Below are 72,089 nucleotides of genomic sequence, written 5' to 3' on the forward strand. Positions count from 1 at the left end.
CCTGTGACCTTGTTTCTGGAGGGCCTGCACTCAACAGCATGGCTCTGACTACCTTTACTAAGATTGCCCCCATCGTTGTTGAGCTAAACTCCACCTGAGAGTTCGGCTTGACTTCTGGGATCTGAATATCCAGCAGCTACTTTTATTCCAGTTTGTACCAGTACACAGCAGCACACAACAGACGTGCGGCACTAACACATGTCTCCGTTGTTGACCGACCAGCTTTGACTCACCAGTTGGAGTCCAGTTAGCCAAAGTGGGGATGAGACCACAGAAGTGGGTGGGCAAGAGTGGCACATGCCAAGTGGCGGGACAGTGGATGTGACCCTGACACTTGCTCTGCGCCTCTCTCAGCCTGCTTCCCTGGTTTAGGGGATGGGGGAGGGGGCCAGGCAGTGGGATTTGAGGAAGTGGTAGCAGAAATCAGTTTCACATTTAGGGAATGATAACAGTAGGCAGGCACTGTGCTAGGTCCTGTGGAGAGAGTAAAGTAAGTGTGACCCTGTTCACGCTCTCCATACGAAGTGTGCAGGTTTAGGTGTTTGTGGGAGAAAATGGTGTCATCCTTTTTTTTTTTTTTAATTGAGACAAATTTTGAGAATTCCTTTAAAAATCTGAACCCTTTAGGTGGATTTGATCATCTCAACTGTATGTTCATATCTTGCAATTCGAGATAACCTCAGGACTAGATAATTTTGAAATCTGATTGTCCCCATCTGTTTATCCCATTTCCTCGCAGGCCCATATGGTTCAAACTCGCATCTTTATACACTTTTTTTTTTCCATCTAGCAAAAGCCAGATTTTTGGTTTCGATTCATCTGTCTTATTGAAAGATTATCTCTTCTTAGTAGTAATTTGGGAGTTATAGCAAATAGAAGGTGGACATATTCTAGGACCTTCATAAAATCATAAAACACTGGAGCAGTTGAGATAGAACATTTTGTAAACAAGATAGGTCTTGTTTACAAAATGTTCAAATCCATATGGACTCCATTTCTTCCAAGTTTCGTAATGGAATGGATGCTGGAGGGTTTAGCAAAATATTCTACCAATAATTTGGATTAAAGGCGAGGCCAGTTTGTGAAAAGTTTACATAAAATAATTTTAGAGAAACTGTTTTACTGCCATCATGTGCAGCATTCCAAATTACTATTCAGTGTTTACATCAAATAGAAGTCCTACTGAACTTGTAATAAAGAAAAAATAAAAAATTTGTAATCGGCACGTTGAGTGGATGTTGCTAGGATACCGGACAACTTTTTTTTTTTTCCAGGTGGTGTGTCAGTCATAAACAACTCCCAAATCTCAGTGGTTTGAAACAAATGATTTTCACTCATGCTGTACATCCACAGGGGCTTGTAGGTAGGACTCTGCTCATGTGGTCATCTGGGGGCCCAGGCAGAGGGAGGCAGCACCTTATGCTTCTAGCATCTCAGCGTGACTCAAGGCTTGGTGCCCTGGCAGAAGAGCGCAAAGCATCACGCCCTGGCTCTTAAATGCTTCTGCTTAGAAGTGACACCAGTCACTCCCACTCCCATCTTATTAGCCAAAGGAGGTTACATGGCCGTGGTTTACCTTAAGTTTTCAGTAAAGTATAATCTTTTCATGGACCTAGACGGGGAAGAAACCAGAAATATCGGTGAACAATGTTCATATTTATTACAGTATGTGTATTAGGGTTCTCCATAGAAACAGAACCAGTGGGGGTGTGTGTATATCTGTCTATCCATCCATCCATGGGGGGCAGGGAGGGGACATTTATTTTAAAGGACTGGCTCACACAGTTGTGGAGGCTCGGTATTTCAAAATTTACAGGGTAGGCTGGAGACCTGGGGAGGAATTCCAGTTCGAGTCCAAAGGCAGTCTGGCAGAATTTCTTCTGGGGAGGTCAGGTTTTTTTCTATTAAGGTCTTCAACTGATTAGATGAAGTCTGGCCACATTATGGAGGGTAATTTTGCATTACTCAGAGTCTGCTGATTTAAATGTTAACCTCATCTAAAAAATACCCTCACAAAAACATCTAGAATATTTGACCAAAAACTTCAGTACCATGGCCTAGCCAAGTTGACTCATAAAATTAGCCATCCCAGAATGTTAACTACATCCTTTGCATTATACATTTTTCTTACAGACTGCAAAAAGTCTCAGATTTTTATTGCCTTGAAAAAAATCCTTTTTTCGTTGACAGGGGTCGAGGGACCTGTGTTCCTAGTGCCTTAACTACTTCTTCACTAGATTCCAAAGGAAAGTAGTGATCGTTCCTTCCATAGTTTCTGAAGCTGGGTGTGGATAGGTTGGTTTGGTTTTGTTGCAGGATAACTTAAAAGTTCCCTATATTTCTGGATTTAAAAGAAAATGCAAAAGGTAAGAAAATCCATTCCGTGGAGCAGGTAAACATGGTCCCAAGCCAGACACATATGTTTTCTGTCCACATATTGTGGAGAGCCGTGGAGCCTTTCATGTACATCACAGCCATACCCTGTGTCAGCTGTGTCTCAGAGGCACAGGGTATATTACATCTAAAACTGAACCTCATCACTTTTCAAACAGGTTGGTATGGCTCTCACTTTCAGTATATTTGAAACCCATTTTAAGTATCTTTATCCTGAGAAAGCGAATGTGCTTCCTATTTGTCCTGTTGGTAGGACCTGACCTTTGAGCTGAGCAAGCCTGCCTCACACCCTCTTCCCAGTCTCTCTGGCATGAGCACAGATGCAGAGATTTCTGGGATGATTTCCCCACCTTGGGAGTACGGTAGAAGATCCCCACGGGATCACACCTCCGCCCTGACCTCAGGAACCGACTGGGCAAGTCCTCGCAGTCTCCCTCTGTGGTCACTGAACAAGGCAGTCGCCTTTCCCAGACACTGAAGCCTGAAGCAAAGAAGTTCCGAGACTTGCCTGGGTCACTTGGGGAGTGGCTGCGGCTAGAATAACAGTTCCCACTATTTGATCAGGCTCTTTTTTTTTTTTACATCTTTATTGGAGTATAATTGCTTTACAATGGTGTGTTAGTTTCTGCTGTATAACAAAGTGAATCAGTTATACATATACATATGTTCCCATATCTCTTCCCTCTTGCGTCTCCCTCCCTCCCACCCTCCCTATCCCACCCCTCTAGGTGGTCACAAAGCACCGAGCTGATGCGGCTGCTTCCCACTAGCTATCTACCTTACGTTTGGTAGTGTATATATGTCCATGCCACTCTCTCACTTTGTCCCAGCTTACCCTTCCCCCTCCCCATATCCTCAAGTCCATGCTCTAGTAGGTCTGTGTCTTTATTCCCGTCTTACCCCTAGGTTCTTCATGACCTTTTTTTTTCCTTCTTAGATTCCATATATATGTGTTAGCATACGGTATTTGTTTTTCTCTTTCTGACTTACTTGACTATGTAGGACAGACTCTAGGTCCATCCACCTCACTACAAATATCTCAATTTCGTTTCTTTTTATGGCTGAGTAATATTCCATTGTAAGTGTCCATCATCGGATGAATGGATAAAGAAGATGTGATCAGGCTCTTAAGTGCTGAGTTCCGTCGACTTCTCTGTTGATTGTACGTTTAATCAATAAATCAATGTTCTCTTTACTCATCGTCCCAGTAGTCACAATAAGAAGGCCCCAAGGTGTGTGCGGTCCTCTGTGTTCAAAGATGATGTTGCTGACAGTGATTTGTTGGCGCTCCGCTTGGGTGTGACAGGAAAGATCAATAGGCAGCCAACAGCCCTTTACACCCCGGCCGAGGTACAAGCTGCCCTGGGGCTGTGTCTGCAGGTGCTGCATCTTGAGTTTTTTGACATGACTGTCTTTTAGAATTTGTTCCCCCCGCCCACCCCCGGAGTCTCCTGAATCCTAATTTCTACACGCCAGGCTGTTTCCCAGCAGCCTTTTGCTGCATCTTCATGTTAGAAGCTGCATCGTCGGACCCAGTAAGTACATGAGAGAGATGGAGACAGACAGTGTGCAATGGGATCTCCTTTTCCTCCCCGACCCAACTCTGGCTGCATCCATTGTCCTTGGTCACAGGTACATGCGCTCAGATGTCAAATAAAGACTGAAACAGTTTAGTGCCCTTTCTAGAGTGAGATTTGCCGTGCTGCTTGACCACCCTCCTCTGCACCCTGTCACACCCACAGTGTGAGCTCAGGGGTCCCTCGCCCCCCACCCCTTGAAGCAAGACCCACCCCATGAAACCGCCACACCCAACACATGGGGCTCAGAATCCAACCGGGTCGTGTTGTGTTTCCTGTTAGATACATTTTACTTGACAGGTTTACTGATGACTCCGCTTTTGCTGTTCTCCTTACCATCTTTCACTTTATTATATAACTTAAAAAAAAAACACACTTTTCACTGAAGCTGATCACTGAGAATTGTGATGGAAAAGTCCAGGATGTCGAGAGATGTAGCAGGCCTCCATCAAAATGTCCTATTGTGTTTGCATTTTGGAGAAAAAGAGAAACATCTATTTTAAGAACTATTTAAAATACTTCTGAAGAATGGGTGAGAGACTGAGTGAGAATAGGTGCTTTTCCCCTGATTAGAACAGTGTTTTCCCAAATGAACCTGTTTTGCCCGTTCAGAGAAATGAAAGTATTGTTTTAACTGAAGAGGAAAAATAGGGTAAATAATCAAGACAGAGAATTTAAAAACCGTTCTTTTTATTATTGAATAAAACCCAGAACAGACTCTTAATATGATTCCTTTTATTATTGTCATTCATTCCCCTTTAACGGAGTGAAACTTAACTCCAAACTAAGGCGTTCTCTTCTCTTCTTGCACCATCTCCCCTGTGTTGTGGGAGAGACCAACCTTGAGACTACAGTTCCTGTTCCTGACATCACTCCTCCCAGCTTATACAGGCATCATTTCTCTCCAAGTTGCCCTTCTTCTGTACGTCATGTCGATTTCTGTATTTTTCGAACAAGCTGACCCTACCTCGAGCTTTCCGCGCAGGGGGAGGAGATGTGCCGCGGTCACGGCTGACCTTCAGTGGAGGAAGGACCCATCCCACAGGTAGTGACCCCTTGAGGGGCTGGTGGGTGAGTGTCACTGACGTGGGTGCTTTAGGAATTTAACAAAACATGAAGAAAGAAGTTCCTCTCTGGCGCGTGTGGAGGCATGAGAGACACACCACTCCAGTTTAGACAGAAAACAGCGAGGAGACTGGATGGATTTTAGAGCCATCGTAGACTGGAGGCTCCTTGCAGGTAGGGCTGTGTTTGACTTTGTATTTCCAGTGCCTGAAAGTGTCTGGCTCTTTGGTGTTTGTTTGCTGTCTTCCTGATGACAAGTAACCACACAGAAACACAGTCCTGACGCCCTTAAATAATTTACCTGGGTCGTTGGCAGGCCTTTTTGCTTCCAGATAGACATGCTCTCATCCTCACCATCAGGCCCACTATTATATATTATTGGGAAGTTTGAGAACACTGGCAAAGGCAGGGTACGGTGCTATTCCTTCATTTCCTAACATTGGCTGGCAGCTCATCCCGCTACAAGGAGGTCATCTGACACATCTTTGGCTTGCCTGGGTGACAGTTTCATCCCTTAGAAATCAGAAGAAACACCAAGGAGGGTCGATACTGGGCTCAGAGGAGGAAATGCTCACTGACAGAGAAGTGATGGGAACTGGGGAGAGTGACTTTGTCACATAAAATAAACATGAATGTAGTCAGACGTGTAGCCCAGCCTTTAGGAAGGCAGATAGCCAAAAGTTCAGAGAAAACATCATCTTGTGAGAGGAGACTCCAGAAGGTTAGAAACCTTCGTAAAGTTTTTTCCGGTACAGAAACTCCAAAGAGAAAGTGAAGGATCGGCCTTCAGAGAGTTCCCCGTGATACCGATACCAACAGCAGCTGATTTCATGCTGGCCACTGTTCTAAGCTCACAGCAACCCCACGAGATAGACATTATTCTTCCTTTTGCACATGAGCAAGTTGATCACAAAGAGGTACTTGCTCGGCCTCACCCAGCTAGTAAGTGGCAGGGGTGGGATTTCCACCCAGCCGTTGATTTCAAAGACTCTAACCTACCACCTGAATATGTCAAGAAGCCCAAACCACAAATGAGCTGAGGCTTTTCAGAATAAAGTGAACCACCAAGGGACAGGCCACTTGTTAACGGGGTGCTACCAGGTGGTAAGAAGACCAGGCTACTCTTTATTCTTCAAAAAAAAAAAAAAACAACTCTCCAAGCTGGAAACGTTCCTAGGAGAGAAAGAGAACCCACCAAGATACAGGAGACTGTAGCTCGTCCAAGTTAGCTCATTGAATTATGTCCCCCCGCACAAAACAACTTGCTGGTGACCTTGAGGAAACACTGTTAGGAGTCTGTGAGATCCAAGAAAACAAGAGGCGAGCAAGTGCCCTGGTTTTAAAAAAGGAAGAAAAGGTTAGGAAAACAACGGATCTGTGACTTGAGGTTACAACCTTTCAAATTCTTCTGAGGTTACTCAAAATAGAAAAAGAGGAAAAAAAGGGGTGATTTTTAGGAGGCACTTTGGGTTCACTTGAAGGAGGCATGCCAAGACCACATTAGGATGGTTTTCAGCAGCTACACTGGAGGAAGATCACTGTGACACCACCATCATCACCATCGATGTCATCCCAGCTAACGGCCATCCAGCCAGGCACTGTCTGGAGCACCCGGCTTACATCACCTCATTTCATCCTCAGAACCAACCACCCTATGGCATAGCCACGGTCTCTCTCTCTCTCTCTCTCTCTCTCTCTCTCTCTTTCTTTTTTAAAATATATTTTATTAAAGTGTAGTTGATTTACAATGTTGTGTTAATTTCTGCTCTACAGCAAAGTGATTTCGGTTATACATATATATATTTTTTCATATTCTTTTCCATTATGGTTTATTACAGGATATTGAATATAGTTCCCTGTGCTATACAGTAGGACTTTGTCGTTTATCCATTCTTTATATAATAGTTTGCATCTGCCGACCCCAAACTCCCACTCCTTCCTTTCCCCACCTGCCCTCCCCCTGGCAACCACAAGTCTGTTCTCTATGTCTGTGAGTCTGTTTCTGTTTCGTAGGTATGTTCATTTGTGTCGTATTTTAGATTCCATATATAAGTGATATTATATGGTATTTGTCTTTCCGTGGTCTCTTAATCTTACCACACTGAACAAAATTTCTCAACCTTGTGGACAAAAATAAAATAGAGAAGTTGTTGGTATGCTTGAAGGATGTGTAACTGATTCTTGGAAAAGAAACTACATAAATAAACACACCTGGGTGAGCAACTGCACTTAAAATGAGTTGCAATCTTCTGTTCTTGGTTCTATACAGTTTCATAATTTCATCAGTTACTCAGGTAAAAGGATCAAAGATTTTTCAGATGATGTAGTATAAGCAGGAACAGATAATAGAAATAGAATTCAATCAAGAATTGAAAAGCTTAATAATCTAGAATAAGAGAAGGAAAGCAATAAACTGGAAACAAAAAGCAGTTCAATTAGGGTTTGGGTTTTTTTTAAGCTACATAACACAGTTTGTATTATTGAATGATTGAATCTCATTGTAGGAAGGAATTGTTGGCTCTCTAGCTCACCCAAGCAGCCCACTCAATAGTTCTCCAGGCCAATGTTTTTCAGTCCGCGTGATATGGCACTGGAGATGAAATCAATTTAGTGGATGAAGTTCAGCATTTAAAAAAAGTAAAATAGAGGGACTTCCCTGGTGGTCCAGTGGCTAAGATTCCCCACTCCCAATGCAGGGGGCCTGGGTTCGATCCCTGGTCGAGGAACTAGATCACGCACGCATGCCTCAACTAAGACCTGGCACAGCCAAAATAAGTAAATAAATAGATTTTTTAAAAAAAGTAAAATAGGAAGAAAAACCCAAAGTGCATCATAGCAATTAGTAGTAGTAGTAGTTAGACTTTTGTTTCCATTTTATTCTCAATCACGTATGCATGTATATGGTGGTGATATAAAATATATTATCTACTATATGTATATACTATAATATATACTATGTATAATATTTAATAAATAGTGTATTATATATACTATGTATAACATATACATTATACATATACTATGTATTTTATATATATATATATATATATATAATTTTCTGAATATTGTGGTTGAAAATTTGAAAGCCACTGCTATGGCCCATTCTTAAATACCTTTCTTTCATTGCTTCATAAGTAAGACACTATCTACATGAAATCTGCAGACTTCTACTTTGTATTTGTACAGATTTGACTCATAGGAGGACTTTTTCTATTAATATTGAATTTAAATTTGTTCTGAGCTCGAGCACATTCGTTGTCTCTCAGCCCTGCCACATACTGGCCAGAAGGTCTTTGCTCAAACCATTTTATCTCTTTAATCCAAGATATCCAAATATCTTGGATTAAATGCTCTTCTTCTTCATAATCCTTAAGTTTACCTTGGACAAACCTAATCTCTTCTTGTCAACCCTTCAGCTATTTGAAAACACCTCTTATAAATCTTCTTCCCCGTCCATCCAACTGCACTTCGGAAATGCAGGTTCAGAGTCCACAAGCCACTCCGGCCACTCTCTTCTAAATGCACTCCAGTTTGCATATGTTTATTCTGTTTTATTTATTTTCTTCTGTATACTCATTTTAAAGTAAGTATGCAACGTGAAAAGAGACATGCAAGCAATGAACATAGCCGTGTTGGGTGAAGGAACTTATGGACAACGACTTTGCTGCTTCAAAATTTTTTTTTTATAACATCTTTATTGGATTTTAATTGCTTTACGATATCAAAATTTTTCTTAATGTTAGTTTAGACCCATCTTCCACAGAAATAAAGCAGGGTGCCCAGAATCTAATTCCAAATGTAGACTAGTGATCTCAGAATATGAAGAACATATTCTTGTTCAAAAGACAAAATTGCACTAAGAAGTTTTGGGTTGTTTTTAGTGACATGCTTGTAGTTTAAACCTCTAAAGTTTTTTTGTTTGTTTTGTTTTGTTTCTTATGCCTGCTGGGGAACCATATCTCTTCCATCTTGGATTGGTACCATTGGTTTTTTTCTGACCTAAGAAAAGCACTTAACATTTGTCCTTGTTTAATTTCATCTTGTTAGATTCAGCTCATTGCTCCGGCCTGTCAAGATCGTTTTTCATTATTATTCTGTCGTGGGGTTGTCTGCCTGCTCATCCCAGGGCTGGTCACCTACAGGCCAGAGTCACATGCCCGCCACACCTCCCTCCCTCAGCACTGGGGGAAGGGGCCACAGGGAGCCCCTTGCCAGGTGACATGAAGGAGACGACAATAAGTATCCTTTCGGAGATCCTGCAGCCAGTTTATCATCTCTCTAGTTATCCTTGTGTTATTTTAGCCCGTTTTTCTCCTTATGGTCCATAAAGATAATAAGTAGGCAACTGGTTATACTTACCTTTCTTACTTAGCTTCTAGGAAGCTCAGAGCCTGGGCCAATGATCCATTTTCAATGGGTCTAAGCCATTCAAAATCGATAGAAATAAACTAATAACATATGTGGTAAAAAGCTTTTGTTTTTAAATGATGTACTTCTATAATATATGTAATTTAAAAGAATCTGGCTATATAAATCCCACTTGGGACTGTTCCTATCTTGTATATTTCAAATAGAGTTATTTTTATACACATGGCGCAGACAAGCAAAACACTAAAGGAGCGGCCATATTTGAATTTTGTTTAGACAAAAACTATGTTCGAATAATGAATAGTTTCTGCTTAACTACAGATCCTTCAGTAACACACGTGTGAATTTGGCTTCGGGAGGGAGATAGAGGTGCTTTGGTGGAGGAATTCGTACTGATGCGCCATCTTACCCTGTGAGATAAGCAAACAAGTCAGCAGGAGATTTAGTGAAATGATGGCGTTAAAGTGGTATTGTTGGTGCAGCTCAAGGTAGACCTTTCATTAAACTGAAGGGTGCTGTTGCTACATGGATTTTGTCCCCTTCAGCAATGTTTTCATGTGAAGAGAGAATTAAGTGCTGGCCTAGGAATCGGGAAGGCTGGTGTTTCTCCTTCCAGCTTTCCTGCTCGGAAGCAAATGAGCACATTTCTCTAAGATGCCTCAGACTCATGCAGACGTGGGCCCCCCTCACGTATTAGAGGTGTGTGCAGAGGACGTCAGTGATTCGGTAAAGACACTGGCCAGTCTCCCGGTAGCAAGTGCAGGTGTAGCATTAGCGGCTGTGCGGCACTGCCCTAGAGGCTGACTGCTACTGCGATTTAACGGGAGGCCAGTGAACGAGGCCTGTCCGTTTCAGGTGCCCGTTTAGTAGAAGAAAGGGCTGTGTTAACAGAATGTGACAGAACTCCAGTGGGTCTGGGGGGAATTTGGACCCGGCTCCGGAGTTGAGGGTCATAAAGCCAAAGAAGGAATTTGTCCTTCAGAAATTGTCTATAAAAAGTGAACCAGAGAATCGTCTTTGGAGTTTGGTCTTTGTAGGTGCCTTGAAAAATGTTTTTTAAAATTTTCTCAATTTTGATGAAGGGCTTTCACGTTCAAAGATCCTGGTATTCTCCATTGGCAAGGGAGGGCGGGGTGGAGGGTGCTAATCAAACAGTCTGCTTCTTTTTGATGCAGGCTGGATAAGAGGTTTGGATCACTTCCGTAAGGGGGAAACTTAGAGAACCCTCCTTGTCGGGACTGCTTCCGTGATGGGACAGAAAAAGGCAGTGTGAAGGACGAGAAAGGGAAGGATGATATTTAGGTACTAGAATAAGCTTGTTCTTTATTTTGAAAAGAGGGAGAGAAAAAAGGGAAAAAGAAAATACATCCTTAGAATTTTAAAATTTCTTTAATTTGAGAACATCTGCCGTGGATGGAAGGATGGAAAACATTTGACAATGTGCAGTACTGAGGCGCCCTTACCTGCAGTTATGCTGTGGGCTTTTTACCTGCATCCTCTGAAGGAGTGGATTTGCCCATTTATGTTAGGTTTGCAAGTTCAGGATGCGAGTTCCTCCCTGAGGGGAAGTTCTCACGGGGTGTCCTACTTACCCAGAGGGCCTTCCAAACCCTGGTCCAAGAAGCAGAAAATGGAAGTCTCGCTGCCACCCTTAATGTACTCTTTAGAACCCTCACAACCCGCACTCTCTGTATACTTCAGTTTTCTGGAACAATGATGGCAGCGGTAACAGCACAGGGGTTGGGCCACAGGTTCCAGAGCTCCTCCGCTTAGGAGCAATGTGACCTCAGACAAGTTGTCCTAATCTTTCTATGCCTCAGGCTGTAAAGCGGGAGAGTATTAATACATAGTTTATAGGGTCGTTGTGAAGATTAGATGAGTACATACAAGTAGAGTTAGATGTGTGCCTAGCACATAGTGAGAACTCAACAATTGGGAGCTATTATTCCTCCTTCCCTAGGAAGGTTGGAAGAGGATGATTAAAATAAATGAAACACATAGAGTTCTGAACACAGAGACGCATGCACCTCAGCTTCTGTCTGTGCTCAATTATTTAACAGATAGCCTCACAATAAGCATGGTACTGTGCTCTGTATTGGAGCTTAGCAACTTTAAGATGAATCCTACCCTCCAGGGGTTTAGCGCTTGGGTGGCAGAGAAGATAAGCACACAAAGGGATCAGTTGCAATGCAGGGCAGGGAGGGGGACCAAGTGGCCACATGAGGATAAAGAGTAAACATGGTGTAGGATACTTAAAAAAGGCTACAGAACAGTCATAAACGCATTACTTGAAGACTGATCTTTGAGACTGATTTTTGGCATCCAATCACAAGATGTGAGTGTTTGGGTTTTTTGAAAAGGGAAAAGGCAATTCTTAACCAACCCCCAGATACTCCTCCTCTGTACTTCCATGGTCGTATGTGATTCTATCTCCGCTGATCATTTATCCCATAGTTTCGTGATTATCTGCTGATGCTTCAGTCTCCATCTCCAGCATGACAAAGGCAGATGTTGTGTTAGTCATCTTGAGAGCCCAGCCCTGTGTACATGGCCTGCACTTAGTAGGCATTTAGGAGAGGTTGGCTGAGGAGTGGATGATGCTAAGAGGGCATTTTCAGCACGTCTAAGATTGAACGCTATCTCCCCTATTTCAGATATAGGTTATATTTTTCGTTCAGGCTTTCTAAATACCAATTTTTAAAAACCCCTCCTTCGTCTCCATACAGACAGCCTCCAGATCTTCCTGGCTCTTCCCTTTACTTCCATTTCCTCCCAACAACATCACTCGCTCCAACACCCTACATCAGGCATGCCTCATTTTATTTCCGGTTACTAACACGATCCGTTTTTTCCCACTTTCACACCATTGTGCAATCTCTTTCTCCGGCTTTGAATGTTCTACTACCCTTCTCTATCTACCCAGACCCCACCTAACCTCTAAGATCCACCATCTTTTCTTGTTTCTAGTTGAAATACCTCTCTCTGCTCTAAATTCTGGTAGCCTGGCTTTAATCTCCCTTCTGATAACAGCTGTGATTTATTACTATGCATCATGATACAAGGACACCGAGTCCTTACAGTATCCTTGTGAGAAACCTAATCATCTCCCCATCTCACAGATGGGAAAACTGAGGTCCATCAACATTAATTAACTTGCCAAGGCCACACAACTAACTTGCCGTCTGACTTCTTTCTTCTACATCCTGCCACCCCACCCCAAGTAAAACGTTAACTCCTAGAGAGAAGAGATACTGCTGACACTTTCTCACATTAGCCAACTCTCTGTAAGTACTTTTTTTGCAACTAGTAAGCAACTATTGATTTGTTTTAAAGTCCTGTTCGTCTGTATTGTTCTTTAACAGGGAGAATACAGGAGGGGATAATTGGGTAGAAAAAAAGCACCGAAAGATTCTTTTTTTCCAATGGAAGAAAGTGCATGGCAGCATGGAGAAGGAAGCAAGTCGACAAGCCTGCGACATTTACATAAATGTCCATCAATTTTCCATTTTTAAGTAAATTAAAGTCGAGTTCAAAGAAAATTGTGAAAATTTTTCTCTTTTCTTACACTGATTGTCCCAGAACTCCAGAAATCTGTAGTTTTAATAAAATTTTTATTTCTGAATATTGCAATGCTCACCACAATAACGATACTAGAATAGCCATATCTACCTACAAACACCAATCAATGTCAATGGAAATTCATGACCAAGGCATGAAAAAGGGACAAAGGGTGTTAATAAGTTGCCAAAGGCAGGGCCTTCCCTGGTGGTCTAGTGGGTAAGACTCCACGCTCGCAATGCAGGGGGCCCAGGTTCGATCCCTGGTCGGGGAACTAGATCCCGCATGCATGCCACAACTAAGAGTTCGTGTGCCACAACTAAGAGTCCTCATGCTGCAACTATGAGCCCACATGCTGCAACTAAAAGATCCCTCATGCCACGACTAAGACCCGGCGCAGCCTAAATAAATAGTAAAAAAAATAAGTTACCAAAGGCACATTCTCCATTTCTCCCTTTCAGAAGCCTCTAAACATGAAGAAAATGTCCCAGGGATGGGACTGCGCTGGTGAAGTTGGCAGGTCCTTCATCTCTGAGGATTCCATGGAGGTTGGGAAACACTTTTCCAAGGCTGCTCCCGTACCTGGAGGATGCAGGTGGTGTGGTCGTGGCATCATCACGTGCCAGACTTGGTCCATGTCATCCCAAGATGCTCTGAGGGTAGCTCATTCTATGCCTTCATGACTAAAATAAAAGTAAACATATGTATAATTTTCTAGCTGGAAGAAATCTGAGGGATCATTTAATTCAAACCTTTTATTTTATACCGGAGGCAACACAGAGAAGTTAAGTGATTTACCGAAGGACACAGAGCTGCCGATTTATAACCATAAAACCCACCATGAAAGAGAATTTTCTTGTGTGTGATGTTAATGTAACTCTTCTAGTCGGGGGGCCATGGGATGTTAATGTAACCACTTAGTCACTTAATGTATCAAGTCCAGCCAGATTGCCAGTGTGAAATGACTCCAGCAGATTCAAACAAAAAGCAATGTTTTCTTGCTTTCCCTGTGCACCCCGGAGCCCAGATGCTGGATACCCTCTTTCTTAGCCCCACTCTGGCTCTCTTCCTCACTGTCACACCCCTCACACCCCCACCCCCCGAGGGCTGCCTGGCAGGAAGCCTCTCCTCCGCAGCTCAGCCCTTCCGCAAAGGAACGTGCTCTGAGCCCTTCCTTTGTGTCCAACCCGGGCCGAGGGCTCCCTGCTTACTCTTTATCACCTCACTGAAACCTCACAGAACAGGGGGATGCAGGTACAAGAAGGATGGTTGTCCTCATGTTTGGAGGAGGTTATAAAGGGGGTCAGTGGCAGAGCTGTGGGGAGAGACTGCGTCTATCACAGCCTGGAAGCTCTAGAACCTTTGGAAGTTAGACACAGGGGCTCAGTTTCCTCCCCTGTAAAATGGGCTAACAGTAGTACGGCCCTCCGGTGGTGTGAGTGTTCATGAGCTAACTGGCTAAATGCCCAGAATGTGGCACCGGGAGTCCTGCCAACCCAGCGGAGGCTGTGAGTGAGGCAGGCATTGAAGGTCATGCCTCGGATAAGGTGTCCTCCTGGTTTCCACCAACAGGAACACTTAGTACCTGGGTGAATGGCAGGATTATTTACTGAGCCGTGTGTGGGCTCTCTCCAGCTGCTCGCCAGCCCCTCTCTAACCTGGGGGCTGCTGGCCTTTTGAGAATCACTGCATCAGAGGGCATACTTGTTATGGGGTTAAAGCAGAAGTGTTGGCACCTTACCCCTCTCTCTGTGGCAGGTAGATTATACCAGGTGACCGGGGTGGGGAGTTGGCTGGAGATAGTGGGGAGGGATCTGGGGAGGGGAGATAGCCAGTTATCCCCAGACTAGGAAGGGAGTGGGGTGAAGAAGTCTTTCCTAGCAGCAGGAATCTGTGCCCCACTCACGGGGGACCTGGCAGAGGGGGTGGGAGACCCTCAGAGGGCAAAGGACACACGGTGCATCTGAGGAGGTCAAAGCCCAGCCTGGCTGGAGACTTGAGACTTTCTTTGCACCAGAGCATCTGAGCCAGAGCCTTCAAATGACCTTGTGAGCAGCGGCGATGGAAGACCCTCACCCTAGGTTTCTGAGCCCCCCAGAGTCTCTGCTGACTTAACAGAAGATTGAGATTTCCTCCTTCCTGGTGGGACAGAGGCTTGGAGAAGTCAGATTCTATCAACGTGATTTCACCCTGCACAGAGAGCACCGGCGTCCTGGCCGAGGGAGCTCAACCTCCTCTGGTGTCTGCAGGGCAGACGGTCTTGCACTTGCCGTGACGGCCTGAGCAACTTGGCCCCCAAACCGACATTACGGGCCTGGAACTGTGGTCTTCGAGTTGGTGCTTTGCCCATGAAGTCACTCACTTCATTGCCTGGAGCGGAGACTAGGCCTAACGGTCCAACTGCTGCCCTTCCTGGAGCCCTACTTCCTGTTACCTGGCACCGCCAGCGCTAGGATGCTCTCTAGGACATCCTGCATTTATTTTTTTTTAATTTTTTAAAATAAACTTTATTGAAGTGTAGTTGGTTTAGATTGTTGTGTTCATTTCTGCTGTACAGCAAAGTGACTCAGTTATACATATATATATTCTTTTTCATATTCTTTTCCATTATAGTTTATCACAGGATATTGAATATAGTTCCCTGGGCTGTACAGTAGGACCTTGTGGTTTACCCATCCTGTGTATAATAGTCTGCATCTGCTAATCCCAAACTCTCAATCCATCCCTCCCCCATCCAACCTCCCCCTTGGCAACCACAAGTCTGTTCTCTATGTAGGACACCCTGCATTCATTCGGTCACCAGATGCTATCAAGTCTGTCTCCAAATGGTGTCCTGAGTCCCTCCCTCTCGTTATCTCCACTGTCACTGTTCACCTCACCCTTTCTGACTGACCTGCAATACAGTGGCCTCCTCCACAGCCCCTGGGCTCTCTTCTCTTCCCAAGTTGTCTTAAGGGACCCTACTGCCTGCCTGAACTCTACTGCTTAAACAGCCATGGAAGTTCCTTACTTCCCACTGAATACGGTTGAACCTCCTAATACTATGACGCGCAAATCCCTTCAGCGTTTGGTTGCTACCACAGTTCTAATCCTTGCTTTCCTCTCCCTCAGAACCTTCTTTCTGGGCATGACTCAAACATGCCAAGCCCTTCTCAGGACTCCACGGTCAAGTCTCAGAGGCGGAAAAACAAAGACAAACAAGCAAACACACGAAAGCGCTCTCACATAGTTCCAATAAAGGGGAAGGAGGACGTGACAGAGAGAGAGCTCTCAGAAGTGAAATTTGGTTGGGCTGGGCATGTCACCTGTTCCAGTCCTCACTTTCTGTATCCTTTTAGCTCAGATGATGTGTTTCTTGAAAAGTCTGGATTCTCAAGGCAGCCTGGTTGGTTGCTTCCCCATCAGTGATTGACTCATCTTGGGTAAAGTGACTGCCTCTGACCGATCAGTTATGGTAGGGAGGGGGCAATGCCATACAGTATAAAGGGTGTCTGCCAAGGGCTGAAATCTGGCAGGTTCTCTGGGAAGCCTGTGAAAATGCAGGAACCGACTCAGTGGCTCTGCCTTTCTCACAGGCTCGCAGGTGACACGGGTGCTTCTGGTCCATGGACCACACTTTGAACAGTGAGACTCTACAATAGGATGTAGTCAGGAGAGGCAATAAACAGTATTCAGTACATCCTTCTTATTCTAGAATGTTCTCCATTCTTTGTTGGCAGGAAACATTTTGCTCACTGTTTAAGGTACAGTTCAAATGTAAGGTCCACAGGGATGTTGGGTTCTCCTAGAGTTAATCTCATAAGTCCTTTCTGGAATCCCACGTGTCATTTGCCTAATAGTGACTTGTGTATATTTGTCACGTTCGTTTTTGCTTATTCTACTTTTTTTAACGTACATACAGTAAAATCCACTTTTTTTGGTACACAGTCTGTGAGTTTTAACAAGGTGGTACAGTTGTGTAACTACCACCACAATTGATTCAGATTCACAGTAGTTCCATCCCCCAGAAGGTTCTCTCCTGCTGCCCTTTGGAGTCACCCCTCCCCACTGACCCCAGCCCCTGGCCACCACTGACCTGTTTCTGTTCTACAATTTTGCCTTTTTCAGAATGTTATAAAATAGAATCACGCACTCCGTAGCCTTGTGAGTCTCCTCCGTTTTGCTCTATCTATGGATCGGGATTCGTGTCTGATTCATCTTCATTTTTGACTAAGTAAGTGCCTAACGCCAAGTTAGAGTTCAGATAACCCATATGCATGCATGATGCTTGTAGCGAGTCCAATGTCTTTTCAGAAGCCTGACTCTTTATTAATAAACCTCCCGGTGGGATGGAGCCTCTAGAGGTTTGGTGGTGACTCTTCAACTCAGTGTTTGCCTAACTTGCCTGGTCAAAGAATCTCCTGTCTCCTGGGTGTGTAGTAAAAATATGGATTTCCAGAACTCTTTCCTGCACAGTCTGATTTCACAGGTCTGGAAAGAAACCTGGGGAGCTTCTCAAATTATGCTCATGTCAGAATCACCTGAGTCACAGATTGCACGGTCCCACTTCAGAGTTTCTTTTTCAGTGGGTCTGGAGTGAGGTCTAAGAATTCGCACTTCTAACAAGTTTCCAGGTGAGGCCAGTGTTGTGCTCTGGGGACCCCACTTTGAGATCCGCCGATCTACGGCTCTGCGCTAGGGTCGTCTCCAACGATCTTTGTACGCATGCGCAGGTGTGTATTCCAGCTTAAGTGCGACTGATGGGGAGGGAGTGTGCTATGTGGGACATTTTTGTACCAAACATTGCACCCTGGCCATGACCTCAATCCCACTTCACCCGGGACAGCTTCTTCAGCCCACGTTGACCCAGAAGCAGAGATCTCTGAGATTTGTTTGATTCGATCATTCTCCCCGTGGCAGGGGGACCAAGATGAAGGCGTCCGGCTCCTGCTGAGAATGCCGAAGGAAGTCGTATGCGAAACCAGTCCCAGTTCTTTCTAGTTCTTCACACAGGCTTGAACAATGATGATGTGGAAACTGTACATGAGGATGCGTCTCTGATCTTAAAGAAACCAGTGCGATTAAGGCTGGATTTGGACTCCGAAGAAAAGTTCCTGGGGACGCTGAGGGTTAGCGGTAACAGCTGTTATCCTGCCCATTGGAGGAGAAACTGAAGGGGGAAGAAAGGACTTATTGAAAGGATGTGTCTCTGCAGCTCTGAGAGTGGAAACTGTTGCATCAATCCTGGAGGAAAGTGTATTCCTCGGTAAGTGGATGTTTTTTCTGGTTCAGGTAGACAACAAAGTGCCGGTGGGTAAGAAACTTCGAGATCTGAGGGGGGGGGGAGGATGAAATTTATGGCTTCGGTGGTGATCTGCGGCATGTGGCCCTCACCCCGCTTCCTCCATAGGCATCTGTGTTCAAGCTGCCTCTGTGAGGAGGAGGCCAGCTTCCGCCATCCACAAGGGCCCCCCGGGGCTGTCTATGTGGCCCCTCTGAAAGGAGACGAGAAGGGCCCTGGGTCTCCTCAGCTGAGAATATGATTTTACAGCTCCTTGTTCATCGTCTTCTAATGTGTCTGGAAATCGGTAGGAACGGCCCCTTGTGGTGTAGGGGTTTTGACTTTTACTGCCTTATGGAGAACAAACCTAGCAGAGAAAGGTATTGTCTGAGGAATCTTAGGACAAGTCCAAGAGATTCCCATTATACAATAGATCATACTCTGGTCCCCTGTGTCTGGTCAGTGTAAAGGTGGCGATGGTGTGTGCAGATAGGATGGCAGTAGATGACACGATGATTTGGTTGTATGGTTTACCTCCTTAGTCTACTGCTTTTATAGCTAATTTCACCAAATTTTTACATTTTATTTTTACCTTTTAAAACCAGCTTATTAGAGAGGAGAGCTGTTGTTGCTTTGCATTGCTCCTTAGATCACAATATTAGCAGAACTTTTAAAATACATGTACATAGGACTATAAAAACAAATAGCTATTTTTAAAAAATGCCTACTAGTCCAGAATTTTTACTCAGAGAGCTTTTCATCTGTCTTATTTGCTACTTCTCACTTTACTTCCATCTGTGAACTTCTTTGACAATCAACTTTTAATTCTTTCTGTGGATGGGCATCGGAGGTGTAAACAAAAATATTTACTCTATAAATGTTGTTTTGCCCAAACATTTTATTCTATTTCTGAGCCAGTTTTTTTGTGGGCTTCCCCCCCCCCCCAGTATATTTAACAATGTATAGAGTGGATGGGCTTGGGTATAACTTTCTCTGTGAGAAAGGAGTGAAATAATTAAAAATCATCAACAGGAGAAAGGACAGGAGCTATGGAAGCATTGCAAATTTAGCAGTCTCCTCTAAATAACTGATAGTTGGCAGAAGATACATAGCAGTTAACTCTGTAATCTGCAATTAGAGAGATAAACCAAGTCACCATATGTCAGGCTGCCTGCCCATATTGGAATATTGGGTGTCTCATTTCAGCAATAATATATTACAGCTCACGTTGTCCTTGGATATCAGGCAGTTTGTAAGGAGTCCACATTAGGATTCAAACATTTTCTGGTCTTTTTTCTTTGATGTAATTAGTATAGCCTCTCTTTAAAAAGAAACATTCTTACAAAAAAATTACAAGAAGAGAGGTTTAAAAAAAAAAGGTTTAGAAATGAAATACTTCCTACAGTCTGGCACATTTTTTTTTTCTTGTGGTTTCATTTTTCACATTTAAACTTTAATTCAATTGAAATTCCTTTTAGTTAAAAGATGTTCTAGCTATATTTATTGATCATTTCCACATTGATTTTTTTTTGTTTGTTTTTTTAAATGCCATTTTAAAGAGATATACTTTTTTTAACAGAAGTATAGTTGATTTACAATGTTGTGTTAGTTTCAGGTGTACAGCACAGTGATTCAGTTATACCTATACATCTATTTTTATGCAGATTATTTCCTTTATAGGTTATTACAAAATGTTGAGTGCAATTCCCCATGCTATTACAGTAGGTCCTTGTTGGTCATCTACTTTATGTATAGTAACGCGGCACATCTTTTTGATCTTGACCTTGAGTGCTTACAATCTGGGGAGGTGATACCAAAGGTATTTCAGGTTTAAAGGCAGTGTGGGATCCAGGTAAGGCACATTCAGAAGGACATCGTATTGTTTTCCTAAATAGCATCTGCATTGAAGCTGCTGTTTCTCGGGGCACAGGAGAGGGCAGGAAGAGGGTCCCCGCTGCCCTCGCAGGCTGGCCTTGTGCCGCTCTCTGCCCGGCATGCAGCTCCTCTGCCTTTTCCCATGGGACCGGCTTGGTGGCCTGTGTGGACATGCAGCCCAAGCACATTCCAGCCCAGCCTCAGCACCCCAGGACCCCCCACATCACCATTCTCACTGGCAGCTCTTCCGACTCACCAGGTGACACGGCTTCGGGTATGTATGGGAGAGGCTTTGAGAGACCCCCAGGAGCCCCTGGGCCATAGTGACAAATTCCAAGTTGTGTTTGTCCCAGGTAGGAGTTTCCTGGGCTAAAGTTTGGCCTAATCCTAAGAAGAAATTATGTAGCCAAAAATAAGCATGAAATATTTGTGGGTTTAAAACAATTTTTTTTTTAATCGAAGCATAGTGGATTTACAATGCTGTATTAATATCTGCTGTATAGTAAAGTGCCTCAGTTATTCACATATATACATTATGTTTTATATTCTTTTCCACTATGGTTTATCACAGGATATTGACTATAGTTCCCTGTGCTCTACAGTAGGACCTTGTTGTTTATCCATTCTATATGTAATAGTTTGCATCTGCTAACCCCAAACTCCCAATCCATCCCTCCCCACACCCCCCACCTCTGTGGCCACCACAAGTCTGTTCTCTATGTCTGTGAGTCTGTTTCTCTTTCGTAGATAGGTTCATTTGTGCCCTATTTTAGATTCTACATGTAAGTGAGATCATATGGTGTTTGTCTTTCTCTTTCTGACTTATTTCACTTAGTATGATGATCCCTAGTTGCAGCTATGAAGCATGAAATATTTGTATCATGAAAATCATACAACTAATCTCTATATTGATATTAATCTTTATAAGAGAAGAGGGCACAAGTGGCCTTATAATAAAAACTTATTTTGTCTTTATTATAAGGTATAAATATAGTTACCCTGAACAAACATCACATATCAAGGATGTGTGAGAAATAGACTTTTTTCCTCCTTATTTAAAACTAAAATTATTTGAGGAGTGAAAAGAGCATTGCCTGCTATTTTAGTTCAGGTGCCTACAAATTCGGAGCGAGAACTTGAGTGCAGGTGGTTTATTTGGGGAGTGATACAGGAAGCATAGATGAGAGAGAGGGGAAAGTGTGACAGGGAATAACGAAACACTAATGAGGTGTCAAAGAGTGGGTTACTGCCGTGGGCAACGCACTGGGGCCCAATTCCAGTGGGGACCCTCTGAGAAACCACGGGAAACACACCTGTGAATCATCCCTTGGGAGGATGGAGGAGGGGTATTTATTGGTTGAGGGTAGCCCCCCAGGGGTGTTTCCACCATCCATTCCACCTCCCAACACGCATACACACACTTCAGAGTCACACCTGCCCACCTTGGACCAAGGTCCCAAGATGCCAGCTGGAAAAAGCAGGAAAGATAGCTACTCATGCAGAGTGAATGAAGGAAGTCAGAAAGAGAAAAACAAGTATCGTATATTAACGCATATATGTGGAATCTAGAAAAATGGTGCAGATGAACCAATTTGCAGGGCAGGAATAGAGAGGTGAACGTAGAGAACGGGCAGGTGGACACAGTGGGGGAAGCGGAGGGTGGGATGAATTGGGAGATTGGGATTGAAATATGTACACCACCATTTGTAAAACAGATAGCTAGTGGGAACCGGTGGTATATAGGGAAGGGAGCGCAGCTCAGTGCTCTGTCATGACCTAGAGGGGTGGGATGGCAGGGGGTGGGAGGGAGGTCCAAGAGGGAGTGGGTATATGTATACATAGAGCTGATTCACTTCGTTGTACAGCAGAAGCTAACACAACATTGTAAAGCAATTATGCTCCAATAAGAAAAAAGATAGAAAAAAAAAGAAAGAAAGCTACTGAGGTGATTCAGTTATACATAGACATATACACCCCTGGGGGGGCTACCCTCAACCAATAAATACTCCTCCTCCATCCTGAAACTAACACAACATTGTTAATCAACTATACTCCAATATAAAATATAAAGTTAAAAAAGAAAGCTACTGATGTTGAAGATAGTAGCTAAACGTAAACTGGAAAGTATCTATTTAATAGCTACAGTGAACTCAAACACATCAACACTGTTGGCTCCATTCCTTTTTGATGTATGCTAACTCTTTTGATGGGAATTAGAGGCGATAAATGGAAATGAAATTTACCCTCTGTATATGGTTTTATCCAATCATTTTGTTCTACTGATTAGTGTGAGGAATAAAAAAAATGGAAAATATTGTCGGGTTACCCCCTCAAAGAGTTGCATAGTTTAAGTTCCAGTACTACTGAATGAGTGCCCTAGTTTTTCTGTTGGCCTATCAATATTGGTTATAATTACACATTTTGAAATTTGTTAACATGATAGGTATAAAATAGTGTCTTATTTATAATTGTTTTAAAAATTATGATTGAGCTTGTTTATTTTCTGTTTGTGTCTATTGATAATTTTCAGTTTGGCTATCTTTTTGTTAATTCACCATAACTCTTTGTATATTTGTCTGTTGTATCTTACAAATACCTTTCTCATTTTATCGTTTGTTATTTCTTCTATATTGAGAATTTTAAGAAATCATCTTTTCCTTTATGGCTACTGAATTTGCTTGGAGAGGCATTCCTAACTCCAATATTAAAACAAAAACAAAAGCAAAAAAAAAAACCAAAACAAAAACAATGAAAAAAAAAAAGCCAAACTATTGTTTCTACTTCTTTTGTATTTCATTTTTACATATCTTTTATATTCCATCTTTACAAATGGAATTTATTTTGGGTGGGAAATAGCACTTCAACCTTTTTTTTTTTCCCTAATGAATTGCATACTTTTAGGGGACTGGGCTGGTCCTAAGTTTTTCATTTTGAAAATACGCACGTAAAGTCACCAAGTGGAACTCCTTCAAGTGTGTTGACCTTGAGTGGATGTTTTCTGTGGAAGTGGCTGTGAAGGGCAGTCGTGATTTCATGGGCTTTCTACTTCAGGCCCGAAGGGAGTCTGATCATCAGATAGCTGGCACTTTTGTTTTCATTCCTCCTCATTCCAAACCGATGGCTTGTTTTGAAGAGGCTGACACAGTCACCCACGTGGACAAGTCCGGAAGAGAAATCTGTCGTTTGAGTGGCGGGCCCCCGCCCACCCCGTAAGGGACGTCAGGTTCCTATAAGAGAGTCAAGTTCTGGTTCTTGGTAACTAAGCTTCCACTTTGAAGACAGGGAGCTTCTCCTCCCTTTCTTCTCGTTTCCTACCTCCCACCCTCCACCTTATAACAAGGACAGGGTCACTGGGGCTGCCCCAACTAGAGTGTCTCTACGGGGGGGACTAAAAAAAAATTGTCCCAACTCCCCTCTGTGCTGTTATCCATGGTCCAGGAATATGTGATGTCCCTCCTGCCTGCGCACAGATGAACCTTGGCCAATCTCTCCAGGAAATTCTCACTAGGGGACAAAAGAGCTGCTGGTGGGAGAGTCGGGAGAGAGCCCAGAAAGAGAGAGACAGAAGCAGACAGACAGTGGACACTTCCTGGGCCTGGGCAGAGCCACTGAGGGCTCTGTGCTTCAGCTTATTGTCCCCCAGATGGGTGTGATCATGACAGCACCCACCTCGTAGTGTTGCATAAGGACGAAGGAGCCAACTGCGTGGACCAGTTCCCAGCAACTGTAAGCATCATACAAGCATCAGCGTTCCTCAAAAGGAGACCGTGGCTTTGTCCTTCTTTTCACTCACATGTACCAAGAAAGCGAACTTTTTTTTTTTTTTTTTTTTGGTTTTTAGGAAAGGGTATGTACTCCTCTGTTTCTTTCCCCTACACCCTCATATACAGAAGAGGGAGGTTGTGCCCAAGTGTGGAGATATCCAGACCCCATGGTTGTCCCCTCTGCACTGGGGAACATGAGAGATGAGGTGTACATCCCCTGTCCCTCAAGGTCCTCTTTCCTTCCATCCATTCCTGGTGGCCTAAAACAGCAGGAAGGACAAACAAGGAGGACAACACTGTGCCCTGACAACTTTGCCCATCTGGAAAGGCCAGGACCCACTCGACTGTTGGTGTAACTGGCTCCTGCCAGGACTTTGGTTCCAATGCAAGGGGTGTGTGGTGCCTGAAGGCTTTCAATCTGTACAGTTACTTTTATTTCTCAAAGCCCCTCCGTTTGTATTTTTAGATGTACTGTCATAGCTGCTCTGTGCTACAGAAGAAGTAGTTCAGAAACTGTTATCTCCTTTTGGCAGAAAAAGGAGCTGAGTCACTGGTCAGAAGCATCTCTCAAGTCCTCCTACATTCTCTCACCTCCCAGGATCCTTTCCCACCATAACCTTGACATGACAACAAACCATGACTTTTACTTGCCCCTTAACTCTCTGGGTGATCTCAGCTAAATTCATCACATTTTTATAACTGCCTTCTGAATACTTACAGTGAGAAAAATGGTACTTGCCAATAATCCCTACTTCGGTGAAATTTGGGGGAGGATGAATGAGATCATGTCGGTGCAAATGATTTTTACTGAAGAAAGGCATTATGTATTCAAAATATTATTTAGACTATGAATGATTTACCTCTCATTTTCAATAGCATTTACAATTCCAATAGGATTATACGATCTTACGACAGATTTATAAAATTTTCAATGAAGGGTGTAATTCAATTCATGACGTACCAGTACTGGCGAACGATCACAGTTGAAGATGAAACCTTTTGAGTCCACGGTTCTAGAAGACACCTCTTAGTCAAAAGGAGATTCTTAATGATTGCATTTATTCGGGAGGGTAATTGATTTGTACCTATTGTCTCCTATAGTCACCCGAGGGAGTAACACAATCATCTCTCTCTAAGTTCTATCCATGTAGACTTGGGCTCTTCTTTATCTTTCTGTTTGTTCTCTCCTTTCTATCAGGACGGCCCGAGGTACGATTTAAGGGAAACTAAATCCTCGAATCTCTCTGCTCTCTTTCTCCACCGTTTATCAGTGGTCCAGTCATATTTCGTTTACTGGACGAGGATTGAATCATCTGTCGTGTCTCAACAGACACACAGTAGAGCTAGTTCCGACAGCCACGTGGAGCCTGGCTCACCTATGCCAGCCCCTGGGCAGAGGCCGGAGGGCATGGAAGGAACCGCCCCAGGCGTAGCTTGCCGCTGCATTCACCAGCCTGGTTGGCAGCATTATTTTCACAGTTACTAATTTTCACTTAAGAGTGACTCTAGCCAGTTTCCTGTTCCTGGGACCCAACCAATAGACACCTGCCTTGGGAGTGTCAACAGTTCCTGGGGATGAGATCCCACAGCCATGGGTGTGAGTCGGGGAGACTCTTGCAAGTTCAGGGTTCGCTGCAGCAAACACACTCTGTCCGGCTCAACCTCACAGGTGAAGTTGGGCCACGAAGCATTGGAACTGAGCTGCAAAACCAAAAAATTAGCCAACCACCTTCCCCCACTCCCACACTTAACAAATCACCACGATATTTCAGCTGTTTTCCCCAGACCCCTGAGGCTGCACAGGCAGCACCAGAAAGAAATAACCCTTTTTTCTTTTTTTATGTAAGTTCATCCAGTTTTGATTGTTACTTCCCGAGGTAGGTAGATGGCTCTTTGCAGCCTGGGTTGTAGAACAGAATGAGGAACGAGAGGCTGTTTTGATGGCAATGGGTGTTTTCCCTGGCTCACCAAGTGACTTTAGATTCCATTGGCCCATGGACTTCTGAGAAAACAAACAAACAAAGACAGATAATGAAAAAAACCCTAACCAGCTAGAGAATGTCTGATCCACCTGAAAATTCCTGGTGAAATGGAACTCATTTTCGTTATTTATATCTAGTTAAGTGCTCTGAACAGATGCCTTCGTAAAGGCATCCAATCACCTGCACAGAAGATCCAACCTTTGATCCATTCAATTCCACTTTCCTTTCCGGGCTAACATGGTGAGGCCGGGACCCGATATGAATCCCTGACTTTGCTAGTCTAGCAGACCCAGGCTCAGAGCCAACCCTGGGCCACCCTCCATCCCTGCCTGTGACCAAAACCTTTGTTTTCTCCACATTGCCCAGCACTGCTCCTCCAACCATTTCACCAAGATACTCCTAAAAGCAGAGAAAAGGTCTCAGGGTCTGAGAGGGTGGCCTTAAGCAGACCCTGCAAATCCAACATGGGTTTGAAGTCTCCTGTTTCATGTTATAAATCATGTGAATGTTGCATTCGGATCCCAGGCATGTTTGTTTTAAGATGAATATGAATATTAGTGAGGCTTCAGGAAGATGGGTCCCGTTGATACTGTAAAGTCTCTCAGATGGTTGACCCTGCTGACACCTTGTCCCCTGGGGGGTGGCGGACTCCAATCTGAGCAGCTGCAGGGTGGACCCCTCATCATGCTACTCACATTCCTCCCCTTGGCCCCTGCCTATTTTCTTACCCATTCCTCTACACAAACCCCAGCGCTTCCCAAGGGTAAAATGAATGTGTGTGTGTGTGTGTGTGTGTGTGTGTGTGTGTGTGTGTGTACACGCACACACATTGGGGGAGGTGTCATCTAACAAAGTTAAATGGATTTTTTAAGTGTAAGAAGACTTCAGTTGGCAAATGTGAGTGACAAATTGTCCCATTGGGAAGATAGTATATTGTAACTCTCAAACTTATTTTCCAGCAGAGCCTTGGAACACTTTGGGGTCCTACCCAACTGCACTAGGCATGACCTACTTTTATATCTCCATGTTTTGCCTTCTGACATTTCCTTAAATGGAACTGTTTCTTATGATGAACTATTTACCTTTCCAGGAGCGATTCAAATATCTCCTTTGTGAGCCTTTTCCCCTTACTTCTTGGTAGGCAAATGTAATTGCTTTCTTTTTTTTTTTTTTTTTTTTGCGCTACGCGGACCTCTCACTGTTGTGGCCTCTCCTGTTGCGGAACACAGGCTCTGGACGCGCAGGCTCAGCGGCCATGGCTCACGGGCCCAGCCGCTCCGCGGCATGTGGGATCCTCCCGGACCGGGGCACGAACCCGTGTCCCCTGCATCGGCAGGCGGACTCTCAACCACTGCGCCGCCAGGGAAGCCCTGTAATTGCTTTCTTCAGCTCTGGTATTGAAGCTCTCATCACAGTGCGATTTATAAGGTTAGGCATCTAGGAGTCTGCCTCCTAGATTTTGAATTCAGAAACAACAGTTAGCAATCGGCATCACTTCTGCATCCCCGGCACCTGGAATGATGCCCAGCACGCAGTGGGTCTGAAGAAAGTGTCTGAAGCATTTAGAGTTCAGGCAGGAGTTAAAACTGTCAGAATTTTTGCTAAATTCTGCATGTCTGTGTAAGCCTTCTTTATTTTTCACGTCAATCTTGGTATTTTTGAGTAATGAAGACATTAGAACAAAGTGTCACAAAAAAAAAAAAGAGGAAAGAGAGAAAGAAACAATTCAATCCAACCCAGCTGCAGCCCTGGCCAGAGAAACTTCTGTCAGCACCTTTTTGTGAACAACATCGTGGTCGCCCTACTCATCATCGTGGTAAACACGTAGTGCACGTCACATCTGTACCAGGCACTGTGCTGCATGCGTTTACATCAATGATTTCACTTTACCCCTGCTACCGTCCTAGGCTGTAGGTACCATTACTGGTCTCATTTTGCAAAAGAAGAAACTGACCTTCTGGAGGCCTTACCCCAAATCAGGAATTAGCAGAGTGAAGATTCCAAAACCTGTGCTTGTGTGTTTGCTGCCCTCTGTGAAGCTATTTCTAATGCTCTGGGCCATCATGTCAGCTCATCACAGATGGGAAAGGAGACAGTGGAGGGCAGTGATCCCACCTCTGCCCATAGCAGAGGCTCGAGCCCTTACCATCCCTGGGGAAACATTTTGCATTAATATACTATGGCAAGAATGATCTAGGGCTTTAAAAAATCTGTGATTTGTGGGATTCCATTTTATTTTCTAGCTAGAAGCAGGCTTTGGCAGAAGTGAGAAAACATAGAGTGGTCACAGCGGTTTCTATGTTCTCTGATTGGTGTCTGTTAAGAAGGCACAAGCCCAGACACCTAGGAGCTTACACTTTAAAAAGACATGAGAATTCAGGTGCTTTGCTGCTTGGTCAGGAGTTTCTATTACTGAGCAAATCATCTTTATGGTGATGCTTTTGAGTGGTTCACACTTAATAGTCTGTCCTCAGGCACGTTAAAGTCTCTGGCATTCAGCCCATTGTCCTGGCTGTGTGTGCTAATCGATAAAAGGAACGATTTCTCCTTCTCTCCCTGTAGTGTCTCTGGGCCTCCGCTTGGCCCCCAGGGTCCCCGTCATTCTTCCTCAGCAGCGCACGGATATCTCTGCTGTGGCCGTCCCTGGAGCTGCAGGAGAGGACAGCTTAGATCCTGTTCCTGCCAATGTTCGGGTGACAGAATTTCCTGGGGCTGCAGAGACTCCGTTCCCAGCATCTTCACACATAGCTGCCGTAGTCAGCGATGGCCACCAGCCCAGTGGGGACAGCAACCAAACCCTGGAAGCATCCCCAGACGTTCGTGGGCTGGAGAGGTTCATGGCCATCAGGGGATTCTCCTCAGAGAGCTTTGCTTCCAGCCCTAGCACCCACCACAGGTAATGGGCCAGGGGTGGGCCATTCGGGACAGGTGGTGGGATGAGGCCAAACACAAGGGTGCTAAGGAAATGCAACCTTCTTGGAGTCAGACAGAAAAAGATCTCAACCATATTTATTCTTAAGTACGTGAGAAACACTGATTGCAGAAAAGCCACTGGTCAGAAGAGCTGGATATATAAATTACCTGGGGAAACTGTACTGTCTTGGACAGGGTGAGGTCTCTGAGATGCTGCTATAAATAAAATAAAATATAAATATAGGTTTTAGATACATACATTTATAATATGTAAATATATATAAATATAAATTATATAAATCAATTCAAGCATTCACTGAGTCTTTGCTGCCATCTTCACATATCACCCGCCCCCATGCCCTCTCCAACTCCAAACTCCAGTGTTTCCAACAAATGTAATTTTATCAGTATACACAGCAGTGACAGGAAATGTTGCTTTTATTTATTTATTTTTTATTTTTTTTTTGCTGCGTTGGGTCTTCGTTACTGCGTTGGGTCTTCGTTGCTACGTGCAGGCTTTCTCCAGTTGTGGTGAGTGGGGCTCTTTGTTACGGTGCACAGGCTTCTCATTGCAGTGGCTTCTCTTGTTGTGGAGCATGGGCTCTATAGGCACGCGAGCTTCAGTAGTTGTGGCTCGGGGGCTCTAGAGCGCAGGCTCAGTAGTTGTGACGCACGGGCTTAGTTGCTCCGCGGCATGTGGGATCTTCTCAAACCAGGGATCGAACCCATGTTCCCTGCATTGGCAGGCGGATCCTTAACCACTGCACCACCAGGGAAGCCCCAGGAAACGTTGCTTTTTGATTATCATACTAAGTGAAATAAAGTCAGAGAAAGACAAATACCATATGATATCATTTATATGTGGAATCCAAAGAAAATAATGCAAATGAACTTATTTACAAAACAGCAACAATCTCACAGACTTAGAGAACGAACTTCTGGTCACCAGCGGGGAAGGGCAGATTGAGAATTTGGGATTGACATGTACACGCTGCTCTATTTAAAATAGATAGCCAGAAAGGTTTTAGCGCAGGGAACTCTGCTCAGTACTCTGTAATAACCTAAATGGGAAAAGAATTTGAAAAAGAATAGATACATGTATATGTAAACTGAATCACTGCTGTACACCTGGAATTAACACAGCATTGTTAATCAACTCTACTCCGAAATAAAATAAAAATAAATTAAATAAATTAATTTCTGAAGGAAAAATCAAACAAACAAACAAAAAAACCTGGCAGCAAAGTAGGTAGGTAGGAATAAAGATAAAATAAAATTGGTCATGAATTAATAATTTTTGAAGCTGGGTGGTAAATATTTGGGGGTTCATTATATTATTCTACTTGTTTACTTTGAAAATTTTTATAATGAAAGGTAAGAAAAACCCCCCGATACTTAGGGACTCCTTCTAAGCCTTTTTCCCTTCCCTTTAGGACTCAGAATGATCCAAGCTTTGATTCATTGGAAACTTGCCTACCCTCGGATAGGGATGAACAGGTAACAGCCAAGTTGCGCATGGGCAGTGAGTTCGGTATTTTTGACGCCAGAGTGGGAAGTTCCACGCTGGGAAATCAGAGCTATTAGACTAGTAGCCAAAATCAGAGAGAAGGAGGCAAGGGTATGATATATACACAGCATCTTTTTCCGATCAATATCAGCCTTTTCATTATACACAGCATCTCTGAAGTTATCGGCAATTGTAGAAATTGATGGTTTTAGTGAGTTGTTTTCCCACTTAGCTTCGGTTAATAAGCCCTCTCTCCTCCTCCCCCCACCCTGTCCTTCATAACATTGGCCTCAAAATACCATGTATGGTCCCAGAGGTGAGATCAATGGACAATATAAAATATACATGCCCAATGAATACTATTCCTTTGAACTCTTAAAAGGAACACAAAATAAAACATGGTATACTATCCTTACTCAAATTGATTGGAACCTACAGCAAGATTCAATGGTCCCTCTTGCATAAAAAGACACACTCAAAGCTTTCAGCCATTGGAGATGACTGTCACCCACATTGGTCTAGAAGCCTCTTAAACGACCCTAAGTTTATTCTTGACTTACAAGAATGATCTCTCAGTGGAGTTTCCATTAGCTTCCCCATCACCATCAATAACAAGTGCATGTTTATCTGCATGGACGTTTTCCTCTGAGCTCTTTTTTTTTTAAATTTATTTATTTAAATTTATTTATTTAGTTTTGGCTGTGTTGGGTCTTCGGTGCTGCACGCGGGCTTTCTCTAGTTGCGGTGAGCAGGGGCTACCCTTCCTTGCGGTGAACGGGCTTCTCATTGCGGTGGCTTCTCTTGTTGCGGAGCACGGGCTCTAGGCACACGGGCTTCAGTAGTTGTGGCTCACGGGCTCTAGAGCGCAGGCTCAGTAGTTGTGGTGCACGGGGTAAGCTGCTCTGCAGCATGTGGTATCTTCCCGGACCAGGGCTCGAACCCGTGTCCCCTGCGTTGGCAGTCGGATTCTTAACCACTGCGCCACCAGGGAAGTCCCCTCTGAGCTCTTTTAAGAGCAGGCATGAGGCTGGGTTTTCATCTGCGATCTGGGATTCTCTAAGGAACTCAGGTTAGTTGCCAAGTTCAGTGGCTGCTTGGGGGGGAGACCAGCCCCTTTGGTCTCTCTGTTTTCCTTTGCTTTTCTAGGACAAGATGAAGGCCTCAAATAGGACGGTGATGAGGCCTCCTCTGTACACTGTCCGTCTTTCCTATACTCGCCTTTGGTCCTCTGGGGCACTCACTGGACATGGGGCCAGGGCGGCCAATCCAACCCCTGTCCTCCACACCTCTGCCACCTCCAGGCCACCCACTGCCAGTGGTCAGTCAGAGGCATCAAGACCCTCTGCCAGCTTCCTGCCTCAGTCAAAGCACAAGGAGCCCAAAGTGAGGGAGGGCAATGGAGAGAGTGGCGTGGGACACCCCAGGAAGACCAACCCAAGGCCTGAGCTTGGGCAAGACGAAGCCAGGGCCCCTTTGGGGATCCAGCTCGGGACTCTGCAGCTGGGAATCCTGCTTTGCCTCTCAGCTGCTTTGGGCATGGCCGTGGCTGCTGGCCTTCGCTACCTGCATACCCAGTCTTGCCACAAGCGGACAGAAGTATTCTTTAGTGAGCCTGCTGGGCACGCACCTGCCAGGAGTGACGGAGGCAAGATCGTGCATGTCAGGAGGATTGGGGAGAACAGTTTTGTTTTGGTTGAAGCAGAATACAACTGCATCACTCCTTCTGTGGGTAGCAAGAAAACAGTCCTCTGAGAAGGCTCCTCAGTGTCCCCCCCTTAGACCCTGCAGAGTGTCTCAGCCAGAACAGAGTAACTGAGACTAGCTAATGAGGACAGGGTTTCACTGTGCCTCCCATCAGGGAACAGTTAATGGAGGGAGCAGCAAAAGGACAGTTTTATCAACAGAGGGAATTACTTTTTGGCTTTGTTGTCTTAACATCTGTAATTTAGCAGTTTTTTTTTTTCTTTCTTATTTTTTTTAGCAGCTTTTTTTTCTTTTTGCAATTAGACGTTCTGTTTGAAGAGTTAAACTCAACACAATGAATATTGTATAATCTGCTCATTAACTAGACTCCTGTGGCCACTGAGCTTCCTCCGTTGCCTTAAGGAACCCGCAGAAATGGAACTTCTGTCCCTCCTCAGTGTGTCAGCCTCATCGACTCGCTTTGAAAAAAAAGTAACGTTGAGGTTGAGTCTCTTGCAAGAAAAAGGACTGCAGCCCTCCCTTTGCCTCTTCAAACCACCCCCAAAGAAGTCCTGTTTTCCAAACTGGAGTTCAAAGGTGGCTCTGATGTCGTTGTCTGGGTGAGCGCAAGGGTATTCAGCCTTCTTGGACACTCAGAAGCCCAGCAAATCTGCCATGGAAATTGATCCAAAGCAAGGAAGAGTTTAGAGAGTTGGATTACCCACATCTGTGGGAAAACATACATGCAGCGGGAGGCCATAAACACCAGAGAGGGGTAAGCAAACCTCTTCATCTGGGGTAAATGGATCTGAGATCACCCATCCATTTACACTTGATGAGAGACTTATGTATCCCAGAGACTAGCAGACGTCTTGCCTTTTGCAAAAGGTCATGCTGAAAAAAAGGATGATACCAGCACAGTTTTAAGAAGAGTCTTTACCCGTCCAAGAAAACAAGAAGGACGAAGACTGTCTACCCGCCCTCATGACTTTATGAAGGTCACTTTGATTTAGCAAGAGTCCCATAGATACTACATGCGGTCAAAACAACGTGTTTGAATATAACTCTCGAATATGCTCACCTAATATAACACAATGGAATTAGCTGTCTTTTCAAAGGTAAACCTATGACAGAGTCATGATCCGTTTAAATGTGGAAACGAAAACCACTATAGATTTGGAAAGGGTATTTCCTGATTGAGCACCTAAATCGTGCAGGTACTGTGCTAAGAACTGTACATGTATTTTCACATTCAATTCTCACAATAACTTCATGAGGAATAAGTTCAGTAAATCGCTTAAAGGGAAGGAGGCATTCGTGACATCTCAATTCAACAAAAACATTTTTAAAAAATTGGGTGTGTGGGAAAGAGCTGCTTCTGTTTTTCCAGCCCCTGTTAGCTCACTGGGCATCAGTTCCAACACTCTCTCCTCCTGGATTCTGGGGTTGACAGATCTGTCCCCTGACTTCAGGCAAGCACCTCATTGGGCACGTGGAAACCTAGGTAATTGTATGTTCACAAATGAAGGTGTTCTAGGAATGCTGTGGAAAGAGACACATGTACTGTACTCCAGGTGGGGCCACAGATATCCCTCCTACATACCCCACTCTCCCAAGGGATGCCCCCCGCCAAGATGCAGAAGACAAGCCATCTCACTAGTGGAGAGCTCCCATCTGGCCAGGTCACATCAGAGCTGGGTGCACCACATATACACTACCTTCCAAATCTTTCCCGTCCAAGAGGCTATTATCCTGTGTAAACACACTGTTTTGATTATCTATTACTGTGAAACAAACTACCCCTTAACCCAGTGCTTTAAAACAACGCCTACCACTGATGGTCTCACGTGACGCTGGGGTTGCCTGGGCTCAGCTGGGCAGCTCTTCTGCTCTGCCTGTTGTCAAATGGGCTGGGACATCCCAGATGACTCACTCACGGGGCTGGCAGTTCCTGCTGGCTGCCGGCTGGGTACTCACTGGGGCCGTGGATGAGTGTGAGAAACAATTTGCTTCTCCTCTTTGTGGCTTCTTACTGCATAGTGGCTGGGTTCCCAGAAGGAGTGTCCCAGGCAGACAAAAGCAGAAGCTGGGCATCTTGGAAGGCTTAGCCTGGGAAGTAACATGGTTTTACTCCCACCACGTTCTGGTGGTCACAGCATGTCACAGCCCTCATTCTTCCAAGGGAAGGGCAACAGATTTCAGTTTTCAAAGGAAGAGGTGGCCAAGGAGTTGAAGTTATGCTTAATTCACTGCATCGCTGGTTAGACTGCTGACCTGCCACGGGGCTCGTGTGAGAAGAGACAGGCTGCTCAGCTTCAGGAGATGCCATGGGTCACCCTCCCTGCAAAGCATCAGAGGGGCCGAGGGAATTCTCCAGGCCTTAGGGGGTTTTTTTGGTTTGTTTTCTTGTTTGTGTTTTGGCCACACCACGAGGCTTGCGGGATCTTAGTTCCCCCGACCAGGGATCGAACCCATGCCCACTGGATGGCCAGGGAATTGCCCAGGCTTTAGGGTTTAGGCACCTCCTCCTCTCCAGCTGGGAACTCCAGGTCAGGCACGATAGTGACAGGGTGCAGAAGAGTCAGCCAGACTTATGAGCCTCAGCTTCCTCATCAGAGATAAATGGATCACAAAATGATTTATCTCTTTTGGCTGTTGTGAAGATTAAACGCATGATGAACACTTAGCTGCCTCTAACTGACATGCCATTGTTATTAACATCACCCTGCAGCTGCGACACTATCTTTAAATCTAGTCCATTTAGAGAAATCCTATGGCCACCAAAAATGTGATTCCCTGTCCGTGACAATTTCTCCCCCTGTGCCCCTACAGCCCCAGCCCAGCCAGTGGAGGCATCACCGCGTTGGTTGTCATGGCAGCCACTGGCTACAGTTCCTGCTGGGGTCAGACATTTTTGCTGAGACATTCTGAGTAAACTCCGTTTTGGGAAGGGCGGCTGGAATCCCCAAGCCTGAATTCAGGACACATCAAACCCCTCAGTCACTGATCTTGAAGGTCCTCTAAGCCTGGCTTCAGAGAAGCCCCAGAGGGGAGGGAGTAGGCAGTGTTCATTTAACCTGAAGGCACTTACTAAAGCACAAAGCCCTTAAAAGTTATAAAAAGGCGAAGGACTCAAATGCAGCATTTAAAATAACTTTTTTGTTTTGTGGGAACAGCTAGAGAATTGCTCAGCCCACCACGTCTTGGAGAAGGAAGTTTGGGGCTAAAGACACACTTCAGGGAAGATAACAGAAAACCAATTGCTAAAATCTCTATTTTAAACAAATGGTTTTACATCTATTGTGCTAATTTCATAATCACAGATCGGGGCTAGGGGTGGGCTTTAACCTTTTTACATTCAGAGACTATTTTTGATATTTCTAATTAATTTCTCCCCTTGGATACAATAATTTTGGTAAATCACGACTTAACGCTTAACTGTAGCCCCGCTGAGCTATCTCACTGGCAAGGCTGTCTGCATTAATTTACTGTTACAATGTTTGCTTTCTTTTTTAAAAAAAATCTAATTAACAACAACAACAACAAAAGGGATCAACAAGCCAGTAAACATTTAAACAAGTGTCACGTTTTATTCGAAATGTTGTCTGGGAAGAGCCAGCATTTTATGAATAAATTACAGATAGCATACCCTCTCCTGGTCCTGGACTTCCGGTATTACAACGTGATCCCAGCCTTTCTGGAATGCAGGCCCTGTGATTGGATTTCATGTCACCCCGACGTATTCCCCTCTTCTAAAAAACGGTGTGTGGCAAGGAATTTCTTCTATTCGAGTGAAATGAATTTGCATTAATTTGTTTTATTAAACTTGAGAATTTCTCCGTTGTCTTAAGCTGTTCGGAACTCGGCTCCATCTGGCCTTTAGGGGTTTGCAAAAGCGGCCATAATCATCTCTGGCTTAGAATGTCAGGAGGACCTTGGTGACGAAAGGCCGGTTGATGTTTTGTGGGTTTGCTCTGTTCTTTAACTGCGAAAAGAAAAGTGAACATTTTGAGATTCTGCTCCTCTGAGCAGATGGGTGGAGTGGCCGATACAACTGACGTCTGGCAAATGTTTTCTGGTTTTTGTATTTTGCTTTTGAAACATAAATCGTTCATGCTACACTGTCTCCACGTTCACTGATGGCTTTCCATCTTGCGCAGAATAAAATGTCAATATCCGGACTGGACTGACCAGGTACTGTGAGACCCCGTCCTCCAACCACCTTCTTGCACATTCCCTGAGTTTCCAAGAATGGTTCAGGGGTGCTGCACAGCTCCATCCAGCTCCCTTGGTCTGGCAGCCCTTCTTGTCTGGAAACTGGTTCCCCCCAGAATTCCACAGTCTTCAGAACTTTGCTCCCATGTTGCCTCACCTGAGCAGCCTCTCCTGTCCATTGCCCCCCACCACTCTCTATGCCCTTGGTTGCTTTAATATCGACAGCGCTTCTTACCTCCTGAGTCTACGCATTCACTTGTGTGTTTATTTTCTGACTCTCCTTGACTAGGGTGCTTTGTAAAGGCAGAGGCATTGTTTATTCATTGCTGATTGTTCCCAGTACATAGTAAGTTATCAATAAATAACAAGTGAGTGAAAAGTTCAGTGTTCGTGTTACTGTCACCACTGCCTGGTCTAGATCGAACTTGAATATGCAGCCAGCACCTTGGGCCGCTGCAGGTGCCTAGGTGTCAAGCAGTATGAGTTTCTCTCCAAAGGTGAACTAAAGAGTGCTGTGTGCCACTGTCCCCAGGAGGGGAATATTCTGTGTCTCAGATCCAAGGCTTGGAGAGTTCTTGGTGGGGGGAGGAGTTGAGAATGGACTTACCCTTTCAATCTTGGCTGGGCAGAAGAGAAACTGAAAGGAGTCTTCCCACTTCACCTGTGAGCATCCTTTCCTCAGTGTATGTGGTCTGGCACGGGGTTTCTCATCCTCCATGCTATCAACATTTGGGGTTGGATCATTCTTTGCTGTGGAGGACTGTCCTGTGCATTGGAGAAGGTTTAGCAGCATTCCTGGCCTCTACCCTTTAGATGCCAGTGGTACCCCTAGGCGTGACAACCAAAAGTATTCCCAGACATTGCCAGATGTTCCCTGGGGGGCAGAATCACCCCCAGTTGGGAACCACTGGCCTAGCAACTAAGAGATGCAATGATAGGCCCTTAGATGAAGCCGCATCTCCTAAATCATTGTCATATTCGGTGATGGAGTGGGCAGTATTGCAATAGAGAACTACAAGATTCAAAAATTGGAAATGGCTTTAAAGATAATCTGACTTAGTGGTTTTGAATTTTCAATTTTGCCTATTAGGTGAGACAGGAAAGGCTGAATGCTCTAGTTGAAGGCTGAGTATATTTCCCCTCCGCCTTCTTTCTCACCTTGAGGCACCGCCTCAGAAATGCAGGGCTCCAACAAGCACGGACTGAAATCACTAACAACACCTCCTTGTTAAAGACGATGAGAGCAAGGCCCGCGAGCCGTCACAGTCAAGCAACAAGACAGGGTCTAGGTGGTCCTCGGATCCCTGCCTCTCCCCTCGACTTCCAACCCACTTTTCTTTCGCCATACTCGGCAGATCAGTTATTTCCTGGTAGCGTGTTGGGTGCTGTAAATATTTCAGTGGATCCAGAGAGAGCCTGGAATCAAGCAGAAAAATGGCCTAGAATGATTAATCTACAGTTGCCATCAGGACCAGAAGGATGAACGGACTTTGAGCGATGGCCACTGCGGTGGGCTGAGGGCGTTACCGAGTCCAGGCGTATGCCGCTTCCCCCACGACAAGCCAGAAATGGAGAGATGAATTGCTGGGGCCAGGAGTAACGACTTCATTCAGGAAGCCGGCAAACCGAGAAGATGGTGGACTTGTGTCCCAAAGAACCATCTTGCCTGAGTTAGAATCCAGGCTTCTTTTATACTAAAAGGGGGAGGGAGTAAAGTCAAACACTCCCTGGTTCCCATCAGCCTCCGGAAGGGATGTGTTCATGTCTTCCTTCCTGCAGCCATTCACAGGTGGGCCTGGTCGGGATGTTTCCCGTGAGCTAAACAAAGGTATTTTAGCTCAATGCTCATGACCTGGGAAGCAGGGTTCCCAGAGGTGGGCCATTATGTACAATTTAATCTTATAGGCAACATCCCTTTAGTGATTAACTTGTAGTAGAATACAAAAGATTCTCCCTTATTACAAGGGGAGGAGACATAACGGAGGGAAAAGAGACCAATAGGCCCAGATAGGGAAGGTGCTGGCTGTCCCCATCCACTGCCCAGCTAAGAGACACCACTTTAAGATGTTTCTCTGGTTTACAGACGCCATCTTGAACTCAGTGCCTCCCTTCCTCTGGGCTCCTGCATTTTCCTTCCTTCCAAGAGCCCCTTGGGAGAATCTTCCCCCCATCAGCTGGTCAGAGACAGTTTCCGCCAAGGGTTTTGTTAGTTACTTCGTCGAGGAAGGAAGCTGCCTGGAGATACAATCCATTGGATGTTAAAGAATGTGTTTTCTTGATTTATAGTCAGGCCAGGCAGGGTTGTCCGAGAGGCAAGGAACCAATGGGGCGATCCACTTTGACTAATGATTAATTATTATACCTAAAGTGATGTTTTCCTATCATCTCATAGGCTAGAAAAATAGACTACAGCTTGCCAGGTTAGCGTCACGGGTCACAGACGTTGCCTCTGCATTTTCAGATTGTATTATCCATTACAGTCGGCATCTTCTCATTTAGAGACATAATTTGTTGTTCTCGCAGACAAAAAAAAACCCTGACATTTCACTTGCAAGCCGAAGATTAGAATCACAGCACAGGACCACAGATGGGAGTACATTAGGAGGTGGTTGTGGCGTCCCTGCATCAAGGACAGGAGGCTTGTGCCAGGAGAGCTGTAGAAGGCGGTGACTTCTGATCTTTATTATGCAAATGTGCGGCCCCGAGAGCCGGGCTGTTTAACCTCATCAGGGGAAATGTCACTGATCATTTCAAGCTCCAAATGTAGCACAAGCATTAGTACTATTATGTTATGATGATTATTATTTGTAGGACATGATGTAAGCCCGAGCCCTCTGATGAAGCTGAGTCTCTGCTTGCCCAGACCCTCTGGGGTTGAAAATCAAGTCTTCTTGATGTTAAACAATTAAACAAACCAATATATTTTGTTCTCTCTCTTTAGTGCTGGTGGAGGGGGCGCTGTCCAGGTCTGGTGTCTGCCGGGCATGGGGAAGATGGTGAGAGTTTCACAACGTCTAATTTCCACCCCCAGATGCTTCCTCTCCTGTCTCCTGCAGGAATGATGCCCCAGCGACAGAGGTGTTTAGAGAAGCTGGGGCAGGAGAAGGGGACGGATCTGGGGATGGAACGTGGTGAGGATGGAAAAGAGAGAGATACTGCAGGAGATTAGAGAAGAAAGGGCTGAAAGAGGGGAAAGGTCCTTCAGCCCCGGGCATGGGTCCCTGCTATCTACCGGAGCCATAAAGCAAACTGAGAAGGCTCCCGGATCTAAGAGGTGGAGACAAAAAGAGATCGGAATCAAGCAACAAAGAAAAGGAAGTCAGTGAGAAGGGGAAAAGTCAGAGGCAGTTGACTTGCAGCCCGGGGTGATAGAAGGCAAAGGCTTGTGCATCTCTGAATCCAGATTTCAGGACCTGAACTGGCAAGGTCCTAGTTTCCGAAGAAGAGACTCCCGATGTGGGAAACTAAGAAATAGAAGTAAAACACACAGAGGTAGTGAAGTTCTGGAGGAGACGCAGAGCCCGAGTGTGTTATTGCTTTCCCCTCCCACAGCCTGGCAGTAGGGGAAAGGTCCAGCTTCACAAGTAACCCAGGAGGGAGGCTGATTCGCTGCACAATTGGGAAGACTAGACACTTCTCCGCAGACCCTCAGAGGCTCTCCCATCTGGACCCAAATCCTTCAGACATAAACACTGACATCAGGATCCCAGTCCAATTAAATCAGACTTCTTAGGAGTAGGGCCCACGTCCGTATTTTTTAAAGCTTTCCAGGTGACTCCGATGGGCTGCCAGGGCTGAGAACTGCTGCTTTAGATTCTGATGGATATAAACTCCACAAACTCTTGTGTGTTTATGTTCTGCTGTATCCTCTGGCCTCTAGCACAGTGCCTGGCACAGAGTAGAAACTGAATATAGATTTACTACATGAAAGGATAGCGGGTAAAGCACGGCATTTCTGTAATAGAAACAAGTCCTATAATTAGGCCATACAGGGCATCTGTGCAGAGGAGTTACCTCCCAGCCCTCCAAGAGCCATGGTCTCGGGGCACGTTTGTCTCTTGTTGTGTCAGTGCAAGCAGACGCACAGATGTTGGACTCTGGGTGTGGGTTGTTTAGTTGACAGCAAACCAACAACACTACCACCCAAGGAGTTGGCCCAGTTGTCTTCCTCTCTTCTCCCAGGAGCCCTGGTGTGACAACATGGCTTTCAGAGAAGAGGCTCAAACCATCACGCCACCATCGGCAGGCAGCCCGCTATGGGCCATTAATCTTTCCCCACCAGCAACTGAGGAATAGACAAGGGTCATTTCCGGTGGACTTTTCTTCCTTCCTCTTCCTGCTTAAGGTCCGGTCAGTGATGAGTTCGGCAGAAGTGTTGAATGACCTTTTCACTCAGAGGCAGGAAACCTGTCCCTTTGGCTGCTGGATGAGAGAAGCCTCGTGAAGGGAAGCTAAGGAGGGTCCCCGGGTGTGGACTTGGATCTGAGTTAGTTTTGTGGAAGAGCATCTCCTCAGCATCTCTGCAGGACCGAGGTCGAGGGAGTCTGACATCAACGGCCAGACTTGTGTACCACTGTCAAGAGCCAGAGAAGCAACACGTTGGATTGGAGCTAGAACCAGTGTATGGTCTGGGTCCTTCCTCTACTCTCGCGGGAGTCCTGCAGCAGATGCTGGGAGACAGGGAGCCGCGTACTGTGAACCCACTTCCGACGGTGCGGGATGCCCATTCGAAACCTGCGGGCTGGGAGAGACTTTGCGATCTCATCGTTCCCCTCCCCATTTCCACCAAGAAACAGGGCATAGGGAAAGAAAGATAGACACTATTTGGGAGTAAGACGGGCCTCAATTCCAAACTTGACAGTGCTACTGATGAACTGACGACATCTGGCCAGTCCTTTCAGACCTACACATCTATAAAATGAGGATGACACAATTTACCGGGCAGATTTATCTTGAGCAATAGATTTTAGGGCTATGGTGAAATCTCCCTGTTTGGATCCTATGGAATTGTTATTTCACCGTTGCGCTCTGAGCTCTTTGAAGGTACAGATGACACCGTCTTTTTATCTTTGTATCCTTAACCTCTAACACAGCAAACAGCTGGCCCATAATAGATGCTTAACGTAACCTTCTCAGAGCAGTCTGCCCAAACGCTCAATCTCGCGACCCCCCAGTTATGCATCACACTCTCTTGGTTTCCTTCAGAGCCTCAAAATGATATATTTGCTTGTGTATCATCTGCCTCCAAATTACACTGTAATTTTCATGAGATCAGGACCTTGTCTGTCTGGGTGGTCTGAGTCTAGAACAGAGTGCCTGGTGCCCAGGAGGTGCTCAAATATGCTTCTTGAATGGGGGAAGGAAGGAACGGCAGCTATTTTATTACTACTCGTGGTAGCAATGGTTGCAAGATGAATTGGAATCCATCCAAACGGAGAAAAGTTCATGGACTCTGGAAAGCGGACCAGAAAGGGAATGGGAATGGTCAGAAGCCCTTTGAGTTTCCTCCGCACAAAATTCTGCCAGGGAAGCCTTCTTTAGGGCCGGCGATTTCCTCAGGCCTCCGCCAGGGGGCCCTTCATGCTAAACTGAGCCGCGTGAACGGGGTTTTATGACGTGGACAAGGGCTGCCTCGGAGCCTGAACTGGGACCCTCTGGGGGGAGCGGGCGGGGGCCACACCCACTCCTGGGCTCGGCACCAGTGGAAGGCTCCAGACGGCTCGGGCTCTGCGCCAGGCTGCTTGGTTCCAGTGGGAAAGCTGACCTTGGCCAGGAAGAGGCACAAATGACTCATTGTCCCACATCCTCCAAGGTAAAAACCCAGCAGTGTGTGTGGCCTTTGGGGCTGGACGTCACTGCAGCCTTGGCTGCCTCCGCAGCCAAAATAAAAGCCGTCGGCCAGCAACCCAGCGCAGCCTAGGAATACAACCCAGGGATCTCTCCCATTGTCCCCTTCCACACACTTCCCTGCACGGAAAGTTCCTGAACACTGTGTGTAATTTCCAGTTCTAAAAGTGGAGCACCATTTCCTTTTAAAGACTTCAGGCAGCCTTCATTTGCAATCAAGACCATGTGACATTTTATGGACTCGTGGAAGAAACTGGATCTGTTTTCAGGTCACGTGTGAAGAAGGTCTGGGTGGAAGGTGCTTTATTTTTATTCAGGAGTTTGGGAGCCAAGTCCCTTCAATTTGTAAAACGTGCCGCTGCCTTCAGATTTCCACTAGAGGGCACTCTTGGAAAATATTTATAAATATATATTTTATTGCTCTGTCTAGGAAATGCTGTTTGTAAAAAGAAGGGGGAAAAAAAAAACACCGGCAGCCCAGTCTAAATTTCAGGGCAAGCCCTTTGCTTTCAGTTGGAACTATTCCTGATTCTTCCAGAAGCACAGCTAGAGAAGGAAGCTGGAGAGCCCACAGGCAGCTGCTACCCTTGTCTTCTGTCCTTTTGTCCACATGGGATGCCGCTGACCAACCCCGCTCGTCCCTCCACCCCCGGGCCACGGCCCAAATCCCCTCCACGCCGTAGGGGGCCACCCCTGGCCTGCCTGGAGAACCCCCTTGGAAAGGGGCTTAAAGATGCTGAATTTGGGGGCCTCTGGTTTGGTCGGGGGCCTTCCCTCACGAACCAGAGGTGGCCAGAAATCCTCAGAAAAGCGCCAGGAAGGGTCAGAGGGGTGGCTAGAGCGTCAAACAATTAAAAATAGGGCTTCCGGGCAGGCAGCCATGGAGATCTGGCTTGATATGTAAATAAGTGTAAATAAGAGCAAGCCTCGGTGCTGGGAGGACGCTGTGCACATCTTGTGCAGCCAGGGCTGTCCGGGCCGCGGTGGGCGGCCTTTATTCTGCACACAGCCCAATTTAGAAAAAAAAAAATTATTTTTTCCCACCCAAAAAGAAAATAGCTTCACTGAGTTCCACTGGTGGGGTAGGGGTGAAGGACAGGAGATTATTCTTCCAGCTTAAAGTTCATACTCAATGAATAGAAGAATGTCAGTGAAGACATTGGGACTGATTTTTAGCCGCTCTAATTCTGGAGCATATTTGATACACAGCACTCAACTTTCCCATCCCTGACGTTTCTGTCACCTTTTAGAGTTGACACCTCATTTCATCCTGGAATCAGCTCTGTGAGGTGGGTATTACCATCAACATCCCATTTCACAGACGGAAACTAAACTCAGGGAGGAGCAAGGACACACAGCAGCGGTACAGAGCCCGGGGCAGAGGCAGTTCAGTTTCAGCTGTAACGTTTTACTGAGCATGCGCCGAACCGGCCGCTGCTTCTTGCTCTTCCTCAAAAACCAGGCTCTCCAAATGTCAAGGCAAGTCTTTGACTTCCTTGGAACCGTTCCATTCTTCCAGAATGAACAGTTCCTCATTATTCCAGAAGCACAGCTAGAGAAGGGAGGGAGAAGTACAAAGGCAGCTGCTTCCTTTGTCCACGTGGGCATCTTCCCCGTAGTCAGAGCTCCTGTCCGTCTGGGCGGAGCCAGCAGGGGGTGCCCCTTCCTCGGGGCATCCCGGGTCGATCAGGGTAGGCCTGGTGCCCAAGACCGCAGCTTGCTCCAGGGTCCTCCAGGCAGGAAGGCAGGCATCCGTCCACTCCTTGGCCGTCCCCCCGCTGACCTTGGCCTCATCTGTGCAATCCCACAGGGACGGACAGCAATCCTCAGAAGGCTTCTCTCTGTCCAGAGGTTTGCGCTGCAGGCTTCCTGCTCTCTAGTTCCTCTGTCTGGAGGGAGGCTGCACCTGAAAGTAGCCTTAGGGTTCTCAAGAAGCAAGGTGGCCGCAGTGACTCCTGAAGAGCTCCCCTGTGGCCTAAGGGCTAGGGGGGTAGAGAAAGAGAGGCAAAGACCACAGAAGGGCTCTGGGCAGCGGTTCCCAAAGTGTGCTCGGCAGATCGGCTAGCCCTTGACTCCATTCTGGACTTCTTTCCGTGAGCACGTATTAGTTTATAACTAAACACACAGGTGCACGCGTGCGAGCACGCACACACACACACACACACACTCACACAAGCACTCGTGCAGCTTTGAAAACCAGCTCCTGTCCAGTTTGTCAGGGCGAGTAACACCATATGCTGTAACAGTGACTGCGCATACAGATGGATTCCCCCCGCCCCCCAGATTCGGATGCAGCCGGGAATCTATATTAAAACTGTTGATACCCGTGAACAGAAACAGACACAATAGGTTGTCTCCATTTGATAATACCGAGGTGTCTGAAAGCATGGCAACAGAATGAAAACGCACATTGGGAACCTGGGGGCTACTTTCTGCTTCAGAACCCCGTGAGAGGGGTTGGATAGGAGGATGGGGGAGTGAGAGAAGGGAGAGCAGAGGCTCTGGCCTGCTGCGAGTGGTCCCGAACTCTGGTCTTTTCTCGATTCATCTAAAGGGTGAGGTCAGGCTCAGGTCTAGGAACCACAGGCTCCCGTCCTAACAAGCAGGGCTGGAGGGACTCAGAGAGAAGGAGGTAATGGGTTTCTCCGGGCACAGAAATGTGGCAGTGGATTTCCTGGTTCGTGGCTCTTACAGGTGGCTCAGAAGGTTCCTCCACACACCTTGGCCGGGTTTCCCAAAGCCAGGTGAGCTCCGGAGGCGCGGGACCCAAGGTTCGCATCCTCCAGGCCCATCCCCTGCGCTGCGGCCGCCGCGGGTCGGCAGAAGGGGCGGTGGGTGCGGTCTGCCCCCTGCCGGCCAAGGGGATGCGGACGGCGAACTGGCGAGGATGTTCCTCAACAGCCCAAGGCGGCGCCTTGTATTCAGAGCCCCAGAGTCTTGGGAGGACTGGGCGCTCCTGGGATGACCCAAGAGGGGCTACACTGCACCGTCCCAGAGGGGTTAGAGGAAGTGGAGCTCGGACAAGGAAACTCTCCGAGGCCCAGACCGGGGATGCTCGGTGCCGCAGGTTTCACCACCCGGCGAAGAGGAGGGGTTTAGAAGTTTGCAGCGAGTCAGACCGCACTGTGCATTTGCCAGAACAATCCAGGGTGGGTGGGACTTCCTCCCCCTTGGTGGTGAGGAGAGTCCAGTCTGTGGGCGTTCCATAGACTGTCTTCCGAGAGTCTGGCAGGGCCTGTCTGTGCCCAGAAAGGGAGGAAGGGTCTTTCTTAGCTTCAGATGCTTTTAGGCTGGTGGCTTAGATAGTTCTATGAGGGAAGGAGAGAGGCGAAGATAAAATACCCTTAGAGAGCATTGTCCCCCGTGCCCCTCATCCAGAGAGCTAGTGGGGAAGCCACTGTCCCTGCCTACCCTGCCCTGTAACTCACTGCTTTCGGGGACGCATTCAGCTGCCCAGCCCTGCACTGTGCAGCAGACAAGGATAAAAATGTCTTTTAGGGATTTTTCTGTTGTGATTTTGACCGCTCTTCTTTTAGGGATTTTTCTGTTGTGATTTTGACCGCTCTTCTTTTGATGCTGCAGAATCAGATTTTCTCAGTTGTCCCATTACTTCTGACTACTTGCTAACACAATGGCCTCAGAGGGAAAAGACAAACCTAGATTAATAAGGTGCTCAGGAAGGGGGTGAGACGAGAGAGCCGTCAGGGCCCCCGAGCGGAGGTTGCTGAGACGTGGGCTGGCCTGGCCTCAGAGGCCTGCCAGAGCCGGGGGCCTGTCGCCTGATTTCTCCTCCGTCTCCACAGAGTCCAGGGCTGCTTAGGGCCAAGTGTGATGTGGACACTTGCCTGCTGGTTGGTGACAGAAGCTCATTTTCCATCTGTCAAGCAGCCTGACACAGAGCCGCTAATGATCTTCTGCCAGGCGAGGCCTGGCTGGATTTGAACCAGTGACCCAGAGGTAAAAGGTCCCGATGCAGGGCTCCCTATGCAATAACTGGCCTGCCTCTGCCTGGCCCTGTGCTCTCTGTTCCTCTGCTCCTGCGTTCTCCTCATACAGTTGAGTTTTGGTTGGATCCTAACTTAGCATTTGGGGCTGAGCGGTTCAAGTCCCGGGAGGGCAAGCAGGGGTGCATTTCTGTCCTGGGGGGCCGTGAGATGGAAGGCAGTGGGAGGGCAGAGGGGCGGGGCCATCTTGATTAGCCTGGGCCCGAAAGCCACGTGCTCTTCCCAGGCTGGGTGCCTGATCCTGGCCTCAGGACCTTTGCACGCATATAGAGCCAGCCTCCACAGCAAAGGCTACAGCAAGAAATGTACGTCTGAGGGGTACTGAGGCCTAGATGCTCTGGGCCTCAACTACTCTGAGGTCAACATTGTCATCATTTTTTTTTTTTTTTTTTTTTTGCTGGTAGTTTTCATGCAAACAAAAAAAGTCCTTTCAGGAGCATTCATAGGTTGATTAACATGATGATTCCCATTCACTGAATGATAATCGAGTCCCATGCCACTCTCCAAAAATAGTTTTATCATCTGAAGATGTCTCCTCCAGAATTAGAAAAGCAACCTGGGGGACAGTAAGGGCCAACCCATCGTTCAACAAACATTTATTGAGATTCCTGCTATCAGGCAAGCATTCTCGTTATCAGGGTTGCAGAGATAAACAAGACAAGGTCCCCATTGAAGGAATGAATCATTTAGAGGGAGAGAGGCATGTGGACAAAAGTGATTTGACACAATCTGATGGGTAATCAATAAGCAAAAGAAGAAATTCAGTACACATTTGAAAACCGAGGGCCGTGTCTCACTGTAGGGGTAGAGGGTGTAGGGGACACGGCTGGAGCCCACAGATCAGGAGTCAACATTGCAGAGGGGGAGGGAAGCACAGGTGCTGGCCAGGTCAGTGCCCAGGTGGGCAGCCAGGCTTTGCCACTTATAAGCTGGGGCATCTGACATTTTCTCTCTTGGAGCCTCCACTTTCTAGTCTGTAGAATGGGAATAATGACACCAATATAAAAAATCTTCATAAGGATTAAATGGAACCATTCAGGTAAAGATTGAGCAGAGCACCCAGCACCTGGTAGGTGACTGATAAATGTCAGCAAGGGCTTCCTGGATTGGAGAAGGCTTTACTGGAGGAAAAAAGAATAGTAAATGACAGCAGCCCAGTGGACAAGACCAGTTGAGATTAAGGAGAGGTTTTGCAGATAGAATCAAGGGAATTTGGTGATTAGCTGAATATGAAAAGTGAAATGCGAAGGCTGAGGGGAGGACCCCAGGTCTGGTTGCTATGACAAGCCAGGAAGCTGGTTGTGGAGGATAGTGTGTAAGGAAAGATGTTACTGACTTTTCCTTCAGGGCCAGGAGTGCCTTCAGGATGCCCAGGGTGGGGGCGGGGGGTGGTGGGGAGGGGTGGTCTCCAAACACAATTGGAAATGTGAACTCAGGGCTACAGGACTGGGAGCTCTGGCTAAGTTACAGTGGTAGCTGGCACTGCGAGAGTGGCCCACAGGCTCCCAGTGGGAGTGCATGGGGGGGTGGGAAGAAAGATCAGAGACCAGGATGCCTGGAAATGTCAATATTAAAGGTGTGAGTGGAAAGGGGGCCTGTGAACGGGAAACCCAGATGCTCCAGGGCCACGGGGGCACCTGACGAGGTGGAACTGAGTGGCTGTCCAAGAGGACTGTGGTCATAGGGGGACAGCCCTAGAGCAGCTGTACAGTCGGACCTCAGATCAGCCGGGCGTTAGCAAATCAGTGTCCGTATAGGGCAGCTCTGTCAGCTGCATTATCAGGTGGTTCTCAGCCAGACTCAGTGCTTTTTGGGGAGTTGGGCAAAATTTCTGCTTGGAGTTCTTTGGAGTAAGTAGAAAAAGGCAAGACCCAAGCAGCAATGGTGGGCTGGAAAGGCCTTTCAATTCCTGCTGGAGGCCAGGGATGGCTGCAGTCGTCTTACAATTCAGAGTCAGGTGTCTTCATCAACTGATGAAGTAGGCACTCATGCCCTAGTCAGGTCCTGACTTAATTGGTGACATTTAATGGACTGCCTAATAGATTTTTTGCATAGATTAGAAGTCAAGCAGAATAGACCCTGACAGCTGACCCCATACATCCGATACGGTTTACCCAGGTCCCATCCCTGTGGAACCATAACAATAGCTGTCACTGACTGGGTTCTTACCAAGTGCCAGACACTGTGACAAGCCATTTGCAAGGATTCTCTCATTCATTCCTAATAACAAACCTGTGGCATTACACGCTTTTCACTTTGGCTTCATGAGCAGAGAAGTGATACAGATGGTATTCTGCCCCGTCTTCAACGTGCACAGGAGCTGGAGCGGCTGCTGAGGGGAAGGGGCATTGTCAGAGGCACCACGTGTGAGACAGTGAGAGTAGTGGGTCCCAGGGTAGGAAGTTGCCGTAAACATTTAGCGGTGGATGAGCTCTAGCTACGTTGGCAAAACCAGCCCGGGAGGCCGCACTGACAGCAGTGCTCCCAGTGAACACCTAGCATCAGGGTCAAGAATGCCCACTAGGGATCCCAAATCAATGTGGTTGTAAGGATTTCTAGTCTGGAATAGCCAGTAACAAGGGAACGACCCATGTCTAGGGCTGAGGCCAAGACTTGTTTCCTCCGTGTGTGGTCTTTTCCTATCAGTGGACTCCGAGGCCTGGCATGTGTCAGAAACCCTAGGCTCCTTCCTGCCAATGCTCTGGAATTTCTGAGTCATGGGGCTTTTGAGTCACTCCAGTGAAGAGAAAACAACACCCTTTATGAAAACCTTGGTTGCAGAGTTCAGAATCATTGCTAGCTAGTTTCTAGAATTTTGGAATATGAGAAAATAAGATCTTGCAGGGAGCACGTTGTTTCCGAGGTGCAGAAGAGTCTACTTAGTGGTGAGCAGTGTGGACTCTGAAATCAGGAAAGTCTGAGTTCAAATCCCAGCTCCACCATGTAAGCGTTGTGAGGCTTGCACTCTTTTTCGTCTTGGTTTCCTTATCTGTGCATCGCCGATAATAAGGGTACATATCCTCTTAAGAATGTTGAAATAATTAAACGAAAAACTGGAATAAAGAACCTAGTATCGACCTGGGGGGCAGAGGGATTTTCACACCTTGGCTACTGTGAGTAATGCTGCAGTGAACACAGAGGAACAGGTATCTGTTTGAGTTAGTGATTTTGTTTCATTTGGATATATAACTGGAAGTGGAATTACTGGATCATATGGTAGTTCTATTTTTAATTTCTTGAGGAACCTCCATACTGTTCTTCACAGTGGCCGTTTCTGCAGTTTTAAAGCACCTGCTGCCCATCACCCCTCAACAAACAAACAAACAAACAAATTTTTAGTACAAATCTGCTTTTCCAGCAGATATTTTTGTTCATTTGGAGGAAAATGAAGTAAAAGTTCCAACATCCACAAGGAAGTTATATAGAGGAGAAAAAGAACATTCCAGTAATACAGACACCAAGTCACAAGCAGGAATTCTGTGCATGAGATGATAAAAATGGAAACTCCTGGAAATCTTGGGGGGCGTAGAATGCTTCCCACAGAACATGGAATTCATTCTCAAACCATTACATCTAAATATAAATTAATATGTATTCAGATGGACTGGGGGATTGCAACAGCCATAACTAATATTCAGTGCTCTGATCTGTGGCACTTGCCAGTTTCTGGGGTGTAAACAGTCCCACCCTTGCCAATTTCAAGCTACCAGCAAGCTGTTCCTGAGTTGGCATCGGGAAAGGATGCCCTCGACTGGCTCTCAGGAGATGATACAAGCTGACTCCAGCTTACGCACAGATACCTGTTCCTCTGTGTTCACTGCAGCATTACTCACAGTAGCCAAGGTGTGAAAATCCCTCTGCCCCCCAGGTCGATACTAGGATCTTTATTCCAGTTTTTCGTTTAATTATTTCAACATTCCTAAGAGGATATGTACCCTTATTATGGGCGATGTACAGATAAGGAAACCAAGACGAAAAAGAGTGCAAGCCTCACAACGCTTACATGGTGGAGCTGGGATTTGAACTCAAGACTTTCCTGATTCCAGAGTCCACACTGCTCACCACTAAGTAGACTCTTCTGCACCTCGGAAACTATGTGCTCCCTGCAAGATCTTATTTTCTCATATTCCAAAATTCTAGAAACTAGCTAGCAATGATTCTGAACTCTACCTGAACTCAGCAACCAAGGTTTTCATAAAGGGTGTTGTTTTCTCTTCACTGGAGTGACTCAAAAGCCCCACGACTCAGAAATTCCAGAGCATTGGCAGGAAGGAGCCTAGGGTTTCTGACACATGCCAGGCCTCGGAGTCCACTGATAGGAAAAGACCACACACGGAGGAAACAAGTCTTGGCCTCAGCCCTAGACATGGGTCGTTCCCTTGTTACTGGCTATTCCAGACTAGAAATCCTTACAACCACATTGATTTGGGATCCCTAGTGGGCATTCTTGACCCTGATGCTAGGTGTTCACTGAGAGCACTGCTGTCAGTGTGGCCTCCCGGGCTGGTTTTGCCAACGTAGCTAGAGCTCATCCACCGCTAAATGTTTACGGCAACTTCCTACCCTGGGACCCACTGCTCTCACTGTCTCACACGTGGTGCCTCTGACAATGCCCCTACGTGTCCATCGACAGATAAATGGATGAAGAAAGTGTGGTATATATACACAATGAAATATTATTCAGCCTTTAAAAAGAAGGAAATCCGGCCATTTGTGACAACACAGATGAACCTGGTAGGCAGTATGCTAAGTGAAATAAACCAGAAAGAGACAGACAAACACTGCACGGTATCACTTATATGTGGAATCTTAAAAAGAAAAAAGTAGAACTCATAGAAGCAGAGAGTAGAATAGTGGTTGCCAGGGGCTGGGGGTGTGGGAATGGGAAGAGGTTGGTAAAAGGGTACAAACTTTCAGTTATAAGAAGAATAAGGTCTGAGGATCTGATGGACATCGTGGTGACTGTAGGTGATAACTGTATCATATAATTGAAATTCGCTAAGAGGCTGTATTAAGCATCCTCACACACACACAAGTAACTGTGTGAGGTGAAGGGTGTGTTCATTAATTGTGGGAATAATTTCACAATGTATGTGTATATTGGATCATCACTTGTACACTTCAGATAGCTTACAATTTTATTTGTCAATTATACCTCAATAAAGCTGGCAAAAGATAAAAATGGTGATATGATAATTAACCACCACCACCACTATCACTTAGGCCATCACACATTTCCCACTGGACTGTCTTTTCTCTTTGGCCCACTTCCTCTCTGGTTCCTCTTCTTCCAGTCTTTGGACCTCTCAGCCCCCTTTCCCATGCTGTTGACTCCGACTCAAAATTCCTCTCACCTCAATGCATGGGACAGTCAGATTCCCTTGTCCGGCCCTTACCCCCCTAGGATGTGCCTAGAGGCCCATCTTTCTCAACCGAAAAAGGTTTTGCTTGACAAGTGTGCCACGGTTCAGAAATGAATTACGCCGTTCGCTCAAGAAGTAGCAGAAGTAGCCCCAGTTTGTGCTTTATGCTTGTTAGAACTCTTCCAAAGTGTGATTAAAAGAAAAGGTACAATTAAAAGTAAGAACACCTCTGCATTCCTGGTCCTAGGAATCATCACTGGTAAGTAGTCTAAGCGTGGTTAAAATGCGCCCACTTCTTAATTTTGTGGCCTTGAAAGCCACTTAGTCTGGGACTCAGTTTCTCATCTGTAAAATGGGGCTAATACCACCTACCTCATAGAGTTGTTGAGAGGGTTAGATGAAATAATGTACAGGGCGTGAAATAGTACCAGGCCTAAAGGAAAAGCTCAGTAATGTTACTTATAAGTATACCTCTAAACATTTTTTATGTATGGAGTGTCCCTACACATATGTAACATATATTTTAACTAATGAAAAAATAGGATATATAAAAATAGTATGACAAAATGCATATTCTTCCCTGAAATTTATTCTTCTTCCTACTCAACAATATATCGTTATTACGCAGTGACCTACATTTCTTTTAATGCCTAAATAATGTTCTACGATAAGAGCATACCATTGAGTGTTTAAACACTTCCTTGAGTTGGGGAATTTGGGTGGCCTTTCAGCGTTATCAATGTTCTGAAATGTCCTTGTCAGTAGATTCTAGGGCACTTATCTATTTCTGGATTCACAGAAGCCAAAGAGCTGGGCTGAAGAACACATATATTTAAACTTTCAATGGTACAGCTAAATAGCCCTCCAGAAAATTCCATCCCCATTTATGTTCCAACTAGAAGGGCATGAGCTCCCTCTCCCCAAACCCTTATCAATATTTGAATATTATCAAACTTTCAACTTTTTGTCAATCTCATAGGTGAAAAACAGTATCTCATTTAAACGTATATTTCCCTGATCTCTGGTAAGACTGAATATTTAAAAATATGTCTATTATCCATTTTGTATAAATTACCCATTCACAAACTTTGCCTGTTTTGCTAGTGTAGAGAGAAGTCACAGCTCCTTTTCCATCTCCTCCCCGACGTTTGGGCTACAGCTCATCCAGAACATACACGAATCCTCATGTTGCCTCATTCCAACGCCCAGTTGGCGAAATGAGAGGAGAGTGGAAATGAGGAAGTTTCTGTTAGGTTATATAGCCATTGGCCCCAGGGCAAGTTCAGGAAGTCAGAGAATGAACAAAGAGGTGGCTGAACTTCTGTGAACTTGGGGGCTGGGGAGAGAAAGAGCTGGTAACAGGGCAGGTAGATGGGGTTACGGGGAAGGGCGGTCAGTGAGAAATTCCAGGTGGGAGGGTGGCTGGGAGATTGGTGGGAACAGGATGTCTAACATCCCATTTTTTTCCTAACGTTCCAGTTTAAGTTTCTCTATCCCCCCCAAACTCAGTGTGTCCAGACTTTGGTAGAAATCAAGGAACTGGAATGGAATTCCATGTGTGGGTGGTGGAGTCTGAGATGCTGGAGAGCTCAGTGGAGGAAGGGGGTCTGGAGGGGCCTGTAGGCATCTTCTGGATGACCCCCTGTGACTCAGCTCAGCCCTGCGACTTCAGTGCTCGTCTGCACCTGTGTTTACAAGCACATTGGCACCAACCGATCGTTAGAATGACGTTTAATGTTTAATACAGTTTCTCATCATTGGCTCTGTAGACAAGTTCTCCAGGGTCTATGAAAAATTGTTTTCCCTTTACATGAGGTTAGTATTTTACTCACATTTGAGAAACTGTTCTATAGTGTAAATAAGATTAGCTGCTTTGCCAAAGAGAGTACTCTTATAAGACCCTTGGTATGTACCTACATAAACCAATAATATGATGATAATCATCATAATTTGTATCTAGTCTTTATAATAAGTATGTCAGAATTCCGATACGGAAAACACTTTATTTTTTATGCATATAAAGTATTCACTAATTCAGATCAACCCAAGCTGATTTAGCCTGAATTATTGAGGGTTTATTGTTCTGTCAAAATATAAAAGATGAAAGTTATTTGCATATCACATCTGCAGCTTCAACTTGGAGAGCTAGTATTTACACAGTTATGAAGCCATGCATTTCTCTCAGCAATGTGGCTTCACAGTTTCCCTCAGGCTAGCTAGGAATAGTAGCAAAAAAAATCAGTTTTTCTTGTAACTGAGTAATGATCTATATGTAGGGAAGAGCTTTCATAATTATGAAGGTTCATGTCTTACCTATTAAGATCACAGTTTGGAAAATGGTTTTTTGGGTTTTTTTTTTTTTCTGGTTATTAATCTGAGTCAGGCACTGTGCTAGGCACAGGAGGAAAACAAATGAGGACCACATTGGAGGAGACAGAAATGTAAAGTGATGATTAGACAAGCAAAGGTTTTGGAAGACTTGAGGGACTTGTTGTTCTAAAGGCACGTCACAGGGAGTAAGTCTAGAACTGACTGGGGGAGCAGGAAAGCTTCCTGGATGAGGTGACATTTCTGTCAGCCTTCCAGGGAGAAGAGGCTTGCTAAGTCAAGACAGCAAAATGAGAACACGAAGGTATGGAATTCTACAAAAGGGAATGTACCCACGAAGAAACTCGGGGTTTGGAAAAGGCATTCTGCATTCTAAGGGTTCATATTTCTATCCCTGAAAAAATTGACAAGGTGGCTAAAACGCAGATCACCTATGTTCTGTCCCTTCTGTTGGATATGTTTCTCTTTTGGTCCTCAACCCTGATGCTGAGAAAATCTCTAACCAGCAAGGGCTGGTTCTGGATTTTTTTTTTTTTTTGCTGTACGCGGGCCTCTCACCGTTGTGGCCTCTCCCGCTGCGGAGCACAGGCTCCGGACGCACAGGCTCATCGGCCACGGCTCACGGGCCCAGCCGCTCCGCGGCATGTGGGATCCTCCCGGACCGGGGCACGAACCCGTGTCCCCCGCATCGGCAGGCGGACTCTCAACCACTGCGCCACCAGGGAAGCCCTGGTTCTGGATTTTAACGTTATGGCGTGGTGGGGTATTGGGATGGATACCTGGGAAGAGTATGAAACTTATGTCCAGCTAACCACAAATAGTATAAGAGGATTGGAATGAATTAAAAGAAATCTACAGATACTTGGAAGGCATCATGAGTGTATATCTGAAATCAGGTTAAAAATAAGCCACAGGTTCTCTTGTGATTTCTGAAACATCTTTGTTTAATCATAGAATTATGTCCATCTTCCATTCATCATAAATAATCCATTTCATTACTTTACCCATCCTTTTGAAAAAATTTGGTATTTAGCATAAACAAACACTGAACATTAGCCAGGGGTGTGTTAGTTTTAACCAGAAGAGGGAAGAATAAAAAGAAGAACCCACAAAATTTTAAAACTTAGAAAAGAGCACATGAAAAGATGAACATTCTCATCCATTTAAAAAATCAAATTTCATAACAACCATTAACAAAACTCCAGGTGGAAAAACAAGCAAACATAAATATAATCTAACGTATTTCTTTCATAAATACATTCAGACAAAACAAATGCATAAAAGAGATAGTGCATAGATATAACAACATATTTTAAGATATGAATAATTAAACCCCAATAATCATGAATTAAAAATAGATTTTGATTTTATTTTTTTGTCCTTTATGGAAAAATATGCCCAGCATTTGTGTAAAAAAAAGAAATAGGTATACACATCAATAAAGCCACCAAAATTCACTACGGAAAGAAGATTATGTGAAAAAAGAACACATTTTTTTTAAAGCAAAAGGTAAAATGTTATATCATTTTCAGTTGAATTTTATCCCATAGTCACACCTACTATAGGTGTTAGATAATAGAGGTAGATAAGTTGGGGGAAAAAAAATCAGTATTCTAATGCTAGGGAGAAGATTTTTATGATAGCTCAGACAGACAATTCCATTCACTCTGAAATTCAAAGAAGCTTGCAGGAACAAAACATGAAAACCTTTCTGTGCTCCATATGTAAGCATCAAAAGTATCAAGCAGAATTACTGTAGTTTTAGACACAAGTGAAATTCTTGACAATAGGAATTCTTGCCAAACAGCCTATTTAGCATAGCTTTTTGCAGGGTCTGGCACTAGCCTTAAAACTCACACCCAGGCTAACTCTTATGAAATTTATGAGGTTCAGTGACATTGAAATGAGTCAGAAGTAACACAAGATGAGAGCTGGTAGTAACAATAATGTAAATTTACCATACTGGTAAACATGGTGAGTTTCTAAGGAATGAATTTTGTTGTTGATAAAACAACAAAACAGCTGCTGAAGATATGGTGTGACTCATGATGTCAATATCACCTGTCAAATCACGAAAAGACACGTAGAGAGGATGTGACAGAATGGTGTGCAGGAAACAGAAAAAGTGTTCCCTTATTTCTATACATTGCTTTTTTCTCTATTTGGGTCGTGAAAGCTCTTCCAGACACAGTAGAAGCAAACATTGGATACTCCATGGCAGGCTGATGCCCAACTGGGAGCTAATTTTACTTAATATTTTGGTTGACGAATGGTTTTGCATCTTCTGTGTCTATTTTTCTTTCCATCTCTCTAGACAGAATGTGTATATGTAACATTTGTTTGCCTCTATGACCTTTATATTTTCATTTATTTGTAAGAGCAATGTGATTTAATTTTTTTTTAAATGTTGCACACATTTGTCAAATCTGCCAAGGAAATTCTCATTAATAACTTGTCTCAAATGCCTTAAGTGTGCTTAATTGAAAGATGTAACAGGCTGCTTCTGGCTAAAAGAGGAAATTTGTGCCCAGCACATCTGTGTAACAGGAAACACATTTTGGTCTCCGTTGTGGAATGTGAAATAATCCATCATTAATTGTTGCTGCTCTCGAACTAATTGTAACGTTTTTGGGTCTCACATTTGGTTGTTATGAGTTTGCAAGTGTGCTGGAAAACAGGTAAGAAAGAAATAATGGAAGAAAAACGAAAAACATTTGAAATATAATTTTAAGAATCTTGAAACCCAAATCCTGCAGTTTATCTGAAAACTGCACGTACTTTGACTCATAACTCAAACATCAGGCCCTTTCTTTGAAGCAGCTTATAATAAATTTAAGACATAGAACACCACAATCTCTTGTAATGGAACTGAGGAATTTCTGAGTGGAAACTATTTGAAGGAATGTCTTAAAAACTGATGTCAAGAAATGCAGATGACTTATGCTTTTCAGCATCTATTCAATCTATGACCCCTGCTGAGTTGATAAGGAAGAGGCATGTCACAGTTGCAGAAAAAAAGAATCACAAGGGAAATCAAAGTATCCGTGAATAAGACTTTGGAAATTTTCACTGTCATGAGAAGAGCATTTTCCTGATGGTGTGACCTCATTCCAAATAGTACAGTAGCTAGTAGAGAGCTGTATTGCACAGAAGGTGGTACGATGAAAACGTGTTTGCTTTTTGTCACTTATGATGACTGTTTCCTGTGTTAGGAGGAAAAAAAAAACAAAGAGCAACTCCAAAATACTGAACCACCCCTGGCAGTAACCAACAAAGTAGGTTTTGGAAATAACGCTCTCGTCAAATCCATTTTAAGGCACTTAAACAGTTATATTTTTTTGTGTAAAAAAATAAAATATGCATTGAAGCAACGTTCACAAATACATGTCTTCAGAACTGTTTGTATGTACAACCCTGTACGTATATACATTGCTGCGGAAAGACCACCTCCTTCCTTATACCGTTGGCCTTGTCAACTTCACTCCCTACGAGAAAGGAAAACATGACATCAGAGTTGGACGGTATCCACGAGCAACGTGAGAGCATCAATTAACACCAGATAATTTATGCTACGAGAAGGAAAAAGAGGCCCGCCTAGATAGCATTATATAACCCAGGATCCAAACCCCTGGATCCAAATAAATTCACCCGCCCACCTCACTGGCCTGCAGAATCTGGCACCTCCCCCACGCCCGGCATGGCTATTCATCCCGTCTGTGCGTTAGATGGTGCCTGTGGGTCTCAGTCAGTATTGTCTGTAAAGCAGAGGAGACACTCAAGGATACCCTTACGATGGACACTTTGTTTTTGTGGCCAGGTGGGAATGGCTAAATATTCTAAGCCTTCTGGATTATTCTACATTAGCCAGTGGCCCCTGGTTTGGAGTGGTTTCTGTGTGAAGGGAAAAATGAACAGCGTCCAGTTTAGTCTCCCTTTTGGAAATGCTTCTGTTACTCTGCAGGATAAATCCCAGAGCTTTTAAACATTTAGAAGAAAACTTCATTCTGATTAATTTGCTGTTCACTATGACTGTGTATTATTGATGGAGTATTAGGATTTTCAAATAATTTTCTTCATTCTTTGTCAAAATTTATATGTATAAATTCTGGTCTATCATGCATATACACATTGTTAAACACGAGCATATATACAAATGAAGTTTTCAAAGGGGATAAATAGTAAAAGAAAGAAAATTACTAAACTGCTCCTGTACCAATTCTGAGTGGGAAGACCCCAGCCTGGAGTGGTCCCCAGCACAGAATGGTGTTTGCTAACCTTTTGTTCAATTACAAGAGGAGGGAAGGTGCTGGAGGGCTACCTTCCCAGGCAGGATTCTGGGGACCTAGGGCTCTCCTTCTAAAATCAATCTTGGGGGTGGGGGGGGGAGAGATAAATTAGGAGAGTCTGGGATTAACATATACACACTCCTATATATAAAATGGATAAACAACAAGGACCTACTGTACAGCACAGGGAACTATACTCAATATCTTGTAATAACCTATAATGGAAAAGAATCTCAAAAAGAATATATATATATTCCTATATATTTTTATTCTTATATATATTCTTACATATATAACAATCACTTTGCTGTACACTTGAAACTAACGCAACATTGTAAATTAACTGTACTTCAGTACCAAAAATTAAACAAAAGCAATATTGTATTTCTGTTTGGAGCATCGTTGTGGTGTAGGGGAAAGATTTTGGGGGACACATAGACCAGGGTTCAAGTCCTAAGTCTAGCACTGAGTAAACCCACCCCCACAACCCTGGGCAAGTTGCTCAACTCTCCGGGCCTAGTTCCTATGTGTTCAAGGGGGATAGCAGAGCCTGCTACAAACAGTGTTGTAGAAAATAAGGAACATCAGTGATGATAACAGAGATTATATCAGATAGCTTTTGTCAAATACCTGCCACGTAATCCTCCACAACTCTAAAGAGTAGATGTTATCATGAGTCTTAGTGTGGCAGAGACTGAGGTACACAGATGTGAAGTAACATGGCCAGGGTCACACGGGGGTAAGGTGGCAGAGCTGGCAGGATGGCTCAAGGGCCCACACTCTGAACCTGGTAAAGGCTGGCGCGTGCTTAGCATAACACAGAGCTTAACAGGCTGTAGTGGGGCTGTCCCATTTTCAGGACACTAAGAACATGACACACAGTGCTCTGTCACTGGCTATCTCCTTGCCACCTCGTGAGCAGGGGCAAGCAGTCTTGCAAAGTCTGAGCCACTAGGAAGAAGGAAGAAGCCAGCTCTACGGGCACTTCCGTGGTATGTGCTGCCTCTAAATTTTGTATGAGTCACTCAGTTTATTTTACTTTGGCTGATAATTTAGAAAATCAAATCCACAAATATCAAATAAGTAACAAGACTTCTGAGCCAAGTGTGGTGAAATTGATGTCCTTGTGTGGCCTCCTTTGCTACTGAAATTTTATTTTTTAATTCCCAAACGCATAGTACAAAGAAGTTATTATGTGTCTGGAAAATTAAAAATAAAGTAGACACTCTGGATAAATCCAGGTGCTATCATATTTAGAAAGGCATGTGAAATCAGGACACGTCCAAATGATCAGGTGGGCAAAGATGGTGGGCACCCGAGCAGAGGGGCACATATATTTTGAGTATATTTACTGAAACTTTAATCCACTGCAATATGCCCTTCGATATGAGCAAATTAAAAAGGGCTTTTAAAAACTACCTTTTAAGTATCATCGTGCTGTTATAACAATATAGGACAATCAGCCCTCAATCCTCTTGTTCAAATTGAATTGGATTAATGCGTCATTATTATCGTATTTAGTTAAGAGAATGTGTACTTGAGAACAAGGTTATATGTGCAAAAGTTAAAGCATATGAACAGCTAAGATTCAGAAATAGCATTTCAATGTGACTTGGATCCAAATAAGATTCTTCTAGAGTCTCACCTTCTGCCTTGACACCATCCAAGACTTTATTGTTGGCACCAACACACTTCCCAGAAGGATCTGCACCGGGTGGTAGATCAGCAAGGGGACGGATATTAAAGAGAGGTACTCATGGCCTGCAAACACGATCTTCAGCATTGGAATCCCTGATGAACAAAGAAGACAGAAAACCTAGAGGCAAATTCAGTCTGTCATCAAACTAAAGACATACGCCATTAAAATTGGACTTCGGATTGTACCGCCTTTCCCTTGTGTATATTCACAGAACTAAAAAGGGAAGGTCTGGAACGACTCACCAAATCTTTCCATCTTCCTTTCACTGTGTAAACCTCCAAGCTCTATCTAGAACAGATTAAAACTGAAAAGGTGGTCGGTTCAAGGGCAGCAGTAACTCTCACTGCAAGTTAGCAGCCTGTCTAACAAGGAGAGGAGAGAAGAGAGTGGGGAATAGAGCTTCTTTTTTTTTTTAATTTTTTAATTTTATTTATTTTTTTATATAGCAGGTCCTTATTAGTCATCAATTTTATACACATCAGTATATACATGTCAATCCCAATCTCCCAATTCATCACACCACCACCCACCCACCCCCGCCGCTTTCCCCCCTTGGTGTCCATACGCTTGTTCTCTACATCCGTGTCTCAATTTCTGCCCTGTAAACTGGTTCATCTGTACCATTTTTCTAGGTTCCACAGATATGCATTAATATACGATATTTGTTTTTCTCTTTCTGACTTACTTCACTCTGTATGACAGTCTCTAGATCCAACCACATATCAATAAATGACCCAATTTCATTGCTTTTTATGGCTGAGTAATATTCCATTGTATATATGTGCCACATCTTCTTTATCCATTCGTCTGCTGATGGGCATTTAGGTTGCTTCCATGATCTGGCTATTGTAAATAGTGCTGCAATGAACATTGGGCTGCATGACTCTTTTTGAATTATGGTTTTCTCTTGGTATATGCCCAGTAGTGGGATTGCTGGGTCATATGGTAGTTCTATTTGTAGTTTTTTAGGGAACCTCCGTACTGCTCTCCATAGTGGCTGCACCAATTTACATTCCCACCAACAGTGCAAGAGGGTTCCCTTTTCTCCACACCCTCTCCAGTATTTGTTGTTTGTAGATTTTCTGATGATGCCCATTCTAACTGGTGTGAGGTGATACCTCATGTAGTTTTGATTTGCATTTCTCTAATAATTAGTGATGTTGAGCAGCTTTTCATGTGCCTCTTGGCCATCTGTATGTCTTCTTTGGAGACATGTCTATTTAGGTTTTCTGCCCATTTTGGGGTTGGGTTGTTTGTTTTTTGATATTGAGCTGCATGAGTTGTTTATATATTTTGGAGATTAATCCTTTGTCCATTGATTCGTGTGCAAATATTTTCTCCCATTCTGAGGGTTGTCTTTTCGTCTTGTTTATGCTTTCCTTCGCTGTGCAAAAGCTTTTAAGTTTCATTAGGTCCCATTTGTTTATTTTTGTTTTTATTTTCATTACTCTAGGAGGTGGATCAAAAAAGATCTGGCTGTGATTTATGTCAAAGAGTGTTCTTCTTATGTTTTCCTCTAAGAGTTTTATAGTGTCTGGTCTTACATTTAGGTCTCAAACCCATTTTGAGTTTATTTTTGTGCATGGTGTTAGGGAGTGTTCTAATTTCATTCTTTTACATGTAGCTGTCCAGTTTTCCCAGCACCACTTATTGAAGAGACTGTCTTTTCTCCATTGTATATCCTTGCCTCCTTTGTCATAGATTAGTTGACCATAGGTGCGTGGGTTTATCTCTGGGCTTTCTATCTTGTTCCATTGATCTATGTTTCTGGTTTTCTGCCAGTACCATATTTTCTTGATTACTGTAGCTTTGTAGTATAGTCTGAAGTCAGGGAGTCTGATTCCTCCAGCTCCGTTTTTTTCACTCAAGGCTTCTTTGGCTATTCGGGGTCTTTTGTGTCTCCATACAAATTTCAAGATTTTTTGTTCTAGTTCTGTATAAAATGCCATTGGTAATTTGATAGGGATTGCATTGAATCTGCAGATTGCTTTGGGTAGTACAGTCATTTTCACAATATTGATTCTTCCAATCCAAGAACATGGTATATCTCTCCATCTGTTGGTATCATCTTTAATTTCTTTCATCAGTGTCTTATAGTTTTCTGCATACAGGTCTTTTGTCTCCCTAGGAAGGTTTATTCCTAGGTATTTTATTCTTTTTGTTGCAATGGTAAATTGGAGAGTTTCCTTAATTTCTCTTTCAGATTTCGGAATAGAGTTTCTTCGGGAAGGCTGAGGCATACTAGTAAGGTAGAGGTTAAAAATGGATCTTTTCTGCACAACACTATAAAGCAACTATACCACAATTAAAAAAAAAAAAAAAGGATCTTTTCTTGCTTAGTAGTGAAACACTCTGTTAGTCTTTAGGGAAGCCTGCCTGGCACCATTTCACAGCCCCCAAGTTCACTTTGGGGCTGAAAGTATAGAGTAAGATAAAGTATGGTATATATGGCTATAAGTCGGAGGGTACTTTAGCCAGATAGACATTAATAAAGGCTTTTGCACATTCTCTTTTGGCCAAGAATCTCGAAGCGCTTTAAGCAGTACTGTATACGGCAGATGAATTCTAAAATCTGTGCTGAATGATTAAACCCCACAGTGAAGGCTGTAACGGAACTCAGGTAAATGAATACTACTTCTGAGTCTACCGCTCTGTTATATCCAGGGCAAGGTGTGCATATTTTGTAAGCAGCTGCCTAACATGTAACTATTAAGCTTCTGTAACGGAATTCAGACACTGGTGATTTGACTATTATCACCAATTGCTTTAACGTGGTCCAGTTGTCAGTACGGCTGTGTATGTACATCAGTTTTCCAACTGAATAGCTTTAACAGCTTAGCTTTCTTTTTGTTTCTTTGAGAACAACCACTGAAAAGGACCCAGGCTCCTAAATACACACAATGATGGTACATAAATAATGTTTTATGATAGCCTGGTGAGGAAAGCTCTGCTTTTTCAATTATTTTTACCTTCTAATAAATTTCAAACCTTTATGCAAAAATGTATTTCATGGCTGCTTTCTTTTTCATAGCCTCACATATCATTGCCATAAACTGCAAACACGTAACTCTTCCCAAACAAAGTCTCTCTCAAAGCTTCAAGCAGATGCATTTAGATTTTTGCACAGCTTCTGTCTTCTCACTAATATAAAGAACAAAGGAGTTTTCTTTTTAAAAGTAATATGCTTAATCCACTTATTGGATTTGAATTAGATCAGTGTTAGATATTGAAAAGCAGCATTTAATATTATAATCCCAGAGGGCTTCCCTGGTGGCGCAGTGGTTAAGAACCCGCCTGCCAATGCAGGGGACACGGGTTCAAGCCCTGGTCCGGGAAGATCCCACGTGCTGCAGAACAACTAAGCCCGTGTGCCACAACTACTGAGCCTGCGCTCTAGAGCCTGTGTGCCACAACTACTGAGCCCGCGTGCCACAACTACGGAAGCCCACGCACCTTGAGCCTGTGCTCTGAAACAAGAGAAGCTACCACAATAAGAAGCCCACACACCACGACAAAGAGTAGCCCCCATTCGCCACAACTAAAGCCCACACGCAAGAACAAAGACCCAATGCAGCCAAAAAATAAATAAATAAAAAAATAAAATAAAATGAATAAAATCTAAAAAAAAAAAAAAATTATAGTCCCAGAAAGTTACTACAATGAGAAATGAAGAAGACCTGAACATATACTACTCCTGTTTTCAGGAAAGGTTATTTGGCCCAAAAGGATGATGTGAAGGAGTTGGGGGGTGGCATGGAGTAATAGTGGGGCTAAAGGGAGCAAATGATAGAAATATGCAGGTATGTGTCTCTAAAACATGGTCAGAGCAGGGGTTTCTGACCCCAAATTCAAGGACGATGGCTGCTGGGCTAAATCACCTGAGTTACACTTTCTTGGCTAAGTTCAGGCAGGCTCTGGGTCGTTCTTCAGCCAGCTCAAGCAAGCCCACAGATATGGTCACAGGGCTGCTGCTCCAATACGCAAGTTCACAAGGTATCTTAATGGAAGCGACATCAATTCACCATAGTGTGATGAAAAGATAGTAGTAATAATGATAATAACGGTTTGTATGCAGTGAGTACTTACTTGAGGCCAGGTGCTGTCAAGGGCTCTCCCATATGAACAGACAACAACTCTCGGTGGTTGATGAAACCTATTGTTTGCACCATTTTACTAATGAGGAGACTGAAACGCCTCATTAGTGGTTAGAAAACTTTCCCAAGTGGTGGAGTCTTTACTGCAATCCAGGCCACCTGGGTTTCCAGTTCTCTGTGTCAGGTAAGGGTCAAGGCCTCCGAGGTCTTCAGTTCAAGATGCCACAGGCATGGCAGCTCCATGAAGCAGAAGAGGGCCTGGGATGCAAAGAGCTTTCTAGTCCAGAAGTCCTTTCGGAACTCGCTCCCCTTGGGCCCCTAACCCTCCCAGCAGCACTTCCGGGGGCAGCAGACCTCACACTCCCCTGCTACCCATGCTGGGGTATTCCTGTGATTTCACAGCGGCCAGGAGCTCAGTAACCGCGAGGCCTACCCCAATAGTGGCAAGGGAACCCCAGACTGACACTGTCTTCAAGAAACTTCCAGTGTACAGGTGAACTTCTACCTTCTGTGGATGCTGCTATCACTTTGTATGAAGTCTCTTCTGGTCCTGGGCTGGTTCTTCAGCTCTTCCGTCTCATCTTTGAACACACTCTTCTGTACAGACCAGGCTGGGACTCTGCAAACATCACTCCTCCTTGTCAGCAGGTGGCCCCCTGGACACTAGAGGAAGGCTGGAGAAGGCGCAGAGGCCTGGGGTTTGGCCCCAGCGGCTAGCCCACTGTGCCCCTCCTTGAAGGTCTGACCCCTGTTTCCTCTCCAGACTTCTAGGTTCTGAGAACCCAACTTCTTCCTTTGTTCCCCCAGCTCCAGCTACTTCCTGCACTTATTACTCCTTCATTTCCTCACTGTCCCCTCCCCGCTCTCCCACACTGTTTTAGTGCCCTATGTTGATGGCGTGGCGTGTTTGCCTGCCTCACCCTGGAGACACAGGCCCTCTCTCACTTGGCTTCGCACCCCAGTCATCCACTTCGCCTGGAAAAGAGAGGGCTCCCGCGTGACTGGCCGCTGCTGTAGACATCTGTCGAATGAAGTAGGGATTTCTCTTCATCACTTTGTGTGCCTGCAATACCTTCTTGTTAATTGTTAATCAGATTTCCTATCACCACCACTCTCAATGACTAATGTTAAAAATATGATTGAAAATCACATCAGAGAGAAAAACTTAGCTTCCGGAGATTAGGGCCAGGTCCCTTTGCTGCGTCTTCGCTTGTCATTCTCTCAGGGTGGATTCACCACCGGCTAATCCCCGGATGAGGGGAGGGGGACTCCAGCGATTCAAGTCAAGCTATTTGTTTTGGGAACCTTTCTGTTCCCTCTGTCTGAAACTCTACCTTACTTCTCGATCATTCAATTATCCACTTTCCTTTTCAATTATTAGTTCCTTCGCAATCTCTTCTTTATATCTCAGTCTTTGCCCTGCTTTTCTTCAGTTTCTCCCCATCTGCCCTCCTGGCAGCTTCCACCCTGTGCATTTTCATTTTCTCGAGGGTCAGAGTAGGAAGAGAAGTTGGGAGAAGTGGTGGGGTGGAGGGGGAGGTAACTATTCTACGATTCCACATCTGAGTGGTCCAGTCCACCCTGGCAATGTTTGGAAGTGGCGAGTTTACGATCTCTGTTCTAGGGCATCTTTGCCGTGTTTCCAGCACTATCAGGACGAACACTGGAAATGAAATAGAGTCCTGGAACTGTGAGGGCCACTGTGCTCACCACACTGCGATTTCTGTCACCTGGCCACGAATTTGGCAAAACTTGACCTTCAAGTCAAATCAGAGAGCATCGCTATGTCTTTTTCCAGAAGCCCATGTGATGCACCACCCTTTCATCCTCTTCACCCACCCTTTCAACAATTCACTCAATCGTTCATTCAATTAGCACTCACTTCACAGATTAACTAAAGGGCGAGGCATGTGACACGGCCCTCACTCAGGTAACTCACCGGCCTCTCTGTGACCACTCCCACTGCCTCCCCGTGACCTTCCTTCAGGGCTCGGGCAACTCTCACCCGCCCCCCAACCCTCGCCCCAAACCCATCTCTCTGCCTTCAGGCTTGTCCTCTGCAGGGTATTTTCCAGCCTGCAACCAGGCTGAGTACAAAATCTCTCTCCGTCTCACCACGCTCCCCTGGGCTCTCTCTGTGCTCCAGCCATGAAGAGTGTGGTGCCCCTTCCTCCCCTCCTCTCTCCAACCCGTGCCCATGCCCATGCTCTAGGCTCTAGAAGTCTCACCTCTCGGTCTTTGCACGTGAGTTCCTTTTGCCCAGGATGCCCTCCACCCACTTCTTGACCTGCCCGATTCCTTAGCCCGCAGTTTCTAACCCACCTCCTCTGGGAAGCCATCCTTGATGTCCCAAGGCTCCTTTCTGCTCTAGGCTTACCCAACTGGGGCGTGTTCCAGCCTAGCGTTTGCTGCATTTATTATCGCTGCTTGCTTCGTGTGTGTGTGTGTGTGTGTGTGTGTGTGTGTGTGTGTGTGTGTGTTTCCCTCACTAAGCTGTTAGCTTCTTAGGGTCAGTGACTGTTTTGTCTTCATCTCTGAGCATCTTAGTGCTCAGAGGAAGAGCACTGAAGGATCGGACTTGTGCTTTTCCAGACCCCATCATAAAGTTACTGTGCAGACTATCACTCCATTTTCACTCCATTCATTAACTAGGGAGAAAAAAAGGGCAATAATTTCAAAAAACCAAACAAACTTACTCAAAAGAGTTTTCTTTTTCAAGTAAAATTTAAATATAGGACTCTTTTCATCTTGCGATCACTGCGGTAACATAAATGAAGCAAATTAATTTTAATGCTCCCAGGTACTGATTCTGTGTCACCGTGGTTGACAGGATCCGACTAGACTTTATGAGACGGCGTTTGACTTTATGGAAGTGAACACCATGCGCACATTTACAATTTTACAGGGACTTTAAGCTGTCATGCTGAAAAATGTTTATAAAACATTAATCAAAAAATGCCTCTTTAATACAATGCATTGTCTGAAAGATGTTAGAAGGTGCATATTGTAAATGGATTCCTTTTCTGACTAAAGTAATTTCCACCAGAAGCATTTCCCCACTGCTCTACAAGTACACTGTGTGGAGAGATAAAGAGCACTTCCCCAGCACATTACTACCTGCTCCAAACACTTGGGAAATCACTAATGTATGGCATGCCATATTTCCATGTCACACATGACACATTCGTCTAAAATTATCCAACAGACTTTGACACTGCGGCATATTCCATAAGCAGAGCTTTCAACTGACATCTGCCAACTAAGAACTTCAAGTGAGAGCTTTCTTCTTCTAACAAGCAAATAAGGGGTTTCTTTTATCCTGCACCCAGGATGGAAAGGATAAAACAATACGTACCGGAACAAGTGGGGGTATCCCCCCTATTTTAAATGTTTATTTTATGTTCTCTGAATTAGAAAATTCCCTTTGTATCAAGTTTCAACAGTTACTAGTTTCTATTGGATGGACGGTTTTTAAATTTTTCCTTGAGAAACAGACATTTTTCTTCCTCGATTAAATATGGACCTTCACATACCTCTCACGGAAGGCCGCTCTATTGCTCAAAATAGGAACACCATCTACTTTATATCGTTGTTCAGAGTTTACTTGTAGGAGCACGATGCTCTCACCATCTACTCATTCATTCAAAAAATACTTTCTGGGCCTCTGATGTATGTGATTCACTGTTCCCGGTGCTGAGGATATAAGGAAAATAACACAGACAAGGCCCCTGCCTTCCTGGGGCCCACTTTCTGTAGCACTTGCCCCAGTCACCTCGGCTTTCCTTCGTCCAGAGTGAGTGCCGGCCTGGTGCATGCTTACCAAGTTGCTACAACTCAGAGTTTGGGGATCACCATTTGTCTTTCTATTTGTAGATCAAGTCAGCAAGTTCTGGAGGTTCTTTCCTCTATCGAGCACTGTCCTTCCCCCTCAGTTTTCACTGCCACCTTCCTAATTTGGTTCCTCATAAAATAAAGCCAAATGACTCTTTCAGCCTCCTGACATAACCCCCTGTCTTCAGACTCTTCCCTTCATCAATCCTACAAACCACAGCCAGATTAATCTTCCTAAAACCCACATTAATTAAAGGCAATACCCTGCTCAAGAATTACAATGACTTTCCAGTGCCCATTCATCAAATCCTCTACCCCTTCGACGTCAGTAAAGAACGATGGCAACTACCGCCATTTTGTAAGTGCTTCCTGCCTGCCAAGTGCTTTTCCCGCATTATCTCACTTAATCCTTAAAACAGCCCTAAGAAGTAGGTGGCAATTTCCCCACTGAAACATAAGGCAACTGAGGGGTAGAGCAGTTATGTGACTTGCCTAACATCACACATCTGGTAGGTGGTAGAGGCAGAATTAGACCACAGTCTATTTACTTTTAATCACTAACCTATGTTAACTCCATTAAACCAAACTCTCAGTTGCCAATTGCTGTCACTGGCTCAGGCCTAGAACTTTCTTGTCTTTGTAAGAGCTGAGCCCCTGCCTCAATCTTGTCCTTTCCCTCTGGGTGACTAAATCCTAGGGATTGTTTTGGGCTCAGCTTTACATTTTTTCTCCATGGTGAAGGTGGCCTCCCTACCGATTTCTTCCTCTTTTGAAGAATGAAGCCTCTCTTCCTAGCTGCACTCCATAATTTAGCATTTGCTTATGTTGCCATTATTTTCTTTTGTGTAGGATTTGTTTGCCCCTGAAAATAGGCAAAGCCTTATATTTTTCTTTTAATCTCCTGCAGTGTTTAAGCACAGGACTGGTACTCAATACATGAATGATTAATTATTGAAGAATAGGTGCTAAAGCAATGTTTCCCATCAAAAAAGACAGGACAAGAACAAATACTAGTTGCTTTACTGGACTAAAAAGAGAAAAAGGGCTTCCCTGGTGGCGCGGTGGTTGAGAGTCCGCCTGCCGATGCAGGGGACGTGGGTTCGTGCCCCAGTATGGGAAGATCCCACATGCCGCGGAGCAGCTGGGCCCGTGAGCCATGGTCGATGAGCCTGCGCGTCCAGAGCCTGTGCTCCGCAACGGGAGAGGCCGCAACAGTGAGAGGCCCGCATACCGCAAAAAAAAAAAAAAAAAAAATCCTTCGCACACCCCTCTGGGAGAGGGTTGTATTTCATAGGAGAAAAATATATTCATTATGGCAGGAAGGAAAGAAACTGGTCTGACCGTGGAAACCAAACTTTGAAATGAGTATTGAATAGTGGAGTAGGAGAGGAAATATATTGAAAAACACCCTTTGTGTTTTTGAACTTGAATATGTCACTTACTTTCCCACTTCGCTAAGAGACAGTATACGCCAATCACCTGGATCCTTTCCTGTCTTTCAAAGGTTCATTCGCCTGAATTCACATGACTTGTTTTCCATTTAAATTCTTTCTCGGATGTTCCAGTGAGTTCTGGAGAGAGCTGCTGGCAAATCTGGCATCGAGCTGCTTAGCTCTTCAGTCGTCATGGAGATTTCCCACTTTTGTTTAGTTTGTTCTTAGTTAGAAACATCCATAATTTTACTCTCCAAACATCTTACACATTGTTATTTGAATTCTATCTCTTCCTTCTTAGTGCATCTCTCAGTTCAAAAGCCCACATTTGCCTTTAAGAGTCACTGGGATAGATGGTCTCCCCAATCATAATGTAATTGCAGAAGGCAGCCGCTGTTAGAGGAACACAGCCACTCTTCTCAGGCATCACTAAATGCCAGTCTGGGTCCCCTTCTGACCCCACGCGCGCACGCGCGTGTGCACACACACACGCACACACACACTTTCTCTTCAGAGACAAATAGTCACAGAAAGTCAAACTCACTGGCGCTGATTTATCTCAGTTACTACACAAAGGGGTACTTATATGCCTTTTCTAGAACACAAAATGGTGCCATGATAAGGTACACCAACAGTTTTGGAATTTGTTTAGAAAAAGCTTTCAGTTAGGATTTTCCTAAAGCAAGCTAATTTTCAGTAACATAGCTGTCACTTCATGCAGCAATTTATAATTTATTATGTCCAGTAGCCTACACAAGGCAGTACAGGTAGCTGTTACGAAGCCTGATACAAGACACAGAGAGCCCCGGGTTGGAATCCCATGCTTACCACTTACCAGCTGTGTTACTTTGGTTAGGCAAGTGATTGAACCTCTGTTTTCACATCTGTAAAATGTACCTACTCTGTAGGGTTTTTTTTTCCTTAATAAACCGTAAATGAAACAATACACAATGTCTGGTAAGTAGTAAGTCTTCAGATACCATTCTAGGTGCAGTGAATAAGTGGGTAAACTGATACCCCTCCCCCAACCCCGCCTTCATTGAACTTATGCTCTTATTGACTAGAGACAGAAGATGGAGAGTACCATGCCAAAGCTAGGTGAAGAGCAAATTCCACCCAACCACAGAATCATGGCACAGGGAGGTGAGGAAATGCAGCACTGCAAAGCTGTTAGGCAAAATGGATGCAGTGAACATTTGGGTTATTCTAATTTTTGTCTCTCTTTTAGAGTGGGTACAAAGAAAGGCCACCTACTTCCAGGTTGATGGGTATGGCTTGGCATGCTGTCCTTCAGAGAGAGGGCCACTAACGTGTGGCCTGTTGGAGCAGGTGGTACGTCTGCACAGCCCCCAGAATTACTGCTCGTAATGCTGGCTATTCTAGGACTTCCCCTGAAACCCATTCTGCAATGTTCCAAAGGCTGGCGAGTCTACTTCCTGCAGATTCCCTTAGGAAGGTGGACAGGACGTCACGGATCATGTGACCTGCTCTCATTCACTCCCATCTAAATGACTGGTCTTTTGCTCAAATTCTCCAAGGTATTTTAATACACAGATTGGGCTGCCTTACCCTTGCCAGTGATTTACATTTTATTTGCTTCCCTGTTCTTTTCGTGTCATTCCATCTGTAATGGAAAACTGCTATATTATCTTTTTTTTTAATTAATTTATTTTATTTTTGGCTGCGTTGGATCTTTGTTGCTGTGCGCGGGCTTTCTCTAGTTGCGGCAAGCAGGGGCTACTCTTCGTTGCGGTGCACCGGCTTCTCATTTCAGTGGCTTCTCTTGTTGCGGAGCACGGGCTCTAGGTGCATGGGCTTCAATAGTTGTGGCTCGTGGGCTCTAGAGCTCAGGCTCAGTAGTTGTGGCACGCGGGCTTAGTTGCTCCGCAGCATGTGGGATCTTCCCAGACCAGGGCTCGAACCCGTGTCCCCTGCATTGGCAGGCGGATTCTTAACCACTGCGCCACCAGGGAAGCCCTCCATATGATCTTTGATGTGACTCCACCATCAGAACCTCTATTGTTGCTTTATGAGACACAGAAGGAAAGATTCTTGTCCTTTTTGTAGAAGGAGTCATCCAAAATGATGCACAACTAAATAATACATGCAAATAAGAACTCTTTAGTTTTCTCAGTGTCCCAGTGATGGGTTCAGGGAACCCACATAGACTAGGGCATTTCTAAATTTTTGAACACAAAGGCAATAGCAGCAGCTCAGGGATGGCTAACAACCAACCCCCTTGGCTAGACCTCCGGCAGAAAACCAAGACAATCTTATACCAGTTTCACGGGTAAGTATAAATGGAATTTTAATTTCCAACCTCTGAGGCCTGAAAAACCTCCCATGGTTATCTCTGTAGATGGCCTATGAGAGGGAAAGGGACACGTGGAACTCCACACAGGAGGTGTCAGAAATGCACTTCACATGTTGGACTCAGACATCCCCTCTGAGGTCCTGACGGGGCTCTCCTGCCACCCTCCCCTCCACGGTTAGGAAGACTCACAGCTCCATTTCTTTTCGGTGTAGTCAGGAGCTATGTAGCTATGCTAAATCGATGTTTATGTAAAACTTTCCTAAGAGATTTATCCTTCCTTCATATTTCAAAACCAGAATTCAAAAACATAACATTTTTATATACTATAAAATACAGACTATAATAATATATAAAAATACATCTCCCTTTATCCAAAAGGCAGAGTTAGGCCTGGAAGAGCAGGAAAATGAACAAATACAAGGGTATGAACTAGAAGTCTGAGGCCATTACTAACAGAAGGAACAATCTTTCCAGTAATTGAGAGTTTTAGAAAAAAAAGAGCAGTGTTCATGTTGTAGTCTTTCGGTCATCCCACCTCAGGCAGGACTTCAGAAGCCATATCTGGAGTTCATGGACCTTTCTGGCTCTTATCGGTATGTTGGTATGTGGAATACAGATTGTGGAAAATCATTACACAGGGCTTACTATGGGTCAGGCACTATTCTGAGAGTGAGCCAACATTAGCTCATTCACTCCTTATGTCTACAATGTGAGTAAAGGCTACCGTTA

General features: G+C 44.8%; 2 protein-coding genes across 5 annotated transcripts in view; one reads left to right on the top strand and one right to left on the bottom strand.

The window, feature by feature from the left end:
- The first annotated feature begins 17,914 nt into the window (after positions 1-17,914).
- On the top strand, positions 17,915-36,484 carry REELD1 (reeler domain containing 1). Its single transcript, XM_027117068.1, is given in 8 exon segments — positions 17,915-18,077; positions 20,012-20,371; positions 23,105-23,260; positions 23,263-23,334; positions 25,133-25,286; positions 28,425-28,739; positions 30,190-30,253; positions 31,410-36,484. Coding segments are annotated over 8 exon segments (1,890 nt in total). The 3' UTR covers positions 32,016-36,484.
- Positions 36,485-54,626: 18,142 nt separating this feature from the next.
- SLC10A7 (solute carrier family 10 member 7) overlaps positions 54,627-72,089 on the bottom strand; it is a 252,970-nt gene continuing 235,507 nt past the window's right edge. For all 4 annotated transcript variants that reach the window (XM_027117111.1, XM_027117113.1, XM_027117114.1 and 1 more), the window contains 2 exons: positions 59,635-59,780; positions 54,627-57,188 (listed from right to left, as the gene is read on the bottom strand). In XM_027117111.1, coding sequence (XP_026972912.1) covers positions 57,159-57,188; positions 59,635-59,780 — 176 coding nt within the window. In that variant the 3' untranslated portion in view covers positions 54,627-57,158. The remainder of the gene's footprint in view (positions 57,189-59,634; positions 59,781-72,089) is intronic.

Source organism: Aethalodelphis obliquidens, unplaced genomic scaffold, assembly GCF_003676395.1.
Source record: "Aethalodelphis obliquidens isolate GAN/ISIS:26980383/991018 unplaced genomic scaffold, ASM367639v1 scaffold17, whole genome shotgun sequence".
NCBI lineage: Eukaryota > Metazoa > Chordata > Mammalia > Artiodactyla > Delphinidae > Aethalodelphis > Aethalodelphis obliquidens.